At 41.5% G+C, this 72,089-nt stretch overlaps 1 protein-coding gene across 1 annotated transcript; it reads left to right on the forward strand.

Annotated features, from left to right (window-relative positions):
• The first annotated feature begins 5,682 nt into the window (after window positions 1-5,682).
• On the forward strand, window positions 5,683-37,595 carry INO80C (INO80 complex subunit C). The gene is made up of 5 exons (XM_082293161.1): window positions 5,683-6,131; window positions 26,151-26,261; window positions 29,185-29,296; window positions 30,985-31,052; window positions 35,336-37,595. The coding sequence occupies exons 1-5, from the start codon at window positions 6,000-6,002 to the stop codon at window positions 35,465-35,467; spliced, it is 555 nt and encodes a 184-aa protein (XP_082149287.1). The 5' UTR covers window positions 5,683-5,999; the 3' UTR covers window positions 35,468-37,595.
• The last annotated feature ends 34,494 nt before the right edge of the window (window positions 37,596-72,089 follow it).

The raw sequence follows: 72,089 nt of genomic DNA on the forward strand, positions 1-72,089 counted from the left end.
TTGGATTTCCCTTGCCTACACAGTATTTTGGCAAAACCTGCCAGGCACAGCATGAATAAAAATTTTGGTCAATAGTCCACACTTCAAGTAATAACACTGATAAGTGGCCAGTGTGCTACCAATATAACTTTACTTGACTTAGTAGCAAAACTTCAACTAAAGTACAACTAAACTGTAAACAGAACAGCACTTTGACTCTTATTGCTCATTTCTGATGTGTCAAATTTCTCACATTTTAAAATAAATTTTGAGAAGGAGAGGCTACTAGGAAAGTGACAAAAGGCATTTCTAAAGACCCTGCTTTTCTTTCTGTGTTACTAAGAATATAGAAATTACTTCAGGCAGATTGCATTGAATGTTAGATATTTGATGTGCACAGTAAAAAGGCCTTTAATATTACCAAAGTAGTCTCCTTAATCCACAGTTCAAATACCTATTTTAAAGGCATTTGGCATTATATTTAAACAAAGCTAGTGCAATGCCTGCAGCTGCAAATTGCAGGGAACAAATGCAAATCACAAGAGTTCACACTGCAGGCTCTGAAAAGTCATCAAAGCCTCCAAGTACTTTTAAAGAATAAGGTACAAAACACCACCAAGACCCCACAAGCTACCCTGCAGGAATCCATTGCTTTCTACCTGATACAGCACTGAATATAAGAACTTCAATCCTTCCCTTTTCCAGAGCCTCTATGAAAATTCAAATGACACCCAGTAGACATATACACAACCAAAAGGGGAAAAAACAGTTGTTTTTGTTTTTAATACAACTTGAGTCTTTTTGAAGAGTTAAAACCTTACAAATTATAGCACAAATTGCACCTGTGCAACGCTGCTAAAAACGGCTAAATTAACAGAAAACTTGTCTGAGCGTGTTGGATACTGTTGCCAGGAAATTGTAATGGTACAAATCACTATGTAACCATCACTAGGAGCTATTTCCTAACTGGCACAGCTTCCTAACTTCATTTCAACCTACTGTCCAGTAAAAGGTTATCCCCACTTTGTACATACGAAAAAACAACCAACCAACAACAACAACAAAAACAAACAAACAAACAAAAAAAAACTAGACCAGGAGGAGGTTATGTAAGAATTCTAAACCCTTCATTTCAATTCAGTGATATAGAGAGGGATTATACATATTCTCTTGCACCATTTTAGCTACCTGATAATCTTACAAACTGCAGTACAGCCAATGAGTAAAGCCATAGACAATTTCATTTTTAATCCACCTGGTTTTTTGCAGTACAGAAGTAAGAATAGTAGGAATACTGAAAGCTAAACAGCCAGGCAGGATGTAAGTTGGGTACTGAGAGAGATTTAAGTTCAAAGCTTGAAATAGAATAAATACACAGTTACAGATACTAGCCTTTTCCTTTTGATGGAGCAGAAGAATACCCATGCATTTGGACTGAAAGCATCCAACACATTTGCTCCCAGGCAACCTGAATGTGTCAGTCAGAAGGCCTCCCACCACAAGCAGCAACTCCACTGGGCCAGCTCATCGGTAGGAAGAGAGCTGGCACAGCTTTCTACTTGCTGGGGAGCTGCGCTTGGGGCTGGGGCAGGGAGCAGCTCTGACTCACACAGCTCCTGGGGACCTTGCCCTCTCCACTCTGTTTATCCTAACTCATGCTAAAGATATTTCTGCTGGCTTTCCAAACATTTTTCTTCTCCCAGCACTTTCTTCCTTCATGAAAAAGAATTAAATCTTAAGTCGTGAGGCACCCGCCACCCTTCACACATCTCAAAAAGCTTCCCTGTACTTGGGAAGCTACACTTGGTCCCCTCTGCATGATGAGAAAACTATCATGGTCAATTTTCATCCAACCAAAGGGTAAGAAAACCCAAAACCCCAAACCAACAAAAAATCCAAAACCCCACCTCGCAAACCTGGGATAGGAGCCTGAGATGTTCTTTCCTAATTCAGAAGATTCCTGCATTTTGCCCCAAATATTACTAAAAAACATACCAGGGGCCTTTCCAGCTCCCTGAGACTATTATGAACAGGCATGTTGGTGACTATTCACATCAAAGAGCATGCAGAGTTGTTGCTGAGCTGTATTTAATTTTCTAATTAGCAAGGTAGCATATAAAAATACACCGGTAAGGGAAAGGCATTCAACTCAAGTCAGGTTCAAAAGTAACAGCAGGAACAGCCTTATTGCACCAAGCCAGGTTAGCAATTGCAATTTGCACTTCTTCAAATGAGCCCTCATCTGTATCACAAAGCGACTGCTTATTTAAGTGTGTAGCAGGAACCCAGCAAGATACATATGGCACTTATTCAGCAGGAAAACACCTCTTCACTTTCAGCAGGGGTGGTTGCACACAGCCACTCAAGGAGCAAGGAGAAGGCACCATGCAACTCCACAGCCCTTCTCTCATCCCTAATTCTATTACTCATCCCCACAGGCACTGTCAGTGTTTACACTGTCATTGTCCCTATTTCTGTGTGAGTTATGGGTCTTCCAGGATTGTAAGTGAGGTGGATTGAGAACTGGCTGAACAGCAGATCCCAGAGGGTCACAAGCAGTGGCACAGGGTCCAACTGGTCATTAGTGGAGTCCCACAAGGTTCAATACTGGGCCCAACACTGTTTAATTTATTCATCAATGACTTGGATGAAGGGGCAGAGGCCTCCTCAGCAAGTTCACTGATGACAGAAAGCTGTGAGGAGTGGCCAATACCCCAGAGGGCTGTGCAGCCCTTCAGAAGGACCTCGACAGGTTGCAGAGATGGGCAGAGAAGAACCTTCTGAAATTCAACAAAAGCAACTGCAGGGTCCTGCACCCGGGGAGGAATAACCCCAGGCACCAGTACAGGCTGGGAGCTGACCTACTGGAAAACAGCTCTGTGGAGAAGGACCTGGGGGTCCTGGTGGACAAGCTGACCATGAGCAAGTTCTCCATAAGCCATGACCAAGAAGGCCAGTAAGATCCTGAGCTGCATTAGGAACGTGAGTAGGTCAAGAGAGGGAATCCTGCCCCTCTACTCAGCCCTACTGAGGCTGCATCTGAAGTGCTGTGTTCAGTTCTGGGCTCCTCAGGACAAGAGAAACCTGGAGCTTCTGGAGCAGGTCCAGGAGATGGCGACAGATTAAGGGGTTGCAACATCTCTTATGAGGAAAGGCTCAGGGAACTTGGCCTGTCCAGCCTTGAGAAGAGACAACTGAGAGGGGTCTTCATCAATGTCTGTAAGTATTTGAACAGAGGGTGCCAAGAGGGTGGATCCAGGCTCTGCTCAGTGGTGTTGAGCAATGGGACAAGAGGCAACAGGCAGAAACTGATGCACAGGAAGTTCCACCTGGATGTGAGGAAAAACTTCTTCACTGTGCAGGTGACCGAGCACTGGAACAGGTTTCCCAGAGAGGTTGTGGAGTCTCCCTCACCAGAGATACCCAAGAACTGTCTGGACACAATCCTGTGCCATGTTTCTGGGATGACCCTGCTTGAGCAGGGAGGTTGGACCAGATGACCCACTGTGGTCCCTTCAACCTGACCCATTCTGGGATTCTGTAGTGCATTTGGTACTGTGTAAAATTCCATTGTACTTAATATTGCTGCAATACACATGGGCCTTGTGATTTTTTAGTAAACCAATTGATAAAAATGGGTACAGATAAGAAAATACCTGGCTAAGCACTATTTAAAAACTTTCACTGATGCAGCATGTTAATTCTCTGCATGATTCACTTGCATTAAAGATGCTCCTCTCAGTAAAAACATCCCTGTGATAAGGTATGCTTCCTATTTAATTGGGCATGCCTGGGAGCTGAGCACGCAGCATGTGCATGGGAAAGGGATGGGACCCAGCCCTGGGAACAAGAAAAGGCTGACTAAGACAAGATCAACATTTTGAGCTCACAACAAAGCAAATCTGGCTTTATCAAGGGACACAGCTCCCCTTTGATTCCCAGTGCCCCTGCTAATTCCACTCAGGCCACCATTTTGAGCATGCAAGGGGAGGCTGTCAATTGAAGCGAGAAGAAACATGAACTGCAGAGCACACACAAGCCTGAAACACTCACTAAGGGCAAATGCAATCCAGTTTACCAGTTGGCTTTGTGGTGCTGCTGGCAGCCTGCGTGCTCAGACAGAAAGACAGCAAGTACAGTTGGGAAGGAAAATATGGGACTTGGATGTTTGTACAAGGCCCTGCTTATGCCCCTGGAAAGCAAATCTTGTCCTGCTTTTCTACTACATACACAGGTGCCTGGAACACAGCCTGGAAGTCCAGGCTTTTGTCTTCAACTCTCTTTCAGGCCACCTTCAAAGTTTTTGTTTTACACAGCACAGCCTGGCACCCCTACTGTGCCCAAGTTCAGTCCTCATTACAGCACCGTCTATAAACGTGACCTAATTTTTATGCCTGAATATCAACTTCTTGGACCTCTGCCTCTCCGCAAGGCATGTGCTGGGACAGGATCTCATGCAGCTGCAGCTGGAAACCTAGGAGACTGGCATTGCATAGAAATAGCTCAAACAAGCATGGCAGTAAGTTGCCTAGCATGTTGAATGCAGGTGAACACAAGCATAAAGCTCAGAACTTTTCTCAGTCATCGAGCAGCTTAAGAACTGTGCAACACCACATCCAGTTCTCTAGGGCATGGTGTGGAACAGCACAGACAGTAAGAGGACTGTGGAAACTCTTTAGACCACAGTCCAAATCCATCAAATCTATTCTGGTACGTTTCTTCAGTGTAAAACTGCTCCAGATTCCAAGAAGAGGAAAAATCACTAGACCAGGCCACTAGCCAGGCCAAAACATTGTGGAAGCAACCAAATCTTTAGCAGTATGAATTACCCAGACAGGCAATCAGTATCAGCTAGCTGGAGTTATAATCTGAAATTTTTAATGTTAACTGTAATAACTTGCAACTTGCATATTGAAAGATTATACAGTTAGAATCACAGGCTTGTCAAGGTTGGAAGAGATCTTTAATATCATTAAGTCCCACCATTAACCAGGCACTATTCCTGTGACCCCTAAACCACATCACCTAGCACATGATTCAAGCACCTCTTAAACACCTCCACAGATGGTGACTCCACCACCTCCCTGGGGAGCCTATTCCAATGCCTGACCATCCAAACAGCGAAATTTTTTTTTTTTCTAATATCTAATCTGAATCGCCCCTGTCTCATCTTAAGGCCACTTCCTCTGGTCCTCTCACTGCAGTCACAGTGGAAGAGATGGGCCCCATCTCACTGCAGCCTCCTTCCAGGGAGTTGCTGCAGCTCAGCATGGCCGGTCACACTGAGAGCTGGTTCGGCTTGTCAGAGCTCACCACCTGAGAGCTGAAGTGAGCAATTAAACCCCTCTGCGTATTTTATTGAGACAACTGGAAAAAAACTGACACATTTGAGACCTGCAGACCATTCTCATCGTATGAGGGCCTTTCACATAAACTTTATCACCCCTTGGGCAGGCTTAAGACAGCAACTGCCGGCAAGCACAGCGCAGTGTTTACACGGAGCACACAGCGCTCCAGGGCTAGCACCACGCACGGACAGGGCCCCATGTCCCAGACTACACCCTGTGTTGAGGTGCTCCCGCACAGCTCCTTACTGCTCACCTCCCAAACGACTGCAAAGGCCTCTGTGCTATGGCTCAGACCCAGCGCCTTTTCCAGTCCCGCTCACCCTCTACGGTGAGAAACCCCACACCTCGACACATTTTGCCACCTCCGACGCACAGCGGCTACCCGGGGCCGAGTCTGCCACCGCAGCCAGGTCTCTGAGAAGGGGCCCGCGACACCGCAGAGCAACGAGGAGGCGGCAGAGCGGCTCCCTACGAGACTCGCCGCAGACGCGGTTGCTCCGAGCTCGAAGCCTCACAAGCACCACCCAAGCCCGGCTCGCCCTCAGCGGCCCCGGCCAGGCCCGGCCGGGAGTAGCGGGGCCGCGCCGGCAGCATTGCGCATGCGCGGCCGCAGCGCCGCCACTGCGGCCGCGGAGGGGGAGCGCTGCGGGCCCGGGCGCGGAGCGGGGCGGCATGGCCAGCCTGGTCCCCGCCGCCTCCTCTCCCGCCGGCGCCGCGTCCCGCAGCAAGAAGCGCCCGGCGAGCCCGGGCACCGGCGGCGGTCCGACCAAGAAAAAGAAGGCGACGGCGCCTGGCGGTTCGCAGGTAATGGTGAGAGGGGGTCGGGCAGCCCGCATGCGCGGTAGTGACCTGCTTTTCCCCGCCCCTTCCCGCCGTGCTGGGAGCGTGTCCCGCACTCCCTCCTGCCGGGACTGTCCCGGCTCCCGGGACCCACGGGTATCCCGGGACACGCCGCTGCCGCCCCACGCCCCCCCCTTGCCTCCTTCTCTCCCGTCCTGCCCATGGCCGCGCTGGAAGCTGCCGAGCCCGCTGCGGTGTCCCTCGGGCCGGCGGGGCCCTTCAGGCCTCGGGACTGTCGGGCCTTCCTTCATCCCGCTGTAGCGTGGAGTTTGTGTCCCCTCCCCTCCATGTGCTCAGCTGGACCGGTGGTGTCGTTCTTCCCGCTTCCCCGGCCGGGTGTGCGGCCGGATGAGGCAAAGCTTAACCAGGATGCCGTGGAAGCTGCGTCTGTGACCACCGAGATACCGTGTGTGGTGACACTTCCTGACCGAGCCGCCCCACAGTTCACTGTTCCTTGCGCTCGCCTCCAGCAGCAGCTCTGTACGCGAGGTTGTGCCGCGCCTGAGCTCCGTGCGTACCCCCACAGGCACAAACCTCTGATCCTGCGTGATGCCGACTTCAGTGTGAGGCAGCTGAGCTGTCGCGGAGGAGGCGCTGATGCTGGACAGAGCACAATTCAACAGCTGCTAGATCTGCTGTGTGCAGAGCACATGGCCTTCTCTCAGCTGGACTAAGTGCATAGAAGACTTACATATGAAATGAAGATGTAGCCTCAGAGCCTGAGTTTTGGGGAACAGGGTCAATCAGGGAGACAGAAGGGCTATGAATGCGAGTTAGTCCTAAACTCCAACCCTCAATCCCAGCAGGTTGTGCAGCCTCAATTTCTGCATTGTGTGGCACCAGCACCCATCCTCAGTTGATGTCATCTGCCTCCTGATGATGATGTGTACATCACACCACTGTGCAAATAAACAATCACTCAAAGCATTCTGTTTCTCATCAGCCTCTTGAGGATGAGGTAGCATCTCATGCTCCAAAATTAAGTCCTGGAAGATGTTCAGAGTCAGCGTGTACCTGAGATCTGTATAGACTTTAGATGCTGTTATGTCGTAGATTACTTCTTATAGGAAGATTTTGGTAGCTACAGTGGTGAAAAGAGGGTTGGAAAAAATGGCTGTCTTTGCCCTCTAAAAATGATTCTTCTGAGTAATACTTCATGAACTATAACAGTAGCATAGCTACAAATGCCCTACTGCCGGTAAGGTTGCTTATTTTCACATGAGCTATCAGATCAGGGGATTATTTATGCATTTTTCAGCAGATCTTCTCTCCAGGCAAATAAAAGCCACTGTGCACACACGAGAGCACAGACACAAACTCTTCCTCATTTGAATGATGCTCTTGACACAAACTCTTCCTCATTTGAATGATGCTCTTGTTTTCACCCCATGGTGGTTACATGGTTTCTTTCCTGGTGGGCTTATCCCTAGGACAGGGAGTACACAGCTTAGTGCCCAATGTTGCTAACAAACTGCACCGCAACTGTGAAAAATTACTGCCTGACATGATCATGTTTGACAGCTTTCTCAAGGTGTGATAATGATCTGGATTTTCCAGCGTGGAGCAGTCTGCTCTGTGCATGTGCGTGTGTGTGTGTGTGTATGCAGATATAAAGCATTATATATTGATATATAACTTAAATGTGTATAAAATAATTTATATTTTAAAAACTTCCCCACACCCTTCAGCCTCTAAAACTGTTTTCCGAAGTTCACACCAAACTTAAGCTTGTGGGCAGCTTCCAGTGTTATGAGGCAATCCATGATTTCTTACTCAAACTGTGTTTCAATAGTGTGTGATAAACAGTTTTTGTAATTCTTCTCACAAGTGATTTCAGTGGAGAAAGAAGTAATTTCTCAACACTACGTCCAAGTCATTGTGCACATTCATTGACTTCAGCAGTGCAGATCAATCCCACAAGGGAAAGAAAAAAATGAGTCTCAGAAAATGTGTAATCTCAGGAATGGGTCAAGAAACAGCTCATTCTAGCTATCTCATTCAATGTTGCTGAGCAGCTCTGGAGCAAGGCAGTTCAAACAAATGAAATGAAGGCTTTGCATGTTTTGAGTTAAAAATGTTGATCATGCCATAGCTCAGCAAAATATATCGTGCCATAGCTCAGCATTAAATGGTTTCTAAACTGACGCTATTTCTTTGGTTAAGTAGCAAACTGCAGGTAAGAAAATCCCTACTGGGAGGTTTAAAACTACCTGCAGGAGTCAGCTTGGGATCTGGGGACCCTGCCTGTTGTATTAACTAGTAACTTCTGCTGAGAACCTTGTGCTAGCCTACATGAAAATACACTTCACATTGTGCCAACTGTGAACATCTCCACATCTCTGATTCCATCTTTGTGAAATTAAACAAAAAGGGATTTTTGTTAGTTCTGCAAAGTGTATACTTAGTTTTTCTCTCATATGCTCTATGTCAGAAGCAGCTGTCACAATGCTCACCCTGAAAGACATGCTGGTCTGGTAAAACTGTAAATTTCAAAAATGGGTTCATTTTTTATATAACAAATTTGGTTAAGCGTAGCAAGGTAATCAACTAGTTTGAGTAACTGTGTATATCCTACAGGAAGGCAGAATTATCACAGAGCATACAGATTTTTATAAACCCCGTTTTGATTTTGTTTCTCCAATATGTGAATTGCCACTTTCTCTAAAATACACCTTAGGAACATTACCAAAAAACATTCTTCATTTTTTTTTAGAGCATGGTGCTAATAACACCAAGGTCACAGGTTCAATCTCCATGTGGGCCATTCACTTGAGATCTGGAATTGATGATCCTTGTCTGTCCCTTCCAACCCAGAACATTCTGTGTGATTTGTGTGAGCTACCAACCCAAAGGTATTGAGTCATGTTTGTTTTGGAAGCACATTGCTCATAGGGCTTGTCAGCCATGTCTATAGAAGGAGACACATGCTTTTTGGACATAATGCCTGTATTTACCAAATGTAGTATTAAAAGTGACTTTACAGGAAAGCGTGATTGCAGATTGATTACTTCACTTCCACTAACATTACACAATTATTCCTCCCATGCTGTTGTGCCATTGAAAAATGCCTCAGCCTTTGTGGCAGCCATGTTGAGGATTATTATGTATATTAAATGGTAACATTACTGTGTCAAAACCAATGCTGTGTAGTGATTTACACAGCACCGTTCCCTCAGATGTCCCTGCCCAGTGGTTCCCAGGAGCTGCTGTGCTGATTCAGCTCCATCGCTGGCTGTTGTTCAGACTTGTTTCCAGGTCTCATGTCTCATTAATTACTATCACTTAACCTGGGATAGAATCTTTGATACTGATCTTAAAATGCCACCAGTTGCTCTACCTAAATGTTCACACCATTATTTTTATAAATTATACCTCAACGGGAAGCTTTCAAAAGAGTATATTTTAGATCAGGGTGTAAGTAATGAAGTAAAACGCTTTTCCATGGCAGCTAACAAGCTTTAAAGATAAAATTTGCAGTAAGATAGGAGAATGTTTTGGGGAAAAAAGTCTCTGATTTTGTCGTAGGACAGTTAAAGAGAGAAAATATGCTAAATATTATGGTAAATCTAAATTTGCTTGCATTGTTTGTGAAATAATTTCAGACTTAACCTGGTGAAGTATTTATATTGATTTTATCTATAATTATTATTATTGCAGCAGTACTACTGGTATGTCGACTTAATGCTTTCTGTATTTCTCATTCTATGCTTAAAAGCAAAAACTATACAACATTAAAAAATAGAATGGTTTAAAGTTACCATTGCCTTAAACTCCTCTAATGCACAACATGAAAATAAATGGAATGACTCTGATACAGTTAGAGCTCCATTTTTATTTTAGATGTATCTATATTATGATGTTTTTATATCATAAACTGAAGATCATCAGATTTCACAGTTCTGATAGGCAGCTGTAAGTTCAACAGGTGGACCTAAATATATACATATTAACATGGTTACTGTTATGTACTCAAAAGCTGGCCACTAAAGGCAGGAAGCTTATACTAGTACATAAACAGCACAGAATCTGACCCTAAACATCGGTAAATGTAATCAATTCTTTTTTTACGCTATTTTACCAAGCCTAGCACTCATAGTAGGAAACCATCAAATCAATTTAAAAATAACTTTGTTTTAAAGAGCCCATTTGATCTGCCTGTAATTTCTTGAAAATCAAGGTTAGGGTGGCTGAGTTTAACTACAGAATCAGCAAGCCCCACTACAGCTGCTGAGCTGAGCTGCTGCTGTCATCATGTTCTGGGTCAACATCTTAGAGGACCTCCTCCAGCGTGGCGCAGTGTAACAACTTTCTGAGCTGAATTAAAAATTACCTACTTACCACTTCAGACCATGTTTACTCCAATCAGTATAAAACCAAACTTATTCTAATTATTTTAATACTATTCTGTATTAGACTTTCTGCTACAGAAAGGCATGATTCTCCTTTGTAGTTAGAAATTTAAAAAACAAGTAGCATTTCTCACCAATCCACCTGCCCTGCAAGACAGAAGGAACCTGACACACCAGGATAGGAAGGCGATATAAGTACATATCTGTTTGCCAGATTATTAAAAAGCTATCATGTCATTATGCTCTAGACTACACTTTTTGTCTTAAAACTTCTCTCATCCTGTAAGATTATGACAGTAACTGAGAACATATGAATTTAACCAGTGAAGCAGTTCCAGTCTGAAACTACTGCTTGCCTGGAACGGTATCTTTAAAAGATACAGTGTGTTCCCACAGGATGTTAATTCAAACCTAATTAACTTGATTTAAATGACACTTCATTGGATAAAATATAGATACCATGATACATTGCAGGTGATTGCTGGTTACTGATAAAAACTGCTAAGGTGAGCTCTTTGAGTTCAGCCACTTGCACAATTATACCAAACCCTACCCAAGAGTTTTGGCTCTTACAAAACCAGCAGCCAGTTCAAAACAGATTGTCATGTCTTAACAAGAGTTTTAGCAGGTAGCATTTCAATTGGCAGCACTGTGCCACACATATTCACATACTCTGGCATCACAGTGCATGTCACCAGACCACAGAGCACTGAAAATCCTCCAGACCTGCAGTTCTCTGAATTAAGCTCTCAGAGGGTCACTGCTTACGTCTCCTAATCCTTTCAGACTCTGCACCACAAAGATACTTTCTGCAACAAAGCTGATAGTGAATAGCTGGAATACACTTCCCAAAATACATCTTGTTTTCAGGCAGTCATCTAAGGAGAATTGGGATTATCCTGAAGCACCAGTTTTTGTCACTTGCACATTTGAAGTTAAATCTGTTAAAGAACCAGAATCCCTCCAGTCCCTGATGGGGAAAAATGGTAATTAAAAGACAATAAGCAGATTTTCTACAGAAATATGGCAAAATTTATGTGTGTTTTAAGCTTAGCTTTATTTTAAAAAGGGAATTGCTTTTATAAAGCAATCTAGGTTAAAATGGAAACTGTCAAAACAGAGCTAAGAATTAACTTTCCTTGACATTTATCACATTTTGAAGGCTTCAGATGATCTGTAATCGTAAAAGTATGTGAATTTCTAAAGCAGACTATGCCAATCTTAGAGAATTACCTACCTCCCCCAACCAAATGGGAATAGATTTTAGATTTATAGTAAACACAGATGTGTTATGTTGAAGAAAGGCAAAAGCATATGTCTGTTGGCTTTTACTATGGGCATTAGTATGCTGGTGTCATGGGGGTTTTACCCTTCTCCACTTATGCTAGCAGACAATTTTAATCTTTCCTTTAGCTAACAGAAAATGGAGTCTTACTGTGATCACACCTAATTTCAGGATTCATAATAAATATGCAGGAAATTTAGGAGATTTAATAAAGGTGGTTTGCCACTTCTATCATAAGGAGATAAAATAGGAAGGGTTATTTTTTTGAAAGAGAAAGAGCAATCTAAAACACCTCATACATGTACTTTAGCATGACATTTTTTCTGAGAGGTAGTACTCCTAAAAGGTGATCTCAGAATCCAGTTAGTGCTGTAAAAGATTCAAAAGAAAATTTCCAATAACTTGACTGTCTAGATATTGCAGATTTGAAGAGTTGTCAGACTGTTTTTCACATTTTTCTAAAGTGCAATAATTGTATTTGGTAGAAAGTTCAATTCTTGCTGTAGCAAGGCATTGATAGTTATATCAATTATATATTATATCCATTTATAGCACTGTGTTCATTTTGGATTAGAAAGGCTAATAGAAATATTAATTTTTTAGCCAGGAAGGGTTGTGAACATATTTTTCAAACATTCCAAGAAAACAGAATGGAGAGATTGGCTGTTTATTTAAGCCTGCAGAAAGCCGTAAAAGCTGTGACGCTCCGTGTTACAAAGTATGCCAGGACCTGACACAAGAATCCGTGAGCAGCGTGTCTTGCCTCATTGCAAAGCACACCTGCAACTTTAAGAGGCTCAATTAGGCAAATGTATTAGTTTCTCATTATCAGAGTCTCAGTCTCCTCCTACCTTCTTCTCTCTTATCTGCCTCCACAAGTCTCAGCTGCATGCTCCTGCTGCCTGCATCATGCCAGCTTTGGCTCTCCCGAGACCTGTTCCCACTGATAGATGTCAGCAGTCAGGACTTGCCAAACTTCCCTCTCCTGGAAGCTGCATTGACTCCTGCTGCTCTGGTGAGCTGGACTGATTCACAGCAAAGTCTAACAGCTGTGGGGTGTAGCACAAGGAAGAGGCACTATCATGTGGCAAGAAAAACCACTTTTCCACTACAAGCAACCTATTTCATGAGCTTACATACACTTAATTCCAGATTTCATTAGTTGACTGTAACAGAATAAATGAAGTGCTCGATCCAGTGTTCCTGCCTGCAGGAAGGCCTGGAAAGTAACAGCTTCTGCCATCATATTGCTTTTCTGTCAATGTCTAAGTCCCTTAGCTGATTCTACTAACTCTGAGATGCCACCAAAATAAGCTATCAAGAAATATGGACTAGTCCTAAATATACTTCTCCCTGAAGATTTAGGCATCTCCTACTTGGGATTCAGAACCATGAACATCTGCCTTTTTGAAAACAGATATTAAATCCTTTTATTCAGAAGTAGAAGCACACTTACACACTTATGCACTTGCTTTTTTATATCATCTGTCCTTAAAATTGCTTAATCTGTCCTGCACTTGTAGTCACCTGTTCCTGCCACTGTCTGAGGGGATTCAAACCCTCTTTTTCTCAAGCACACCCTAACCACTGGGCTAAAAGCAAGTCTGGTATGGTATAGGGAGTGTGGAAAGGTGTTCTCCTCTACAGCCAAGGATGGAGGTTTTCTCTCTGTTCCAAAGAGAAGAAATCCATAGTTTGGTAATGAACATGGTTATCAGAATGGTCTGCTTATGTATTTTGGGTATTTATTTCTGTTACATGTTTTGTCTTATGATAATTTTAATACACAGTTGTGCAAACAGGGATCAGAAATAATTTCCTTTCTAAACTCTAGACAAAAAGTGAAATAGTCATGCCACTTAATAACGTGTTTATGTTATAGTAAAAATGCAATACTGTTAATTCAAGAAACAAATTTGAAATGGATAGAAGGAAACTCTTTTGTGAGTAGTACATACTTATACTGTAGCAGAGCCCATCGTTTTGGGAGGGGTGAATATCTGTGGCTACATGTCTTGTAATTGTCCTGCCCAAGGATGTAACTACTGACTGACTCAGGAAGAAAAACTGTCCTTGCTGATTAAAAGACCCTGCTGTGGATAAGGAGTGTTTTTGAGAATTAAAAGAGAAAAATCCTTCTATAAAGCATTGCAGACTATTGCTGGGATTTACCACATGAAAAGAGACTTTTAGTACTATATCTGCCTTTTTTCATTTATTAAACAGAGAAATATGATTTGATCATATGTCCTTAATTTTCAGTAAACACAAAATTCCATGTTTCTGTGTACAACCTACCTAATATGTGTACTACATAAAATCTGATGTAATTAAAAAAGATAGCTCATTTTGCAAACATCCACAGGCCTAGAGGTGAAACCTTCTACAAAGTGTTAACCAACTTAAATGTTTGACTTTTCTGCCCTCGGAGTGTTGACATGCATGTAGCTTTACTTACCCTGGTGTTCATAAGGATGCAGTGTGCTTATCATGACAGCCTTATTTATTGCTTCCTCAGATTTATGCCTTTCTGAGGTAATGAAAGAACAAGAAGAAGGGCAGGAAAGGCTGAGACACCTATGATAGTTTCTGCATAAATTAGACAAGGTTGACAGGTATGGCTAGTGTCACTTAAGTGGTACAGCTGGAAAACTCAAATCAAATGTCAGGTATTTAAGTCTTTTTCCATATTTGAAAGTGAAACAGCAACTTCTCAAGCTAAATATAGAAGTACTGCTTAGAGTTTGGGTAGATATGTATCAAGTAGATCATATCTGAAGAAAAGGTTATTGGCATCTCAGGCGTATAGGGGATGTTCATCAAGCAAAGGAGAATGCGTTGTGAAAACACTCATCATTTAGGATAAAGGAGGAGGGAGTTAAAACCCTCTAGGAAACTGTTTGAAAGTTATGTGCCATAAAAAGTCTTTCTGTTGAGTCTGTGGTGTATTGGCATGCAGTCCATCCAGAAGCTTGTCTTAATTTTCCAGATAAACAGGTACATTTAATAAAAGATGACTCCTCTGTCTAAAAACTTTGTTACATTTATGCCCTGAAACCATCAGGACTACAGCAAAATACTGCTGAATTGGAACATGCAGAAATTAGGGCAGTAATTAATGTGAGTTATATGACTGCTTATGACCAAAAGAGCTTTTTGTTAATAAAACCAGTATTTTCTATTTTGTAAGATACTGATTTCTAGCCAGGGAGACAAAGAGCTGCGCAGAGAGCTGTGCAATCTCTGCCCTTGGAAGTGTTTGGGGCCTGCAGGGGCAAAGCCCCAAGAATCTAGTCCAAGGTCAGTTTTGACCCTGCTTTGAGCAGGAGGTGAGCTGGTGGCCTCCTGAGACCCCTTCCAGCCTCAGTGATTGTGTTACTGTGTCAACTTTCAGATGTCTGAATTGTGTGACTAAGATGGGTGTGTCCCTTGAACAAACAGTCCTACACTAATGTTATGGGCAGGTTCAAATATGAAAATTACCATGAAAATCAATGACTACATTTAGACAGTCTTAGTTCTCCTTACACTGTAACAATGCTTATGTTTTAGTAGAACTGCTCTTCCCTTGAAAGGACAGGACAATGTTCTGAGCAAAATAAACTGTTGAAGTCAACAAACTGGAATAGCAGGCCATTTTTCCTTGATGCATGCACAGTGTGTTCAGGCTCCTGAAACCAAAGCAGTAATCTGGAAAGGCCTTTTTCTTTAAGTTGATTATCTTTATTTACGTAGTCTAGAACTAGAAGTGCTAGTTTGAGTCTCACATTAATGACCTTGAACTTTCTCAAGTCAGAAATTCCATTTTCACCTGAATTTTTGTTAAACCTATTTGTTGCAGCCAGATTTACCTTTTTTTTTTACAGCTATAGAATTGTCCTTTTTATCCTTGTCCTTTTTTATCTGTCCAAAAGGTATTTTTTTATTTGCTGAATAATTCATTGTGGGAACTGTCTTAAAATAGGATCCTGTTAAACCCACCACAAAGTATTAAAATACTATGTTTCTCTCTCACCTACAGTTGTGGATGTGATACCAAAACATCACTAATTCTAATGTAGTGGAAAAGTCAAGTCTTTTAATAGTTCTGTTCTATTTAGAATAAAAAAGGCAGTCGGGATAGAAGCATATTTGAACATGCTGAACTGTCTGGCGCTTTTCAGATCTTCTGCAGTTCCTCAACTTCAATATGTGGTATCAGGGTGAAGTGCCACAGAACTTGCATAGCTGAGTAAACAACCACCTACTTGTACAAATGTTTCTGCAGAAATATTTCAGAAATTTGCCTTGAAATTAGCTCTGCCATACAACTCTCTCTTCCCTTTTCCTCCTGAGCTGCCTCAAAATAGCCTACAAGAGATACTTGTATTACCTTATTTTCATCTAAATTAGAATCTGCCATATGTTTATTTTGGTTCAGTTGTCAGGCGTTTTGGTTCATTATCCAGTTAAATGTAGGTATCCATAGAATAATGCACCTACAATTTTGCTGAGTACGGGAGATTGGTGTGCTATTCAAAGCTGGAATGGTTGGTATTGAGTTTATTAGATAAAGGAAAGTGAATGCAGTATTCAGGGCATGTGCAACCAGATTTTTTTGGTCCCATAATATGAGACAAACAATAAAAATGACAGATTTAGTTTGAAGAATTTTAAAATCTAAGGTATAGTTTCTTCTCTTGTCTTCTTTAAAAGACCTTTGGAGCATCTGATAAAATTACTCCTCTCTGATACATTATGCCTTTGGTAACTTTTTGAAGGCTTGTAGAAAGACTGTTTTTATTCTCAGTTCCTGTAGAAGTGCAATGTTTCATAGATCAGTGTACCTAACCTTTGTCTTTCTGACCTGGTGTTTCAGTATGGCAGTCTTAAGTATCTGTACACAAATGGAAAAACTTTCTTCTAAGTAACTTTAGACTGCAATGCACCATGGCAAAAGTAGTGTGGTTAGCAGAAATGAAATAAAACTAGAATTTTTATCTACTTAAAGTGACAAGAAAAACAGAAGCAAGTGCTAAAAGTAAAGTTTCTTTTTCTGTATTGGTTTACCAGGTAGTCCATAACATTTTGACGGTACAATTTAGCTATTCTAATTCAAGTGTGTTTTTTCCTCAGCAAAATAGATAGGAGATCTGAAAGAAAGATACACCCTGTTTTCAGTTGAAACTAATTAATTGCCTTTCCTTGAAGAAATGTTGTTCTGTTTTTCTTTGTTACTCAAGTGTTATTTCCCATCAGAATGGATAATGTTTGACAGAATAAACTACAATCAGGAAACAGAGGATATTTTTTTTGGTTTTTTTAAAATTAAATTGCTCTCCCATCAGTCATAGGAGCCGATAACTTTTTACTTCCCTTATCCTTGATTCAGTCACGTGTAGATGAATGGACTTGGATCCTTCTCCTACCTTGGCTGAAGGCTCTTACTAGGCACAGGGATTCTGGTATGCTCCCTGAGTAGCATTACACAATGTTAACGGCACATGAGCATATTGTAATGCTCCACTCTTTTCTCCAGAAGTACTTTGACCTTAACTGTTCTGTATCAAATGATGTATTTTAAACTTTTAAGATGCAGTTTAGCCAAAGTCCTTGACTGAACTGAATTTTTCTGATAGAGGAAGGAACACACTGGCAGTTTTTTTATAAAAATTCAATTGTGATTTACTGTAGTCTTTTTTGCTAGTATGCTTCCATCCATTTTCAGTCTTAAAGCCCATCAATTTAGGAGACTTTTTTTTCCTCTAGAGGGATCAAAATATTCTGTTAGCTGAGCTCACTTTTACTCTTGATGAAAGTATGACCCAACACATGCTTTTGGGTTCTATCTATACTGAAAGTTTTAGGTCTAGGGCCACTTCAGCAATGCCATTCAGCTTATGCTTATGAATTTGTCCAAGTTACAATTTTCTTAATAAAGAAAACTGTCAAACTTTATAAACAAGGAGTAGTCCCAATCCACCAAATGAAATCTAAAAGTGAGAGCTCCCTTGCAATTATTTAAGCCAAAGGGAGCTTTGTGGCAAATGCAAATTAAACCAAGCTTTTCTGGGACAGTGTGAAGCTATTCACAGTTGCGTCCCAATTACATTTTATTTGAGGCTTTTCCCCACAGGAAATAGTAATTTTTTTTCCCTTTAAATATCTGTAAGTTATAAAACTTTGCCTATCACAGTACTTGAAAGTTCTTAAATGGGAAAACATGTTTGGCATCTGAAATCCCTTGAGAATAAATCCAAGCTTTTTACTGAGGCTTGTTCATGTTTTTCTGTGTTTTGACTGTTTAATAATTTTGAAGAGAAGAAAGTAAACTTGAGGTTTTTTTGTTTTGTTTTGTTTTGTTTTTGAAGTGAGCAGTACCATTATGAAAGGAGATCTTGTGTCACGAATTTGCTATGTCTTTTTCCCCTAGGTTTTTAGTGCTTGAGAGGTGGGGAAAGTAATTAAAATCTTATTCTCCCTTTGGTTGCATTTTTAATTTTGAATTCTAACCCACACACATCATAATAGAGCTTTGCATTAGGGTGTTTTATACCTCTATCAAAGTGACTAAAGTAATTAATATTTTATGCATTTTGGTAAGTATTTTGTCACTGGAACCACCAGTGCAGGTGAATGATAATGGTTTGAAGCTCAGGCACTGACAGGACCCTAAATGAGAATGTCGCCTTTTAATCAAGAGCACTTGGAGTCTATGGTATTGAAATGCCCTACAGAGAGCATAGGAAAGCCATCCATCACTTTGTGACAGTTCAATCTTTTAGTGCATGAGTAAAATTTTATTTAGCCTTTCTGAGGCAGTTGGAATGTGAGATGTTTAACTTGCCTCAGAACAGCAGAAGTTCGAAAGCATAATGTCCAGATTGCTATCAGGGCAGCTTGTGTGTCTTTGTGCATTACCTTTACTTATTTAAATTGCAATTGAACCGTTTTCCATGTCTTGCTTCAAACACCTTTCCCCATACTCTTATATAATCAACAGCAGAGATTATATCTAAGTTTTAGTCATATGTTTGGAGTTCATTTGCACAGTTGATTAACTCTTGATGCTCAGTGGAAATAACTAGCAAGTCAGAGGGAAAGAACCACTGCTTTAGGAAAGGCAGATTTTGTAAGTCTTGCACAGGTAAGCAGTCTGATACATGACTCAGAAATCCTCTGGGAAATGGTTAGAAGAAGTGCATTTAGTGATACATGTACTTGGAATTAGAAACTATTATTATAATAGTCCAACAATCTAATTTCAAGCTTTGTGTTGTTACGTTTGTTTTTAACAACCCTCTTTCAGCTTTCTTTATAAGTGAAAACAGCACTAGCATCTGAGGACAGTGTGATAATTTAAGCAAAAATATTTTTGTTGTCAGGCCTTTGGGATATTTACTTTTGATGTCAGTGGAAGCAGAAACCTATACCAGGACTCTTGTCTTTTAAGATGAGTTGACAATGATGAAACCCCCTGACTTAGATGGATTTACTCCCAATTTACACTGTATACATGAATGACTTGCCAACCCTAGTAGCTGTTTGAAATCAAGGGAAATTATCTGCACTATACTTAATAGCTAGTTTCAGCTGAATACTACTTGGGGTTTGGGGTTTTTTTTAAGTAAATTCAGTTTTTCAGTGCCCTGTGGAACAAAATTTGCTGTGAATATGCAAGATTAGGGTATGTTTTTTTTTTTTTCCCCTTCCTGGCATTTGAACATTTTCAAGCTGAACTATTTTTTGTCCTATGCCAAAATAAGGTAGGACCTTCTGTGAAGGGAGAATGTTATTAAAATACTAGCATTTACCAGAATGCTGAAAGAGAAAAGGCTGGGGAAATTGTACTGGGCTTCATTTTAGTAAGTGGAAAGGAAGAGGGGAAAAAGCTTTTCCTGCTGAATCCAAGAACTAGTAAAATGCAACCAGATGAGGAAGACATGTTTATACATCTTACTGAATAAGTCTTTCCAGCAAACCCTTCTGTCACAGACACGGATAGAGTTAATCTTGTTCCAGAGAGTGCTATTTCCTTCAGTCCTGCATTGTTACTGAGTCTTCAGTGAGTTTGCTTTCAGAAATATACTATGGTAATAATGTTGGCAATGAGAAATTTTTTAGCCATCATTTTTAACTTGAGCTTAAGCATGTCTAATTCTGACACCTTTCTCAGTGAATTATTCCCAGCAATGTAAAGAGCTGCATTTTTGTCTGCCACAGGGTACGTGTCCAAGTTTTAATGGCCCCTGTCATGTCATCATGCAAAGTTAAATGATTTAAATATTCAGAATGTGCAAGGGCCCAGGCCAGCCTTGTTATAGTGAGAGCTAATATATTAATCAAACAGCTTAATATATGTTCCAGTATGAGCAGTATTAGCTGGCACTGTGTTAAATAGCTGACATTCAGGATCTACTCCCAATTTTAAAAAGTCTGCTCATATCATCGCTGCTGTCAGCTAGAAACATTCGTGCTCTGTTTCCACATGGCATTCTCACTCACTGTAATTGTCTGCTAGTGAAAATACAGGTATTATCCATCGATTTTATAAATTACCATTTTCTTCCCTGGATGCATGCCACAGCTCTGTCAGGATATCACAGAATTTACACACAACTAAAAGCCAAGTAGGTTGCTACAAGTTGGATATTGCTGCTTTAGAAGTAACCGACTACAGGAATAATTGGACACGTGCCATTATTGAAGCTGATTTAAAGCAACATTGTAGTAGTATAGTGATTATGAAAATCAGCTACCAAAAGAAAGGAAAAGTAATTTAAACTATTTATTGAATTTCACATAGAGAGTTTGAAGACAAGTGGGTTCCTCGGTAAAGTGGGTGCTTGGGGCCAGACCCCTCTTATTACTTCTTCAATAGTGACATACAACACCCTCATCATTGCTGTTAGATAAAGCCAGCATTTCAGAAATACTGAATGCAGAAACCAAACCAAACCAAACCCCAACATGTGTAATCACCTTCATCTACAATTCCTGTACTCAATATATTGTTAAAACGAACAAATTAATGATTTGCGGAATCAATGTTTTCAGTACTGGTTTTGCATTCTTAAACTAGAAACTCCCTTTCCAGTTCTCATAGAATTTATTTACACATTTAAGTTTTGATTTACCAACATGCTATTCAGTTACCTTCTAGCTTTAAATTTTGTTTTTAGCACGTAAAACTGTAACACTTAGTGAAACTGGCTACTGATGGTTGTAAAATACCTTCAGTGATGTGCAAATCCATTTTTTTTCCTAAGCCATGACATGCATGGTATGTGGTGACAGGATGCCAGAAATGCACGTATTTACGTCTTTTACTTTATGTTTCATGTTTTCATGGGTTTTTTTAATACATTGTAAAATCCCATTAGTCTAAAATAATAATAAAAAAGTTATATAATATAACCTGAAAGTAAATAGAGAAGAAATTTTACTTCAGTATATATCAGTTATTCTGATATATACAGATGTTGAGCAGTTTTAATCCTTGCTGGGCGAAGAAAAAAAAAGGAAACTATGAGTGAAACAAGCACTTTCATAATAAGCTAATTTCACCTGGTATTTAGTGCCATCACAGACACCCATCCCAAACCCCACAATGCTGATTCCACCTAGAAATAGCCAAAACAAAGAAATCAGCTTCCATGGTCTACGAGTTTTGCTTGTCCTCTCTAAATAGAACCAGACAGATGGCGCAGTCTTTGGAAATCATGTGCAAACATCTGTGGTAGGGAATTTGGAACAAAATATATACAAAAAATTAATAGATGTACCAAAACCTAATATTGAAAGTAGTATGTGAATAGGCAGCCTCCCAGTCTGTTTTCTCCCAGTACAGACAGCATATACAGCAGGGTCCAAACTAGGCTCATTCCTGGGGTTTGGCTTTACTCTAAAGAAACCAGTGTTAAGGTAGCAAAGCTTAGCTCAGGTCTCTTCCTCAGACTTGGCTTCTCCTAAAACAAACTCCCAAGTGTTTGCTGCAGGTTTTCAGTCTCTCTCAAATTATTGCTGTCTACCAAGTCCTCTGCCATCTTCCTTCCTTGGGCGACTATCACCCAGTCCTAGGACATAACAGGGAGGGCAGAGTCCCACCCAGCAGGCATGCTCTGAATACTCGATAGATGGTTGTGTGAAAAGAAACGCAAAATAAGTTTATCCCTTCACTATTTCTCTTGTCTTTCCTAGGAGGGATAGAGGTTGCCAACCTGCCATACTGTGGTTGTAGTTAAAATTCAGCTAAAGCACATAAACACAACTTTACAGAGGGAAAAACATTGCACAAGTGCTCCTGTAGGAAGTATTTGACCTGCTGCCTATGACTTTTAATACGTGCCATTCCAGTCAAGGTTGCTCAGTGCCTGGGGGATACTGGGAGGAGGAGGAGAAGAACAGAGAGGGGTAAGATGAGAAGAAGTGGCAACATGGACTTCAGTGGAGATTAACAGGCACAGAAAGAGGTACTGGGAGAGGATGAACATAGTTACTGATGACTTAGCTGCAATCCTTACTGCAGTGATTTTACCCTTATTTGAGGTAAAACTAGCATAAGCATGTTCGGCTGTGCTGAAATCATACCTTCGTTTTCCCATCCAGGTGTACCCTGTAAATGTAAAGCCACTCCACAGTCTTTGTTTGCTCTAATCTTCCACAGACTATGGAGAAAAACATACTGCTTAGTGACTAATGTAGCACAAATTCCCTGTAGCCCTAGTTACATAAACCACCATTTAAAAGACACAATTTAGTTACAAAGTGCACGTTAAAAGCTGCTCTCTCCTTGAAGTGTATATTGAATTCCCCATAAAGATTGTTTACAAGATCAGTTAAAAGGAAGCTTTAAAGAAGCTTTTGAGCATTTCAGCCCATGGTTGCACCTTCTTTTTAGCCCCACAGCAAAGCATTTGGGATTATCCCAGGAATCTGAGGGTGAGGGAGTTAGCTAAGAGAGCAGCTTGGTAGGGAAAATGTGCTGGGGACGGGCTGTGGATTGGGCAGGAAGGGGAAGTTGCCCCACACGTGACTGTGGGTTACAGCACACATTGAGCAGAGCATGTTCCCTGGTGACAGACACTTCCTCACTGTGCTCACAACACCACCATCACTTCACAGGACTACAAAGGGTATTTGAATTCTTCCTGTTTGTTTGTCCCAACACATGACAGTGAAGAATGAACTGTCTTCCAATCTAAACGACCAAGAAAACAAGCACATTTGGGAGAGATTTGTTCAACTGATGTTAAAAGTTAAAGATTACCTTTACTGTGCAGTAATTGTTCACTGAGGAATCTCTTTTCAGGCTGTGAATAATGGTTTGTACTATCACTGTATTATTCACTTTCAGGAAACATGTGTTTTGCAGAACGAAGGTAGATCCATATCCCCTGCCTTTAAAAAACTTTCAGAAAACAAACCTGAAAAATTACATGATGTTTCCTATGCTTTAAATCCTTATGTTCAAAACACAGGCCAAAGAGATTTGTAGATTCTGGAGGCACTTGCAGTTTGTGGCTATAAAGCTGCAGAGGATATCAGCTGAGACTTCTGCAGGCTGCACAGGAAGAGCTTTTCAAAGCTCTGTACTGCCAGAGCTCATGCTTCTGTGCAATAGCACATTATTCTGGAAGCAGTGCTTCTGCTCAACTCTTTAATGTTTTTCCAGAAAGAAAGCCACATTAGCTGAGTGTCTCTCTGCCACGGTCCCACTGCTAAAAATCAGAGTTTTCATACAAGCAGTGCTGAGTGAGGGAACTGGCATGCCTCTAGAAAAAAATGTACGTCTTTATCTCAGTTGCCATCATTTAACTGGAATCACTCAGTCTTATTTGCTTCCCAGTCTGTCACAGGGCTCTGACGACATGGTATCAGCTGCATACCCCACTGGTATGAAAGCTGCTTTACAGCCCTGCACACCAGCCTGCACCCTTTGCCTTGGAGAGGAAGCCACTGCTCTCAAATTGTCCATGATAGATCCGGAGGCTACTGCTGGAATTATGTCTCACTGGTACTGGAGAATGACTTGGGCAATCCCATGAACCCAAACAGCAGCAGTTGCTGCTCCAGATCCTGCTTCCTCTGCCACCATGCAAGGGATACTGGCACCAACAAAATCAACATCTGTCCTGTAATGAGAACTAGCCCAACTCCTAGCAGCTCAAGTACCTGAAATCCCTTAGGGGCTGGTATGGAAAAGAAATGACATGTAGTATTTACATTCAGGAATCGTCCTGCCAGGAACAATTCCTTACTTTCCTTCCCACTGCACCAGCAAGATTAGCACTGAATCCACAAAGAAAAAAAAGCCACTGAAGACAGTGACTATAATATATAAGTATATCCAGCTGCAGAAATAACAGACTGTATGTATAAGGAAGTCTCTTCCCCTTTACTATTTAACTATTTTTATTTGCTGAGTGTCAAAGTTATGGTTTTGAGATATTGTTGAAATGCTACTCAGAGCCTGTTTCACAGAAACCAGAATACTTAGGAGAAGATCACTGAAGGGGCAAAAGTGATAAAGTAATTATCTGTAGAACTGAATTTAAAACCAACCAGATGGTACCAAAGAAAAGGCAAGAATGCTTTGAAGAATAAATCTGAGTGCTGATTCTTCCACTTAAGAGAATTTACACTGATAATGAGCAGTATTAGAGATAATGAATTCATGAAAAATAATCTTGTATCTCAAGCCTTGTCTTTCTCAAGACTGACTAATGTTTGCTGCAGAAATCTGAAATGATGGCAGCGTGCATGTGCAAGAATATACTTTGAAACCTAGGACCTCTGTATTAAGCCACTTTACTCAGGATGGATGAAGATATTTTCTCTGCTCACTGCCACATAATGTACATGTTTCTAAACATCTATCTGCATTTCTTCTGTTTCTCTGACAGTCACTGCCTTTTAATGTCTGTCCTCAATGGAAGAATCAAGTTTAAGCTACAAGCTTCAGTGTTGCCTCTTCTGATGTTATTATGCCTTACCCCTGTAATATGAATTTACAGAGGACTGAGTGTTGTTTTGAAAATAGATTATTTCTATTAGTAGATTTGATTTTAGTAAGGCACTAGAAACACTGCTTTTTTACTTTATACTTCCAATATTTAAGACCTCGCTTTGCTATGTTGAAAACAGGCACCGTAGAATGACGGAAGTATTTCCCCTAAGAAGAGTTCAGCTCTCCCAGTCCCTAATCCTGTAATTACTTTTGCATGTATTAAGAGTAAAAACACTTCCCTTGTAGTCACATGGAGAAGGATATGCTGAATCATGGCCTTTGCTATATAGTCTCAGTTCGTAGAGGTCCTCCCATAAGCCACAAATAATAACAAATTTCTCCTACTTGAATATGTATTGTATCAACACAAAAGTTTTTTACAGGAAAACGTTTTTTTTCCCCCTACATATTATCTCTCTGAAGGTAACATAAAAGAACACTTTAACCATCCGCTCAGTAAATATTGATTTAGCTTTTAGCCAAGCTTTTAGTTCTCCAAGTAAAAAAAAAATCAAGGTGTGAATTCTTATTGACTAAACTGCCATACTCAGTGGCAAAATTTGCACTGGCTTTGGGGTAGATGACGATTTCAAAGAAACATTTATATATGTAGCATGGGCTAGTTCTGGTAACGCAGAGATTTATGGGCCACTAACAAATTTGAAAAAAACCCCATAAACTCAGCCATGTAGAATTATCAGAAATTGCTTAGACTGCCACACAACTTTTTTAGCTTTCCAGTCACACACATCTTCCCCAACTGCTCTTCCTGCTAAATAAATAAACAAACCATAAAGAAAACCTAGAAAACACCAACTAGCATCCATGAAGATTTTGTGAAGCTTGTGTATAAAAATAATATATAATTAAATACTTTTTCTCTCAGTCCTCACTCAAGCACAGCTGGCACCAAGGATGAAAAATAAAATGATTAATCAGTTTTTCCTTAGAAAGTTGATGAAAAACTTTCTTAAAAATTTGATATATTCCTGTTAATACTTTATACAGAACATTCTAAATCAGATCCAGTATACATTTTTTCTGTTTTGGGTTGCCCATGCTGTCTTGCACTTTATAAAGTGAGATGAGATGGCTTTCATTTAGACTGCAATAAACCCTATGTGGCTTTTACTCAGTGGGCTTTGGCCACTCTATTCCCCTCCTCCCTTTTGTGTGTGAGTTGTAAATTGATTGAGAAATACTCTGTTTCATGCTTCCCCATTCTCGGCATGCAACATCTTTAAAGATTCAAAAGAGATAGGAGAGCAAAAAAGGCAACAGGTAGGTAATACAGCAGATGGCTCTGTCTCCAGTTAAACTTGCTCAGAGTAACAAGCAGTAAGACTGTATTTTTTCTGCAGGGTGCAGGTGGAGAGGCTGTGAATGAAAATAAATTTCTGAACACAGACTCCAGCACAGGATCAGTGGAAACTACTGCCAAGCCGTTACCATTTAAAGATCCAAACTTCATCGTAAGTGTATTATTTTAACAATTTGAAATTCCATACTTTTCCCATAAAATGCTTACTAGGATTCTATTTAACCATGTTCCTAGTGTAAATATTAAGAAAATCAACTTAACAGCCAGATAAAAGGTTGACAATTTTTAAGAAATTCACCTCAATCCCTATAACATCATGGTCCAAAGTGCAGACTGTATTATAGCATGAAAATGACACTAGTCCAGAGGCAGAACTGTTATATTAAATTCTGGAACAGAGTGAGAAAACCTGTTAGGTGCAGGTAAGTGTGGAGGTTTTATGATATGGTATCTCACAAACTACCACAGCTAGAGAGGAGCAATTAATACTATGAATGTAGGAATCCCGTGTTTCACTTCCTAGTCAAGGCAGGCTGCAAAGCAATTGAGCTAGAAATTAGCCAGAGAGTCATTAGCAAATGGCATTTTGCACCTCTTCTGGTCCCTGAAACTCTTAACAGATTTGTGGTGTCTTCTTCCAATCATTGCTAGATTTAGAAGCAAAATGGTCTATGCTCCTGAGAAGTCTGGCCTGCCAGCATTCAGAGTCATGTAAACACTGACAGCTGATAAAATGCAGGCTCCTAAACACTCTGAGGGTTAGACTGGGAAAGAAGGTGAAGAAGATTAAGTTAGTAATGCTGGGTTTGTTTTTGATATCTTTTTATCTTGCTGTGCCAAGGCCAACTCATTGGCACACTTTACAAACGCTTTCTAGACAAGCAAACTTCTCAGACTGCTGGTCCTAAGCCAGTACTTAGAAAGAAGGATTTTATCCCAGATTTCTTTCTGTATGAACAAGATACAATATCCCACAGCACATAACGAGTAATTGGGCAATGCACAGCTCACTAAGCACAGGTTTGGCAGAGGGTATGAAATTAATCTCTAACATGTGAGTTGCTCTACATCTGCTTTGCAGACAACTTCAGCCATGAGAGGGGCATTCAAACAACCATATACTTTGCTCACTAATCCTCCAGCAAGCACCAGTGTCTTTGAGAAATGGAGCTTATTGCAAAAGCTCCTTTTGTGCCCAGAGGCATCCCATGTAGCTTCCACATAGGATATCCATGAGGCCCTGAGATGATTGTTCAGTTCTTAGAGGGATGTTGCCATTTCCAAAGAGGCAATACTAATGTCTGCATGCTTGAAATAATAATGAATGTACAGGGTCTTTGCCAACTGCTGCAGAAATAATAGGCATTTGTAATAAAAACCATGAAATTGTCCCCTCCAATACAGTAACTAATTTGAGAAGAAATGCATTGAGTGTTAATCAACATTTCATTGGTATGACCTGGTAGTAACAATTTGGATGGATTTTTGCATCTTTTCAGCCTAATTTGCCTTAAAAGGAAGAAAATAAATCAAATAATGTTTATCTCTGATATGTATGCCCAAGTTTGAACCATTAGCTCACTGCAGAGGATAGACTTAAGAGCAGAGAAGGAGGAAGAACTGACCTCTTCCTAAACTTTCTGATTGGAATTTACATCCCTTAGCAGTGGGGAAGGGGAAAAAGACTTTCTGACAGCTGTGTAGAGCAATAGCTGCTGTAGAGCAGTAGCTCCACCTGTCCTAGCTGTAGCTTTCTCTGAATTTTGCTTGGTTCATTTGTGCTTGGCAGTCATTGCCTTTTTATTGTAGGTGTGTGAGGTGATGCTCAGCCCCATTCCTAGGAGGCATAAGTTCATATAAAAACAGAGGTTGCTTTTGAGATTACTGAACAAAAAATCATTATGCAGTGATTTGGGGGAAAATTCATGCAATGAATTTGAATTAGTAGTGTGGTAGTACATGTAGTTTCATCTTGTGCTGTAGCAGTCACTATTATACAATGTTCTTTAGATGACTAAGGTGTTACCCCAAGAGCAGATATTTGCTTCTACATTTTAAATCAGATATCCATCACTAAAACCCAGTATATCATCAGCTCATGAGCAACTTTTCTGAACATATGTCTACTAAAAAAAAGCTTTCTCATTGAATCCTTCCTCCTATCATCCTCATCAATTTAACAGCTTAATTTATAAACATTTAAAGCAGAAGTGTGTTTACAGAACTTTGCCGAGTTTCAATGAGACTCATGGGGCAAATAATAATGAACAGAAATAACAACTCCTCAATTGTAAGAACATTTTCTTTTTCTGAAGTTAAGTTGTAAATCTGTGTCCTTTGATCATTTAGAAGCAGTACAGTGCGTTGTGCAGCTTCTGTCTCTGGAGGGACATAAATAAATTACTCTGTAGCAATCACATTTGATAACTGAGACTGCCATTATAGTACCTGTGGCAAGCCTTCCATTAGTGTACCTTTCAAAATGCAAAATTGTCTTGGCAGCCAACATTCTATTTATTATTCTTTTCTATTATTCTGTCTCCTAGCCTTTGAAAGAAAAATAAAATTTCCAGAAAATTTCTCATAGTGTTCATTACATTTTCCAAGATCAGTTGTGTTTTCTACAGTCATGGACAATTTGTAAAAGAGCTAGAGCTGCACCTGTAATGTGCCATAAAAAGGAGAGAGAAAATTTAGCTGTATAATCACAATTTTAGGAACAACTTCATAGTAATAGTAATAAGTTCTAATATGATAGGAAGTACATACAGAATCCTGTAATCTCAAGCTAAGCCTAACCACACTGATTTTCTATTTCCATGTAAAAAGCAGATTTTAATTTCCTTCAGTTAATCAGAAATGTAGAAGCTTTGACACAGTCCAAAAAGCTTTGTTTTTGCTTGCAGCCAAGATTAAAGTGTACAGTATAGTAGCCTGCTGATGAAATAAGTGAGAATAACAAATGGTTCATGACAAGATGAGACATATCAGAAAGATGATGAAATAGAAGTGTCATGCTCTGAAATAGTGTTCTTCATTTATTTTTTCTCTAAACACCATATTTTTAATTCTAGCACTCCGGCATTGGTGGAGCAGCAGCTGGCAAGAAGAACAGAACTTGGAAGAACCTTAAACAAATTCTTGCTTCTGAAAGGGCATTGCCATGGCAACTAAATGATCCTAGCTGTAAGCTGCTTAGACGCTTTGCGTGCATTTATAAATAATAGAATGCGCACAAATAACTTTCTTTAAAACTAACCTAAATTATTTCATCAGTGCATGCAGTATCCTGCTTGAACAGGGTCCAGTAGTACATTTAAGATTACTCCAGTCACACTCATTAGCCCTAAGTGGAAAATAGGGGGAGATAAATAATTTGGAGTATTGTGGCAAAGTTCAAATACATTTGGGGAGAGAGTTTAATAAGGAGAAAGTATTTTTCCAAACCAGGTCAGAAGCCCTTATTCCCATGAGGTTTTTGTCACCCTTTCACTGGTTAGGAGCTGCCTCCTCCTCTGTGTACAGTTCAGAGGTCTTTTGGTGGGTGGCTGCTGCCTGATTAGCTATATTTAAGTAATTTTCAAATAGTTTCTGCTAAGCCACATACCTGCAGTGGCTTAGACCCCAGCTCAAGCTTCCTATCCAGCTCCTTATCCTAGATTCTTGGGAGATTTAAATCCTACATCCTCTCTTTAGTGCAGCACAGCTGAAACTACACTATTAGCAGTGCTGATTAGCAGTCCTAGCTGGTTACATCTACAGGAGCAGAGTTATAGCAGTGGTCTTAATCTAGATATTCTTCAAGTCTACTTGTAAAGCAGGATACTATTGAATGTAGCTGCCAGCAGAATGCAATCCCCAGATTTTATTTAAGCAAATGGAGGCATTTCAAAACTGAGCATATGCATATACTTTTTGTCAGACTTGGTGCTTTATCCAAAAATAGCTTGCCATTTTTTGAAGTGTTTTAGATGCAACTGTTACAGAAAAATGCAGACTACTGTGTGTTCCTGGCTATTGTAACTGACAGTCTGCTGATTTTGCTATTTCTACTATGCTTTGTTTGCAACCAGAAATTTACAGGATTTTTTATGAGAAGGAGGGAAAAGAAATTCAGTTTTGTATTTAAAACCAGCTATCTGTGGCATTAGGATCTTTTGAATTATGAGATGATGAGTTAGAAATTTGATATGGATGGAGTGTTTGAACTGAACATATAATCTGAATGAGTTGCAAGGGAGATCAGGAAAGAGGAAAGAAATTAGTTAGGTACAAGATATTTTTATAAACATCCAAAATTGAGGATTTAACTACTTAAGCATACCAACTGTATCTTAAAAAATGTTTATGAATGATAATTGCTATTTAAAGGGTACCAAAGAACAGCAACTTCCAACCCTCAGTTTAAACATTCAGACCATTTTTTAGGTCATTGACTGGGCTTAAAGTGGTACATGCTTAAAGATTTAACTGATTTAAAAGATTACTTTGCTTTTCTGGATTATAGCATTTCAGAGCTGCAATCTTGAGCAATGTTTCATGGTCTGAACATACAACATGCATATGATAATGGCTATTCTTTGCGCGTGACTGACTGCAAGGAAATTCATTAAGACTTGGGAAGAAATGGACACATTTCAAATGGCTCTCGCATTTTCCTTTTGGGAAGGGCAGTTCTGCTTGCTGAACTCTGTTAATAGGTGAGCAGGATCAGGCTGTGATTTACAGTGCTAGCAGGCTAAATGTTTTCAGAGGTAATTCTGCTTCGTATTTCTTTGCCTTAGTGTTGCTAGCTAATAGAGACCTCAGAGAGTAGGTTTGTGTTGTAGAATATATATATAAGACACTGAGTTTATGCCTTTGTTTCTCTTTAGATTTTAATATTGATGCTCCTCCTTCCTTTAAGCCTGCTAAGAAATATTCAGACATTTCAGGACTTCCAGTAAGTATTTTTTTTTTTCCCTTCAAAATTGGCATCTCACCTTTCACAGTGAAGTAGTGCTGGTGCCTTGTTTTGTAAAAGATGTATATGCTGAGGTTCCTATTCAGACTTGGGCTTAATAATTATCTAGTGATTTAGGACCAAACCCCAAATACTGTCACTGCATCACAAAATCCTTAGGTTGCTAATAGATGCTGGGACAGACTAAATACCTTGTCCTGCCAAGCAGCTCCTATGACACAACTTTGTCACCTGTAGAATCTACATTGGTGCCCGTAATTTCTAATTCTTAAGATAGGGGCAGGAAAAGCTGGTAGTCCACAGTGTCCATGACTGTTAACTTTGCAATGTATACCCACAATGACTGAAACTTTCCATGCTGTTTGCCTGAGGCTGATTTATGTCATTGTATCTTATAAAAGAAGTTTTAAAAAGATGGCTCAGCAATTTTCAATAATGAGATTAGGCAAAATTTTATTGTTTGGCCCAGGTTAAAAAAAAAACCAACCTTGTTATCATTGCTCTCAAACTTTGCCTCAAACAAATCAGCCTGAAACAGACACTTGGCATAGACTGTTGAGAATTTCAAATACCCCTATGCTTCAGAGCTGGAAGTTGGAGTTTGGCAGATGTATAGCCTGTGTGTCACAGATGGGCTCTTTTACGTGTTTTTGTTAAAGAAAAAGGAGAAAGGAAAAAAAAAATCCCAAACCACATTTGACTTAGATACGGTTTGCACATCCTCCAGAAGGTCTTGGTAGTTACAGTTTGGTGCCTGAATTCCCCAAGGATTCTGTTGGCACAAACCAGGAGTAAAGTACTTGAATTCTGCCCAACAAACATTTTGTATCTGCTGCTGAAAGTGCTCCTATGTTACATGAATAATTTTACTTAAAACAGGTGTTAGTAACAGCATATCTTTTCACTTTTCACCTTCAATCGCCAGTGATTTATTTTTCAGAAGCCTGTGCATTTATTACAGTTGAAATCAATGGGAATGTTGTGTTTTGGAGTAAAAAAACGCTTAAGTAATGGTTACACTAAGTAGCTACAATAATGAAAACTTTGTGATGTCAAAGAGCCTTGCACAGAATTTCTGTGTCACTTCCCCCAGTTTAATCTGTTTCTCACGCATAGGGCACTAGCCCACCTTCACAGGCTTGATATCACCTCCTGGTACATATTTATTATGCTGATGCAGGTTAGCATACCACCTTGCATTCTGTACACTGAATTAGGCAAAAAGTCCTCATTAGGACACAAAATGGGTGAGCACTTAACCAAGGGCTGCCTTATAGTGGATATTTAGTGTAAGGCATCAAAGAATAGCTATAGCACCAGCTGTGTTCCTGCACATCCTACATTTGATCTTGATGTGGTAGCATGTTTTCTTAGACTTTATTTTTTAAGTAACACATTTAAATAAGGCACCTCGGGGGTGACATGTGTCCAGCCTGTGCCTGTGAATGTGGTTTGGAAAGGCAGTGAGTTGCTCAGATAAAGGCTGGTAACTCTTGGTGTTCAAGAGGGAGTGGGAAAGCAACATGTTCCTCACAGATGAACTGGCAGACAGCAAATGGAAGAGACTGCTTGCAAACCCAGGGAAGATAATTCCCTCCAGCCAGGCAGACCCTGCCCCATCTCCAAGGAACCAAATAATGCTTTCCAGCACTAACCTTTGATGTATTTCAAAACTAATCAGTCGTTGCACCTCTAGTGAGCTGATGATGCAGGGTATAGATGTGAGTGGAGGCCACATCCCTACCATTTCCATCAGTGATTTATGTACTATAACTGGTTTAGCTCAGTATAGATACTCTCTATACAAATCCATGTACAAATTCAGTACTGCTTTTGTTTTCTTTTCTTCTCTTTCCACTTTTTTTTTTTTGTTAATTTTGCATCCTCTAATTGCATTGTGAGTCATTTAGTATTTTACCTGGCCTGCAAGGTTTCTCCAGACTATGAAAAAATAACCATGTTTAAAAAAACCCCTTTTTTATTAAAATAGCTGAGACAGTGTGTCCTTTAAATTGCTAGGCTAGAAATGTTTCATAAGAAGCACTAAATATGCTTTCAAGATCTTTTCCTAGTAGGAGGATATGTGGGACAATAGAATATTGTAGAAATGTAGTATTAGAAAAATGTCCCTGTATTTTCTTTGTAAAATATAAAAGCATATGTGTAAGAATGTATTTTCTGTAGGAAAAGCTGGACTCCCCACGAGGGAAAAAAAAAATTCCTTAGCATTACCCATTTAGGGAAGAATTAAATTGTCTAGTAGGTACAAAAAGAGAAGTGTGTTAAAACATTCTCAATCAGCATACTTGCTCTTATATTAGATGCCACAATTAAATTCTACTGATCCCCTTCTCTTTCTGTGTGTAACACAAATGGAATTAAATTTACCAATGGTCTCAGCAGAGCAGCCAATTTATATTTGTAAGGCAGCCTAGAATTCTAAAGCTATTATCTACTGTATTGACACTGCAAAATAAACCTATTATTTCCAAACTTGCAAGATGAATATTTAGATATTTTAATGTGCAAAACAGAGTAATTTACCATAAAGCAGATTTAAAAAAAAACAAACCCAAACCTTCAAATGTTTATATTTCTCTTCCTTTTCTGAAAATGGATCAGCCCTGTTACTATAGAAACAGATTGAGATAGCTAGTTTATTGTATTTTAAGAGCATGTGTCTATGGTCTTTGATTTAGTTTTTAAACACAACAGAGTTTTTTCCTCGCAAAGTCATCTAATTCAATATTCTAATCTCTTTAATTGTTTCTGAAGTACTGGTAAAGTTTGTTTTCAGGCTGAAGCCATGGCATGAATGGCAGGTTACCATATATTAGTGTCTGCAAAGAGTACAGCCCAGTACATAGCACCTGAATGGTGAAGAGCAGCCATAATATTTTAAACCTAGATCAGTGCACAATACAAATTGCAGATACTGCTTGGTTACTTTATTACAGAATCATGCACGTTTGAAAAGCAGTCTAATTGCTTAGCTTTTTCTTACATGAGGCCAGATGTAAAGAGTGAAATGAAAGTAAATTTATACCTGCTGTAACCATGAAGTTACCACCAGGGATAAATTTACTCCTAATGTTCTAACTTTGCCATTTGTTTGGAACTTAATTGATGGCTTGAACTGTTAGCTGACTACATTTAATTAACCTAGCGGTGTTTCTTTGTAAAGAAAACTGAGCTACAAATAACACTAAATTTTCTAAGCCATATCAGACCAAATGATTAGCTGGATTGTTACCATGGTTGAGAGGTGCTTTCCAACATAAAAATGTAGAGAGTTCTGCACTACAGCTGTGTGGTGTGGGGGAATACTCCATCTCTTCCTGGCCTTTTCTACTTTTAGTAGCAATGTCTTGAGGGATTTCAACTGCCTGTGTCTTGCAGCCTGCCACCATCTTGTGCTAAAGAAAGGCACAGAAGACACTTTTGGAGCCTTGGCAGGCACTTGGTAATCCAGTGCTGAACAGGCAGGGATTGCCCTGGAGGCTGAAGGTGGAGGGGCAATGCCCTGATGCCTGCCTGCTCCCAGTGCAGCCTCCTGGCCTACCCCTGAGCTCAGCTGAGCTCCAGGTTTCTGCAGCAACAAGGGGAGAGGATAGAAGGAAACTGGCACTGCTCCCAGGCACCCAGGGTCCAAATATAGCAGGGGATGCAAGTGTAGCCCAGGGTGAGCTGGCCAGGCTGCCATCCTGAAAGCTGGCAGCTGGAGCAAACCACAACACTGGGTTCAAATCTCTTACCAGTTCAGTCACAGAATCATAAGCTGAGACTCCCTAGCTTTAAAAACCACTTTAAAGTAAATTAAAAGCTAAGTTCTATGCAGCAAGAGAAAGGCAGTCCAAAGCTATCAGAGCACCCATAATTCAGCCTCTTTGTGGGTAATTTATTGGCAGCAGCCTGACTCTTTGGAGAGCTGCCTTGAGAGAGACTGCACAAGGCACAGAGTTTCTAGGGTGAGTTTAGAGAGCTGAGGAATTTATTTTGCTCTGTGTCTTATAGGAAACTTCTCTCAGCCCTCTGTTATGTTTAATGCATTTCTAATGTGATTTTATAGGGGTCTGTTAACTTCTCATAAGTTCTGACATGAGGAGAAAGAAAAAAAGACTTGTGGCCACATGGTAGAACAGCAGTGCTGTTACTAGGAAGAGAAACTCACTGGTTTTTGGTCTTGTAATTGAGATACTTCTTTTACTGTTATGGTTAGAAATTTTATTTGAATAGTATCTCTAACATTGTTTCTTTTTCAGGCAAATTACACAGATCCACAGAGCAAGCTAAGGTTTAGTACTATTGAAGAATTTGCCTATATTCGGATGCTCCCTTCAGATGTGGTTACAGGATACCTGGCTCTAAGGAAAGCAACAAGTATTGTTTCCTGAGCAGACTAAATATTGTTGTATATTGCTTGTGAACAGTGCTCATTTGGAGTGTCATGATGGAAACTGACTGTGGGACTGAGGTTCTTTAAAACTATCCATGGATTTTTACATCTGGAAGTAGTTGATGATACATGCATTTGAAGAACATATGGATTTAATTTTCATAAATGCTGATATTTGTTAGTTTGCCAGTTTGTTAGCAATTTGGTTTGGTGAACAGAATAACTTAGACCTTAAGGATGTGTATCTGGACCATAATGTCTCATTTGTATTAATTTCTGTAAAGACAGGATTTCATCTCCACCCTGTATATTTTATGTACTACCCTGGCTCAGCAGAAACTGTCCTTTCAGTTAAGGAAAAGGTAACAAGATATCCAAATATCTAAACCTGCCTTACCAGATGTGCTTGCCACTTGGCTGTGAAGTTTGTCCCATCTGTAAAATGAGGCTAAAATACCCAGCAAGTGCTGCTGTTGTGATGACTTTTTAGGGTACCGTGGCACTGTGGAAATGAAGACCTTCACACAAATGTTTGTATTGAATTAACTGCCAACATAAATAAAGTTGGACTCAAACTTGCTTGTAAAATACCCTGATGAACACGTGTAACAGGATCTAATCAAATCATCTTGATCATTACACTTCTCAGTGTTTGAGTGCTTCATTTCACAACCTGACTATTCTTCTACCTTTCCTAGTTATTACAATATTAGTGCTAATTAGTATGAAAAAGTACCAATTTCCCAGACTTTAAAAAAAAAAGATGCTAAAAAGTAGGAGTTCCACTGTCCATTGGCATTCTGACACCCCGATGGCCTTCAGCAAGGCAAGACCTTCTGCATTAGAACACTGAACTTGGCACCATGAGACACCAAAAGAATAATTGAGAGCAACTGAACATTGTCACACTTTAGAAGAAGGAGACTGAAAGAGAGTTTGGACTCTTGCTGGGGGATGGCTGACAGCTACATGCCAATGTGCCAATGTAACAATGACCCTGAAACTAAGTCTAGGGGCAATGGGGCAGAGAGTTTTCTGCCCATTCTTTCTTTCTCTCCTCTTTCTTATGACAAGCTGCTGGTTTGAGGTCTTCCCACTTCTGAGTCTTTGTCCCTTAAACTCTTGCTAGGTTGTAATCTGGATTCCAAGTTCAGGCTCAACTGTTTCTAGCTCCCAGTCACACAGCCTTCACTCCCACACTCCATCAGCTGTCCTGCAGTGGTGGCACTAGAATTGGCTGCTACACAAGTTAACACTTGCTGTGGGGATGCTCTTTTCCCATGTGCAAAACTACCAAGTGGAAGACTTGTGCCATAGTGTGTTAGTCCTGGGGAGGTGAGGTGCTGATTAGGAGACAGCACTACTGACTCAGGAAGCTCCACCATGGACATCAGGATCTTGTGCAAGGCACACTCTTCTCTTTCCCAGCACAGGCAGCACACAGTAAGGACTAGTTAGTGTCTAAGTCGTGCTTTGAATGCACATTTCTATAGACATGATAATAATTAAGATAATTTTTTTCTGATTGAAAGAATAAATATGCAGAGTGTTATTAATGCTAGTTTAATTTCATCTCCAAAGCAGGAAAAACAATAATGGGATACTTTGTTTAATGAAAGTCGGTGGGACTCATTCCTCACTTTTTGTGATCTAATATTGCCAAAAACAAATTCTAAAAGTCTTTGACATGCTTACAATAGATCCTTCAAAGCTCTAGATATCTGATAATGCTACAACTGTATCACAGTACAAAAAAGAATAAGACAGGATATTTCTCTGCGTGCCAGCAAGCATCCAAGCCACATTCTCTTTGCACTGAGTTTTATAATGGATATTTTTAACTTACATTACATACTGAACACGTGTTTATAAGATAAGCTTAACGCTGATATGAAAAGGAAACACATAGAACTGCTGTAAGATCATTTTTGTTTTAAATAAGCAGACAGCAGCTCAGAAAATCGATTTCACAAGCTTGTTCTCTCCCACAAATATTTTTAACATTCTTTGGGAATGACTGTGTAGGAGCCCAGGCTCCTCCACTGCCAGAAGTGTTCCATGCACTCCTGCACTCTATATTAAGATGTTGCTTCTCAACTAATTTCTCCCATGAAGTGTTTATGCATTTCGTTTTCAAAATCTAAGAGTCTTTCTGAATAAATCTGCATCAGAAAAGCAAATATATCTTAAACTTGGCTAAAACATTAGTGACTCCTCTCAATGCTCTGTACCTGTATGATGGCTACTAGATTCCCTTTTCTTTTCCTTGTTTATTCCTTTGTTGGCTTTTTTTTCCTAGTCAGTAGTACCTCCCTTTTACTCATTAGGTTGTGCAGTGGTCAAGCCAAGAGTGATGAATCAGCCACCAGCACCATTCAGCATTACATCAATCAACAAGTTTACTGTGTGAAACAAACCAGATTTGTTTTAGCAGGAAGCTGAGGACAGAACAGATCTAGTGGCCAACATGTGCTGTGGTGTCCAGTCCTGATGCACTCCTTCTGAAAGCAGCACATGAACCTGCTGCTCTCATCAGTGCCTTCTATGAGAGAACTGAGCAGTACCTCCCTTGCTGTATATAAGAGAAAATATGGATGAGTGATAAGCTTATCTGTGCCATAGAGCAGTTTTAAAAAGTTTTATTGGTAGCTTTAGAAGAAGTGAAAATTGAGTAGTACATTTATATGTAAAAGTACTTACAGGATATTATCTAGATAAACATACATAAGTTGAATTTAAATTGAAAAGAGGACAAAAGAAAAGCATTTGAAAAGAGAAGTGGCAATGAATGCCATTTCAGACTTGGGGAGAATGTGTTTTGGCTAATAGCACTGCCATATCTCTAAAGCAGAAAGTCAGCAGTCTGTTAGAGTACAACCATTACAGGGAAGTATCACCTGAGTGCAGTACTTCACACAGACCATGGATGGCTTCAGCCTCACACACATTTGCACTGTGTTGTTCCCCTGTCATCCCCCTCTGAGGGCTTACAGCACACCAGTTGCTGAGCACCCACAGAAATCCCACTGACATTAATGAGAAGTGAGCTTGTCCAGCAACTCTCAAGGTGTGATCCAACTGGCAAAGCTTTAGCCTTCGTCTTTTTGGCAGGTGGGAATCACGTTTTCCCATGCCTCATTTGCCCTATTGCAGAGGCCAAGCTCCTGTTTTCCTGTGCAGCTACCTGCCCAACACACACCACTGGTCCAGCAGACACTGGAGATGGGGGGTTGTCTCCAGCCTACTATGGGGTTTTCTGTTTTTATTTAAGACTGCAGTGGCTTGTATTTACTCTATACTTTGGGTGGATCTTCTTGCTCCCAAAGGCCAGGACAAAGCAGGCAGCCATTGCCACAGGGCAGCAGAACCAGTGCAGCTGCACTGCTTGGTGTGCCCTAAACCCTGGTGCTGTGAGGACACTGTGCTGAGCTGGGGCAGGGGCTGGGCCATGTGGGGCCACCTGGGGTCACGGACTGTAGAGGCAGCTGCTCCCAAGGGAAGTGGTCTGCTGGGAACCATGAGAGGAATGAAGCAACCAACAGCCACAGCTGCTGCCACGCTCTTTAGGGGATGGAAAAGCAGGGCGCTGGGGTTCCAGGGTTCTTCCCGTGATTATTCACTGCTGTTTCAAACAGCAGGTGTGTGCCCATGGAAACTTCCTGCCCCAGCCCTTCCCTCTGCTCCCTCTGAAGTAGGAATGACCTTGGCCCCACATCCTGGAAAGCTGCAAAATTCAATTGACAGAGGCCTTGGGCCAGCTCATTTTGGAGCCTCTCCATTTCACTGTCCTGTATTTCCTGGCTTGCTCCCATCACAGTGTTCTAGATCCCTATGGAATTGCTATGTATGGGCTTCTGTAGAGGACAGGAGTAGCAGTCATACTCAAGGAGATGTGCCTTAATCTCCTTTGACAGAGGAAAATGAAGGTAAGCAAAGGGGAGGGCTTTTTACTGGTGAAAAATATCAAACTAAAAATTAACTAGTATAAGCTTAGAAAGGTTTTTCCAAGTCCACCCTGTTAAGAAAAAAAGCTTGAAAAGCATGATTACAATAATTTTCCCGAAGGGCTAAGTAATCTTTAATAAATTCATACAACAATAATTTCTTACTAGAAAACTTACCAATGGATTTTAAGGTCTCTTACAATCTCTAACAATGTGGCTTACATTCTCAAATGGCACATAGCTTTTCTTTCTGAATCACTTCAAGGAAGAAGACTTTCATAGACTTGGTGTCAGGTTCTAGGAGGAAAACCCTGACTTAGTGCTCTTTTAAACAAGAGTCAAGTGGTACCTGTATTGTTACTGAACATTCAGTCACACTATGATGGTCATACCACTATTACAAGTCACAGAAATTCCATCATAATTCTCTTTTTTTAGTAAGTGTCCCCCAATGAAAGACCACTTTGTTGGCAAGTGGATGGGTGGAACATAATTAATACATCTTCAGGCAAGAAAAACATTTTGTTTAAGTCCATTTGGTATCTGTAAGTATTGCTTGACTCGTTTTTGTATGACCTGAGAAGCTTAACAAACCCAGTATTTTCAGGTGATTACACTACTGTAAATCACAGTGTACAGACAGCAATAGCACTAAGCTCTTGGGAGAGGTAAAAACAACAACTAACAAACACTGTTTAAAGTACTATGGCAATTTAGTACTGCCTGTGTAATTGCACATGGTTTATGACTTACGAGGTCATGTGTACAGACCATTACTGTCTCTTGACACTGTAGCCTAAAATCAGTAATCTCTACACAAAACCCATCGTACTAGTGAACTAGACAGTGAGCTGGGGCTGGCTATGGTTTCTGTTTACCAGCACGTTCTCCTCTGGGCAAGGGCTCCCCTCAGTTATTGCATGCTGACTGCTGTGGCTGTGCCACTTACCTCCAGTGTGCGCAGCACCGCACCCCAGAAAACTGCATCTGGCTGGTGTACTACCTGAAGCCTTCTCCAACATCCCCAGTCTGGGATGGAAAAACTACTCTTCCCTCAAGTGAAGAAATTGTCTACAAGTCAGAGCCCATGTAAATAGTGTCCCTTTGCTCTGCAAGTCTTGAATCCACAGCACAGTTTATGGTAAAGGAGAAAAGGTGCCCCTCGCGTGGGTTCTTCTGTTTCAGCACAGATCACACACAAGCAAGTTCTCAGCATCAGGTTTTGGAATTTCTGAAGACAGCTGCCTACCCGTGCATGGGAAGAAAGTGTTTCCTGCCTCATTGAAATAATGGCATATGTGTGCATTCAGTGCCACTGTATAGATCTGATAAATGTACAGCAACAAACCCTTGTGAGCAGAGAGGCAGGCCTGGTCTGCTTGGCTGGTACCTGGGCGTGAGTTGGGCACTGAGCAAGGAAGGGTAATGGGAGTTTTTGAATTTTTGCTGTGATCCCGCTTATATCCTGGGGGACAGCAGCTTCTCTTGATTCTCTTCTCCCAGGAGGAAGAGATGCTTCTAAAATGGCACCATGATAAACATACACACATTGCCTACATACTGTGTGTCTATTCATTAGTTCCATGACTAATGGATGAAGATGATGCAGAGGGGACAGAATTAAGGATCTTTTAATAAATTGTCTGTGGGCCCAAAACTTGTTCTTGCAACAGAGGCAGTGTGGGATCTGATAATAACCTTAATAAAGAAGAATCTCAAGAATTTCTGCAAGAGCTGGACTTAGACTAAGGTGGAAGGACAGGAAGTGGGACTGTAGATGCAATTGACCTGACAATATAAGGCTATGTTGAAGAGAAATAGTTTATAAAACACTCTGTGGTGTGATCCACAATCCTCTGAAGTAATACATGTGGCATTATGGTGGCCTTATATTTGAAATAAAGAATATAAATAGAGCTTAAATGACTACTTCAAACTGTGCCTTTCAAGAAGGTGTATATATGTCATAGCTGGTGATGGGGAGTCAATGGCTGCCATCAGTCTCATGTACACAAGTGACAGCAGCTAATAGGCTCAAGCCTTGTTCTCCTCCAAATAAAGAAGCCTATGTTACTGAAACTGGTGGTGAAGCACATTCAACCAAACATTTCTGGCCTCTAACAACAAAACAAAAAGAATTTGTTTGTTATGCTTCCTCTCTTCTACCAGGCTGTACAAAATCAGAGAGCTAAGAAATAAGTGCCAGCAACTCCTTTCCAGTGTTACGTGAGCCCTTCCCATGAGCTTTGTAAACTGAGGACTATTACCACCATTTCAGTGAGGTACAAGTTGTTCCGTGTCCACGGGTTTGGCCCATGCTTTCTGAACCCTTGGGAAACAGCACATCGATCCCCACTGTGAACACAGCCCTGCAACAGTTTATTTCAGTAGCTTTCTCCACATGGATATAATTTACCTAATAATGAATTGGAAGCCAAATTCTCTATGGACCTTGAAATGTCCTTCTGAAGCATCACACTGGGACAGAGAGTGCAAATGCCATTCTTGCTGTACATTTTCTGTATACAATGCCACTGGGACACACAGACCTCTCCAGAGCCTTTAGGCAGTGACTGTTATCCCAAGGTCTGTTTATATCTTTCATAAAGAGTAGGCATAAGCCACAGGGATGATTTCTGGCAGAAGCAGTGGAATCCTGCTCTTCCACCTTTCACACACATACCTTGCTTACTGCACTTAATAGATTCTTGATTAATCCCTCCAACTCTATGAATCAGGATTGCACCCACTGCAAAACAGTTACACACAACCCTGGAAGTTCAGACATTTGCCAGAGATTGGGAGAGCTTCTTTGAATCTGTTAGCTGAAAGAAGAGACTGAGCCCATATGAGAGGACCAGGCTGGGTGAACTGGAACTGCAGCAGCTGCAGCAGCGTCCCTGCTGTACTTCAAACAAAGACAATAGCCTACAACAGCCTTTTGCAGATGCAATCTGGAAGAGCTGCATCTGCTGCTGGGGGACAGACCTGGCACTGAGCTGCTCAGTTCTGCTGAGGCTGACAGGGCTCTGGGCACACTCAAAGGCATAGCTTCAGATGTCTTGGTAACCACGCAGGATCCAGTCAGCAGCTGTGTGAGCACAGAGGAATAGAGATTTGGGCACAGACTGTCTAACCTCAGCCCAGATCCCTATTGGGGATCTGCAGCTCTCTGAAGACTCAGGAATGAATCTTACGAATTTGGTGGATTTTGACTCAACACCTTTATCACCTGACCAGCTCACACAACACACACTTCTTGTCACCAGGAGGCACCTGGTATTGCTCCCAGCACCAGATCTGAAGGGGTGAAAACATGAGCTTTAGGGGACTAAAGAAAATAATCAAGGTCAGACAGAGCATTCATTCTCCCAGAACGTCTCTGCATTTGAGGCCTTGTCCCCATTACCTTCATGATCTGGGCTGCACTACCCTCTACCTCCAGCTTTTGCCAACTTGAATGAGACGTGGACAAGGTTAAAAATCCTGTCCTACGACGTACATTTCTAAGGAGTTCTCAAAAGACAACCAGAATCCAGGAGTAAGTGGTGTCCTAAAAGTACTCCTTTGCATTTCTGTATTGCTGTAGGTGGCAAAGTTTTGGTAAGAGGGGGGCTGCAGGTGTGGCAGCTGTGGGAAGGGGTTCAGGGGCTGTTAGGACACGTAAGAATTACAGATGCAGTTTCCTGAACCCCTACTAATGAATATTTGAAGTAACAGCTGGCTTTTTGGGTCATACAGAAAGAGAGGCTTTCTTTTGTCCTAAATAGCACATATGAGTTTGATCAAGTACTAATTAATTAGCCATGAACTAATAATCTCCAAGGCATAATTAGTAACAGCACCTTCACTGGGAGATGTGGTTCCCTCCACCTCTCAATTCTCCTCCCTCCTCCAAAAAACCCAACAAGCAAGCAATCAAAACCCTTCACAAACCTCCACAACTCTGTGATGTTCATCTTAAGAATGAGGACTGAAAAATACATGACCAATTTAATAAAAGGAAGGTGTTTATAGAGAATGAGTAGAATTCACCTGCAGATCTGCAGAAACTGCTTGCTGAAAAAAGAACCATTAGAAGAAGAGCACTCCCAGGTGGAAAGCAAGAAGAAAAGCTGAAACCACAAGAGGAAAGTTAATGGCCCATGTTGCCAAAAAAGATGGACTTCTACAGAGGATAAACAAAATGCCAGGGTGGGCCAAAGCCAGAAGTTTCACCTGAAAATAAAAAAATGGCTTGCCATGGGGCCAGCCCGCTGTCCTAATATAGGGCAAGCATACTTCAGCAAGTGTACTTCTGCTGCCCAAGGCTTGCAGTTACCACTTGAGAAACTTAAACCAACTTAAATAAATAAAAAGAAGGACACACGCACACACTGAAACCCTCCAGACTTCACTTAAGAAGGCACATGAGCGCTTACTCTGTTCTTTTACTGTCTCTTTCCTGCCAACTTGTCTAGGTAGGGATATTTGTCACACCATAACTGTATCTACAAACCCCAAGTGTAAATGTATGTACAAATCCTGAGTGTAAATATATGCATTGTAAAGATTTTGCCAGGAACTTAGTAGTGCATGAGCACTTCAGGCTTATCTCTAGGTAAGGACTTTCATTGGATTCTGCTAAAACTAATTCTCATCTGGTCCAGCCCACACCCAGAGCTGTGCAGCCAGCAGATACCAACCTCCAGCCTTGCCAGCTGGGGAAGGCACGGTGATCACAGTTACAAGAGTGCCAGGGTTTACTGGGAGATTTCTTTTTTTTGGCTCCAACTTTATGCACATCTCCATACAGAACCCCTCCCCACACGATATTTTTAATGGTTCCTGTTATATAAACAACATGACTGGAAAAAGCATCTGCATGACATAGGGTTGCACCTTATAAATAATTTATTGTAGTTAAGCAAAAAGCTAGGGGATAAACTTTTATTTTATTTGCTAAAACATAATACATGAAGTTACTAATAAGCCACTAAGAACTATTCAAGAGACTGTCTGTTACAAGAAATCTTGCCAGGAGCAGGACACTCAAGCAGTTTATGGCCATCTCGATTATCTGGGGAAAGGTGAAATGGGTCTAATGTTTTTGAAGTTTTGTGGGGTTTGGAGAAATCCACACATGTATTTTAGTATTTGGAAAATCCTGAGATCAGCAAGACTATTGTCTGCAGGATTTAACCACAACTTGGACCTACCTCTTAGCAAGTCTAAAAGTCTTAATATTGCTGTAAAAAAACCTGACAAAAAAATCCCCCCACCAAATAACCCCAACCAAGCAAACTAAAAAACCCAAAACAAAACACAATCTTTCTCTTTAATATGAACACATAATGATGGGGTCTGTGCTGTAAAACATTTATCTTTAAATGACAGAGTAGAACATAATTCATGCCCTTTTCATAAGCAAGCTAACTGGATGTGTCTCAGTGACTGATTTAAGTAACTTGCAGCTTTTGGCCCACTTGTCTACAATGTGTGAGAGAGGTGAGAGTACCTCAAAAGCTTTGCAAGACTCACAGGCTCCAAAAGTTCCCCTCCTGCCTTCTGGATGGTCCTGTCACCCAGCTACCATCACATCTACCTCTCATGGTGATAGTTTAAACATGAGTTACACAGTTTAACGAAGAGTGCACCAGTGCTTTTAGCTGACAGGCAGTTTTCAGAACTTAGCATTTCCTCTCTTGCTACTTGTCCTTCCATATTTGAAATTCAGGAAAGATGGGAATGCAGGCCCAACTCTTCACAACATTTGAGATTTTTAATTGAGTGGGACATTGAAGCAGCTCCAACACTGTCAGCCAGGACTTCCAACTAAAAACATAGTAACACAATGACTTCCCTTTCTATGTAAGAATCAATCATGTCAAGCACTCAGATTTACACATCCCTTTCTTACATACTAATCTACATGGCCATAACTGCTTTACACATTTCTAGTATTTACTTTGGCTTCCTACATCCTCTGTTAACCAAGTCTTATTTTTCCATGACACAGGCAGCTGTCTGAACTTTTCCAGAAGCTGATATGACACACTCTCCTTTGGAAACTACAATAAAGCATAGATGCACAGCTAATGCAATAGCTACAGTAGAGTCACTGGTCATTAAAAAGTGTAAATAGGTGGATTGTGCTGTGTGGTGCAGCAGTGCTGTGGCAGCAATACAGCACTGCTCCATAAATGACAGAAAAACCTGAAAATGTTAAAGCCATTTATGGCACTTATCTCCAGCAAAGATAACTAATTTCAGGTATTTGGAACAAAGAACACAGTGTACTTTACTCTTTTTTCTGCTTCTAGACTAGGCAAATTAACATTGTTTTCTTACCACAAACCTCTGGAGTCATCATGGTTTAAGAATGTTTTTCTGAACTCTCACGCTAAAAAGCAATCAAGCAGCTACCTAGCTTTGCAAGAAGGGGGTGGCATCTCTGTTCATAAATCCACCTTAAAACAAGTTATCCTGCAGGGAGCCAGGCTGGGTTAACTGAGGCTAGGCAGAAGCACTGCAAAATCCTTTCCCTTCCATGCAGAGCCAGCGTAGCTCACTAAAGCCATTATTTCACACACACCGTACTGATGAGCTTGGATTAAAAGGCACACACATTTTTACAATGTGCCTTATCATTATCTAAATCAGCAGCTATATGCTGACGAGAAAAATAGAGAGGCGTGTTGTCCCTCTCCCCTCCCTCTCCGTACAGGGGGAATGCTTTATCCCAGAAAGCTGGCCTGCTGTCCTAGCCCAGCCCCAGCACAGCACCGTGTGATGGAGGTTGCCTAAAACTGCAGTGATGGGAACCTTACCACAGAAGAAATGTATATGCAAGGCTAACAGGGAGAAAAACAGAAAAAGGAAAGGAACACGACTGTCATCCAATCTGCAACCTATTTCTCTAGCGAAAAGCCATTTGTTACATTAACCATTGTATTTTACGTATTCTTCTTCTTTTTTTTTTTTCCCCAAGGTCGCCAAATTTTAGTGGAGCAAAGCTTCAGGTAGTTTCTGAGAAACGAACCAGAGGTTTGCTGCCTTGGCAGGGGGTGTGGAAGGGGGAAGAACTGAGAAAATACCCTTTTAACTTTTCCAGTAGGCTCACGCAGGACTATCCGCCAAAGCCACCCCAAGCCAAGCAGCTGCGGAGCGCAGGGGCTGATTCAGCGCTGTAGCACGTCTATCTGAACCTCCCAGAACACATGGATGCTGGGCTCGCTATCTGGCAGACAGAGAAGGTTGCGGGGAAGAGCCGTCCCTTGCCCCGCTCCGCCGGGCCCGGAGCGCCGCAGCCGCGCCTCCCGCTCCCGCCGGGGACTCCAGGAAGCCAGCTGTTTGGCTTGGACACGGGCACAGTGACACACGCACAGGTGGCTCCATCGCTTGCGACGCAGGGGCAGACTTGCCGCAAAGGCTGCTACTGTCCCCAGTTGTTTCTCTAGGGATCAGGAGACAGGGTGAAAAGCAGACCCCTTGCTGGAATTAAATTCTAGTGAAGTTCACTCTGTAAGCACCCGTGCAGCTCCCTGGCATTTCTTGATAAATCAGCCCAGGCTCCCAACAACATGTTTTTGTAGCAAAATCTCATTTCTGCACTACATTTGGGGAAAATTACAACCCAGACTTGGAAGCCACTTTGTGGCTGACATGTATTTCCACTGCAGGCTTGGCCAAAATCCCACTCCCTGCTGACTCCTGTTGCAGGACATTCGGGTCTGTCATGGAGCAGGACAGGTATCTGTGCCCTGAAGCAGGAACTCCCTGACTGAAAGATATACTTGCTAAGATATGGGGCACCTCTGTATGTGTGCAGTTTTGATTTTGAACTCTTCTTTCTCAGCTGTTTTTCACCTTTTCTTGATTTTTGGTGTAACACCAATTTCAATGTGTTTGCTGCCATCTTTTACCTGGTGACATTTTCCCTTGGTGGGAGAAAGTGTCAATGTTTTAAATGTATTTGAGGGAAAAACAGAAACTGAGAGTTAAGCTCCCAGTCAGCAACAGGGGCTCTTTCCTTTTCTGGATGGTCCACACATGCTTCATTGCTGTAATTTTATTCTGAATAAAATTAAACGGAGACCCCTATCTGCCAGGCCTGAGGCAAGCAATTCACGGCTTGAACTGGGCAGCACGTCAGACATCACTCATAATACTGATTCTGCTTTGCCAGCACCATTTGCTTAGGATGCAGGAGGGAGATGCTCCAATTAATGATGGCAAATGCTGTATGAGAAGGCATATTTCAGAAAGGGAAACAAAGCACAGTTCTTCCAAGTGGGGACCAGGGAAAGTAAGGCTGCAGAGCTCAGCCTCAGTGGTCGCTTCCCTCCTATTTCTGTCTGCAGACTCTTTGGCCAACACGAGAGGTGATTCACGACCTGGAACTTGTGTCCCCCTCACCCTCTGTCTCTTTTTCATAACTGGTCTGGCAGAGGAAAGGCTTCCCACATGATCCTTGAGCCAAATCCTGCTAGAACTGCAGTTGTCTCATGGTGGTTTCATCCCAAATAGCTTAGCTGCTATGCTGGCTTCTGTAGTTAGGAACTGCTCAAATTTTCTGTTTTCTTAATAGAATGTAGTTCTTGGTAGGCACAGTGAATCTGGGACTGGGAGCAGGACTATGGCATGAGGAACAAAAAGTCCAGTATTGCACAACTGGTTCAAATCTCTTCTAAAGATTTCATTTGTAATGCTCTCCTGGAGTTAAAGCAAATTCACTGCCAAGTACAGTAACTGAAGTATTCAGTACGTGTAATTTGTTGTACTTGATACTTCTGACCACAAATGGATAATGTTTTTTACAGTCTTTTCTTATAAACATGTGGTGAAGAGATTCAATAAAAGCATTTTTTGCCTATGGGTTACTGAATGGTACCAATATCTCCAAGCATTTTTGTTCAGGATTCAAATATGCTGTGTGACTGGTCACCTGTGTTAAACAGTATGGTTTCTATTCCCTACCCAAATTATTACAGAGGCCAGGACTATCTGGAAAATTTAAAAAGGCATTGAAAGGAGATATAGGGAGAGAGGCGATTTTAGAAAATTCAGCAGTCTTCCCTCCCCTTGCAAAAGAAAGATCCTCATATAACACTGAACATGTGCAGTTCAGACTTGAAAATACCCACGTTCTTTCTGTGCTTGCAGATATACCTGCTGAGATGATGCTTTACTCAAGACATCTACTCCAAGTCCTGCCTTGTACATGTATACCTCAAGTTTTTTATTGCAAAAGGTACAAACATGTGAATTTACTGTTTTGAAATATAAATGCCAACTTGAAAGTTCACAGAGATGCTTACTTTCATATGGCACATACTTCATACTACTTTACTTATTTACTGGTTCTGTGAGTGGGGTTGTCTGCTTTGTATCATGGTGTGGCTGGCTAAGTACAGCACTTTGGGTGTGTAAGGGGCATAAGAGGGTCCAGGAGCCCAAGGGCCTTCTCAGTTCCTGGGAACTTCTGGCCTCACCTAGCTCAAAGTTCTCTCATTCACTTTTTTTCCACCTCAAAGACCCATGATGAGATGGAAGCAATTGAGGGCCTTTGATGTCGTGCCCAGAGAGAAATCTCCAAATTGGTGAGGAAGTCAAAAAGGGGCAGACTGTTGTCTCCTGAGAGGTCTGTCTTCTGTGTTTTGCTACTAAAGAATGTGTATTTAATGCTTGAAGGAGAGGAGATGTACCACGTGCTTTTAGGCAGAGGACCTCTCTTTCTCTTCTACCGCCCATCCTTTTACCCTGCTTTTGTACACCCTGGTATTCAGGCTAACAAGTTTTAAAACACATCCTAAGATGTATCCATTAGATAACAAGATTAATGCCCAAAGTCGAGCAAGAGCAAAGTCAATGAACTGAACTGTCAGCCTGTCCCAAAAACCTTATCAAAACAAACTGTTTTCTGTCTGTGGTTTCAGGCAACTTTGTATTTCATTTTGTAATGCAAGTTCTGTGACTTCTCCTGCTAGAGACTGCCTAGGATAGTAAAACTCACAGCTTCCATTAGTGTGTTATTTCTAAATCTACCAGTCAATTGAACAAAAACAAAACAAAAAACCAAACTCAAAACCAATCAAAAAGACACATATCTTTTGATTGTTAAGTCCTGTAGTCTGCATTTATGACTGATGAACTTGTTGTTTGTTAACCTTGAAGCAGTAACTACTTTGCTTTCAAGCAATTTCATAGAATCATTATTGTTGGAAAAGATCTCCAGGATCATCAAGTCCAACCTTCGACTGAATGCCACCATGCCCATTAAGCTATATCTCAAAGTGCCACATCTACTTGTTTTTTGAATACCTCCAGGGACTCTACCATTTCCCTGGGGAGCCTGTTCCAATACTTAACTGCTCTTTCAGTGAGGAAATTTTTTCCAGCTGGAACGTTGCCTGGTATAAAAAGATTTGAACATTTCTGCAGTGTACACAAGCAGCCAGCACTATTGTATAGGATAGTTTTCTGTAACTTCACAGAACACATAAGGAGCAGTTCCTTTTGATAAAACCACTAGAAACACAGTATTTTGTTATTGGTCTTTAAATGGCAGCTGGCTCTGAGTGCTGACTATCTAGAGCAACACTGCATCAAGCTCTGTGAATATGGATAAAGTTTAGAAATCCATGTTTCATTTTTTTAAACTTGCATAAGCATACTTCACATATAAGCCACTCTTCACTTTGTATTTTTTATTGTGAAAACATATTTTTGCTTCAAAGAAATATCTTCCTCAAACTGTACAGGCTGCTGCAGAACTTCAGCTGCAAGGATGATACATACAAACCCTCAAAAAGTGAGGCAAATAACAAATGGGAAATATGCAGTGCCGAGAGTCAAGTACTGAAAAATATAACCCCGATAAACCTTACTTTACATAACCAGCTGTTGGAAAAGCATTTAATATGTTGAAAAGAGATTGAATAACAAAAGCTGAATCCTGTCTGTCTTTGCTACTTATACAGGTAATCTTCTGGGGGCTCAGACAACTTAAATACTGTGTTATATAAATGAAAGTGGAGGCTTAAACACCCTACATGGGTTTCACAACCTCTGCAGTGTTCTAAATGCTCTCTCAGATAAATCATTTGGTCAACCTAGAATATTATATAATCAAAAATTACATATTTTAAATGAGGATTTGGTTAAAAACCCAAACAAAATCTCCTCTGAATATCAGGTAATAATACATAAATTAAACTCTCTGAAAATTGTGAAAGAAGGAGAAACTAGTAAGCATGCATATTACCTGTGCCATAAATTCAATGACAATACAAAGTGTGGTATGAATGGAATCTATTATCAAAATGCATTTACTGGGCACCAAAGCAGAAAATATGTTATCATTTGCTGGAAGCAGCCTAAATAAGTATCTGCCAAATATTTAAATTATCTACAAGGGGACCTTCCTGTGTCTAATGGGACTATGTGTTTAACAATTTTTCTTTCTTCATATTGTTACTTGAACTGGGTCACATACATTCCTCTTAAGGTGACAGTTTAGAACCTATTTATAGACACTCATCCTGTCTACCACATCTTGTTTCAATTAAAATTTGATCTTGAAACAGGCAGAAGGATGGAAGTGGGGGAACACTGTTGTACCATCTACTCACGATCTATTAAAAGTTTATTCTGCCCTTTGAATGGAAGGGAATGCTTACAGGAAAACACCAGCACGAAAACACTGCAAAGCCTCCCTCTGTGGCAGGAGAAGGACAGTCCCAGACACCTCCTCCCCTTCCACTGGCAACACATGCTACCCTGAGCCTTTTTTGAAGTCAGTCTTTGCTCTGCAGGCCCTGCAGCTCACATGCCTTTTGCCTTTTTCTGCAGTGCTTTTTGCCCCACTTCTCTGGGTTTTTTGGTGTGAGACTACTGTCTCGTTTAGAACAAGCTTTTGCATTTCAGGCTTTTATTTACCAAAGGTTTTTGTGGTCTTTCTGTTTCAAATGTACTTCTGGGACACAGGTAGGCTCTTCAGAGTGTCACTGATCTCAGGAATCCTAACTAGTTTGCGATATTTAATCAACTTCTGCATCCCTCCTTTCTACCCCAGCAACTCCAGTTCATCTCTCCCACTCACAGTGAACTCAACTTCCCAGTATTTACTGCCACTTGTCCTTTCCACGGTTCTCCTCCCTGATGTGTTACCTCTGGCTGACTCCCAAGTCCCCTGAGTCCCCTTTGAGGAGGACTGAGATCTCCACATTTCTGTCTGTCTGAGACTGACACATGGGGACATGGGCAGGGGCAGGGATGAGGTAACACAGGAGGAGAAAAAATTGATAGAAACATCAAAAGGCCTAAAAAGATAATCTGTACGTTTATAGCTGTGGCACCCCCTTTCCAAGAGAAAGCACCTTACTTCAGGCTGCATATGGTGCTGTTCACCCTTCAAAATAGTTGTGCTCTTTTGAAAAAGGCAGAGGGATCTGCCTTGGGACATCTGGAAACTCCCTCTGATCGAACTCCATTTCCACACAAGCAGACAGTACCTTAATACCTAGTGACCCTCTGCCCTCCCAAGTGAGGCTGAAATCAGCCAGCTGGTTCAAAACCCACTGGAGAAATGGTGGAGAAAACTTGCACAGCACAAATGTAAAATAAAACCCTCAATGCTGCAGCTCCAGTGCCTTCAGCAAACATTGTCAGTGGGAAGCAAGAGGATTTGGGAGCACTGCCTTGAGCTGCCGAGCACAAGCCTGGTTTCAAAAGCACAGCTGCACCTCATGACAACAGGCACTCAGAGCTGCCAAAACACATAACATACATTTCATACCTGGCCTGAAGAATGGAGAAACACTTGGGCACCTCCACCCTCACTCCTGGGACTCCTGCTGCCCCAGGCCTCACATGTCTCCTTGCTTCGTGCTTCCCTCCAAGGTCACAGCAGGCCCCAGCTGACCTCCCAGCTGCTGCATCCCACAGGTGTGGGGTCTCACCATCCTGCCCCTCCTTGGCAATTGCGCCCATCCCATGCTGACCCAAGTGCTCTTGTCTCCTTCTCCTGCCTCTTACATTACCTCAGACTGCGGTACTCCCTCCTCCATGCACACACACACACTCTCTCACATTTCCTTCCTCCATTCTTCTGTCTCTGAAGTTAGACAATTTTAATGTTTTTATGCTAATTGCTTTTGAATAACAGCCTTTCTGGAAAACAAAAGGTTTCCCAGAGTACTGGTTTCTTTGGAAACGTTCCCGTGGCCAACTACAAGCTGAAATAATAACAGTAATAGGAAAATTTCCACATAAATATATAAGACTTTTTTTCAACAACTGGTGAAAAAAATTGTGGCGTTCTTTTTGGTTGTTTGGGGTTTGGGATTGGTTTGTTTTTTGACATTTTCAAGCAAGTTTTCCCCTCTAGCCTCCCAATCTCCCACTTCTGCCAGGAGAAGTGCACAAAGCAGAGTCTTGTTGCAGTTTGCTTCAAGACAGGGAGAGGCAGTGACCTTGTTTACTGAGAGCAACCTCAGTGTGTATGGGCAAGGAGCTGTGTGGAAAGGCTGCCTGCCTTGGCTGGCATTCCTCTGTTGTTAAAGAGCACAGGAAATGATGGACATTTCTAAACCGGAAAAATTTGCAAGCAAGCTTGGGCTAACCACAAGAAAATAAAGCACAAGGCTCATGGCAGAAGAGGAAAAGCTGACAACTTTTGATTCATGTGCTGTTAAAGGTTATGATGCTGCCATCTAACATTATGGAAATGAAGCCACTGTTTTGAATACTAAGCAGGTAGCTGCTTCAGCAAAAACATGCAAAGTTTGCTCTTTTTCATGTATTTGTATGTGAGTTGGTGGTGAAGTTGGGCTGGTCTCAGACACAGTGACACAGGGGTGGAGAAGGCCAACTCGTATGCAGAGTGCTACAAGCCCTTTCTTGCTCGCCTGGAGCCAAACCATTTGGAGAACAAGCCTGCTGACGTCTGCCTTAGTCTGGCTTCCATCTCTGTGAACTTCTGGAGCTGTTCAATGTCCCCTTCCACCTTTAGAAAGTGAGGGTCCAATAGGCAGGAGCACAGAGCCAGCAGTCCCATTACAGTCAATGTGAGTGGGTGAAAGTTGAACAACCACATGGATGCAATCCTACCTTTTTGCCTTTTGCTCTGATAGCCACACACTGGAAGATTTTCCTTTCAGTTGGTTCTTCTCAGCTTGTCCTGTCTTCCTCTGTTATGCTCCAGTTCCACAGACTTCTTAAAAAAAAAAAAACGAAAAATCATTTAAAAGGTTTTGTAAAGGAAGGCATACATTACGCACCAACTCATTTCAAGCACACACATAATGCTTGTTAACTACTAAAATATCACAAAGAGTACCACCATCTCATATGCTGTGTTGGCAGAAAGAGAGGAGAAGCATTTCAAATCTTAGCTTCCACCAGTGACTGGCACACTTTGGGGCTTGGCAAGGAAAGGCACTACTGAACGACCTTCTCCCAGTGCAGGGATTTCCCCTGAGCTGGCACTGGCATGGCTGTGCTGGGGGTTGTGTGCACATGGGGCTGCCAGCAAAGAGGGGAGAAATCACAGAATCACAGGAGGAAAGGACCCTTAAGATTATCTCGTTCCATCCCCCTGCCATGGGCAGAGGCAGCTTCCACTAGACCAGGTCGCTCAGAGGGAAGAAGGTTTTGCTCGTGGGCCCACCTTTGTACCAATGACCCCATGGCATGCACAGGATGGAGGAAGATAAGGGAGAGAAGCACAGTGGTACTTGGTGCTTTACAAATCTTTACCATCTGACAGGGCTGAAGATCTTCACGAAGGTTTCCCAGCGCACTGGCACATATGGGTGCTGGAAAGAGAGGTTCTGGGTCCTCCACCAAACTTTTCCCATGACCAATTCTCTTAAACCACAGGGGGCATGAAAACGAAAGAAGAAAGGAGCCCAAAGGGGAAAAAAAGGAAAGAAATACTTGCAAGATGAGAGAGAGAGCACACTGGCAAGCAGCAGGTGTTACCAAATCAGCCCAAAAGCCTGCAGTTGCTTGTTTTTCTCTAGGTTTAGAGCAACAGCTTGCAGGAAGGCTGCTGGAGCTTTGCAGGGGGCCAAAGAGCCAGGCAGGGACCGTCAGCTATTTTCAGTGTAGAATATCAGCACAAGCACAAAAAACAGAAGATATCATATGATTTGGGTTGGAAAAGACCTTAAAGATATCTAGTTCCTACTCCCTAGCCATGGGCATAAACACCTTTCACTAGATCAGGTTGCTCAGGGCTTCATCAACATGGCCTTGAACACTTCCAGAGATGGGGCATCTACAGCTTTTCAGGGCAGCCTGTTCCAGTGCCTCGCTTCACAGTGTTTTTACTCCTTTCCGAAAGTATTTTCTGGGTTCAGTGACAGCCTTGGTCTGCCTGCTAAGTAAAACATTCATGAGGTTTGTGAAGCTGCCTATCTTGATTCACTCTACAGTGAAAATGCAGACTTCCCTATGAGCCAGGTGAAAATATGGTTTCTACAATGGGGATCCATACAAACAGTATTTTGAGACAGCTGTTAGAAAGGAGTTTCCATTTCCTTAGGCATCCAATGTTTGCCTCCATGTTAAAAAGGAGACAAACAGGTTGAGGTTGTCATGAGGCCACAATGCTTGTTTGACACCCACTGCCTATGTGTGCATCCAGATTTGAGTGCTGACAGAATGGTAAGGCACAGGAGGATCCCCTGTGTCTTACCAGCACCTGCTGCTGGGAATTGTGTTAGAACAGCATCCAAAAAGCCCTCAGTAAAAAATTCCTTTCCCATAACTACTGACCTATGTAGTGTCCGCTTATTCCGGTACAAACTGGGCATGGATAGACAGAGAGAGATGCCACAGACTCTGGTACTTTTTTTACAGCAGGCTATTTACACAGACATCAGGGTCTATATTCCCAAAGGTACTCAGGCATCTTGTACACACTGCAGTCACAAGGGTCAGCTTCCCATCTGCTGCAGGTCCCTATTCCCACAGTTGTTTTCTCCTTTCAGATCCCAAAAAACAGGGAGCTGATATCAATGCATATCTTACATTTTATGCCTCTGAGTATCATTTACAATAAAGGTAGATCCTCAAGATATGAAACAGGTAGGTGAAAGTTGGAGGGAAGAGTCAACTGAAATGACAAATATTTGTGAGCCTGAGGTTATGAGCATAGAGCTGCTGAGGAAAAAAGCTTTATTCATTCAGAGGTGGAAAAAATAAACAGAAAAATCAATACACTGTCCCTCTATGCTGCACATACCCAGATTAAAATAATTAAAATGCATCTCTCTGCCTCCTGTGCAAATTTAACAAAGCGTAAATGGTCTGTGCTCTTCTGCTACTCTGGAGGCATGGAGGAGGGATGAATTAGTGTCAGACACCGAAATGGGTGAAGTAGCCACTTCAGCTTTGCAAGCGAGCAGGAAGCAGTGTGAGACAACCACCAGCCATGTGTGGGCACCACTGCAGAGCACAGGCTACCCCCTGGCTGAGTCATGCTCCAGCATGCAGAGAGCACAGAGGGACAGGCTGCTGCTGCTGCTGCTGCAGATGGATCTGCACAACAGAGATGCACACTCACTGCAAGGCAGGGAAGTGCTGGTCGTGCCTGGAGATGTGGAGGGATCGAGAGCGGAGAGGGACTTCAGTGTAACAATCTTCACCACTGTGGGATTTTGCCCTTAGTCTCTCCCACTTGCCAAGAGAAGCTACAGCCAACTCAAGTTATTTCAGTTGGGGCTTTCTACGTGCTGTCAGCAAACTGTTAGAAGTTCTTGCAATTGAAGGATAGGCAGCTTTTATGCAGAAAAACCTGGCACTCCAAAATTTTAAAAATTCAGACATCACACAAGGAAGTCTTTAAAAGCTGCCACTGATAGAGATTTTGTGTAAAGAACAGCTGCTTTTCCCTCAAACAGCAGGGAGGTTAAGAAATGGCACTCTCCCCTCCTAGTGTGCTGAAAGCAGCTATGGGTTAAACCTGTCAATTTAAAACAGAAACCGAATGTAAATGCAAAAATCCAAAAATGTGTTTGGTGGCATACATATAAAAAAAAAAGGTTGTCAATAATTTCTACTAATTACTATTGTATATGGCAAGTAATGAATGAATGCTTAGCCCTCTGAGACTGAGTTACTGAATTGTCTCAGCTTTGGACATCCACAGAAGAGTGTGTTATTAACTAATGGTTACAAGCAGATTGAAGAGTCCCGCAGGACAGATAACCCTGACCAGCTCTCCTGCATGCTCTCAAACACATTAGAAGTAAGCAGTGTCTGCTGTCTGCCTTTACCTTACTAGAAATCAGTCCTTTATTAGTCTGGGGAAAGCCCAAACCTTTTCAAGGACACACACGAATCATGTTCCACCTGTGTGCTATATATCTATTCTGCTGTTCAATTTACTGCACTTTCACTTAATATCAATCGTATTCACATATTGCAAACAGGAAAACTGAGTCAGGAAGTTTGGGAAGTTCTTTTATGTCACGAATTAAAAAAAGAATACTTAAACCAGCACATCAGTTACTGTATTGAACAATAGACTAATAAATTCTAGTATTGCATATGCTATATAGTAAAATTTAACAATCCCTTATTCTTTAGATTAAGTATCTCCTCACACAAAGCACACCCTGAAGCGCTCAGCAACAATATTTTTATCATCTATCCAGGTACTTATATGGCTCCCATCACTGCAGCACCTGCTTTTATGGTAGCTGTGAAATACAGAGCAGGAGAATCTAATATGGAATCAGAACCAGGAAACATTGTTTGTCCAACTACTATATAAGCCAACAAAGGAAACTAAACTAGAATTCCAATGAACTTGAGCTCTTTTTATGATGCTGGATCAGTTGACTTTTACTTAATTGATCACAAATTGCTATTGTTAAGATTAAGTATGAAAATCATCTGGAAGAAAATTACCATTTCTTGAGAGACTGTGATGTGATCTGCAGAGGAGGGAAGAGTGTGATTCCCATTCCTTCTCCTACAAAACCCTCAAAACAGAGAATATTTGTCTTGCTGTCAACCATCAATTGGTATGAGTCACTCCTAACTTTGCTTCTGCAAAAAAACAGGAAAGGAGAAATGAGAAGCGCACACAAGAAAGTAAGTGCACGTACATCCCATCTGTTATGACCTGCCTCTCAGAATAAAATAGTATTATCTCCTCAGGGAAGGACCAATTCATTTTGCTCCCACGGTCATTAACATCTTCACAAAGTAAATACAAGAGACAGCATTGGGCATTGTTTTGTGCTCTGCAGGGATATGATTGATGGTACAAGACTGTGGAAGAATCAAGACTGTGAGAACATAAAGCTTTCATATGCCCCTTTCTCTTGTGAATGTGGTGCACTTTTAGTAATGAACATGCTCAGGTATTCTGATCTCAGACAGAAACAGGAGTTCTACTTCTGAGGAATCATTCATGTGAACAGGATTAAGCAGCCAATGTGTGGGGCTGAGACAGTGACCTCTGCCTGCAGCTGCAGCACAGCAGACAGGGACCCGCTTCTGAGCATGGAGGTGCACAGGGATCGTGTGGAAAGTACTCTCAGAGCTGAGAACAAAGTGAGGGGGGTGGTGGTGTCCCTTTGGCAATAGGGAGGTGTAGGAAGCAGTATGCGCAAGAGGGGAGGGACGCTGGGAGTAAAATAGACATGATATAATATCAGCTTGGGAACACTGATTGCCTAGAGAAGAACAGCTGCTATGCATATGGAGATGCATTAAGACTTCCCCTAGGAAATGTTCCCCAGGAATCTCTACAGCAGATAGGCTGCAGCAGTCAACCATCTGACCAGCAGGTCAATGGAGACACAGAAACTTCCCCTCCTAGATTCACCTCACTCAGCCATGGACAGTTCCCGCAAGCAACATTACTTTGTCAAGGATCTGTCTCGGCTTTCACGAGTGTCTCAGACAAACTCTTAGTCTGAAGTCTAGACAGCAAGACAGAGAAAGAGCCACCCAGCAGAGCAAACGTGAGGTCTGGGCAGAGAGGTGTTTATCAGGCAACATTATGACAGGTCAGAAAACAAACAGAAGCAAACTTGGGGCTTGAGACAGAAACAGTGTTTGTGCAGCAAGTGCTGGATTTAGGTCTCTGTTTCAGACAAGACATCTCTCATGTGCTGTACTGAGCTCTAGGGCAACCAGCCTGTACATGAAATCTGTATTACTTGAATAAAATAGAGGCCAGAATCTTCTTAGTTCATCCACTGAAATGTCAAGGAGCAAGTGGAAAAAGAGGTGTTCCTTCACAGGAAAGATATATCTCTAACAGTGTCACTTCACAAAGATGTCAAAATGAGACAGGGAAAACACCTGCAGTGGTGTCTGTTCTCTCTTTCTGAGTGAGGGGAGAGAGGAAGAGAAAGGGCTGACAGATGCCATTTTGAAAGCAGCTTTTCTGTGTCTGAGTTACTAGGCCACCCGTGGATTTAGGTGATGACCATGCTGACAGACATTGGTTCTGCAGCACTCAGGATCACCCAAAATCAAGAGGGTGGGAGAGCATGACAGAAGTCCAGACCCACTGTGACTGTCAGACTTTCCTTGTCTAGGGAATTAGGTATTTAATATTTAAGTATTCTTAAAACCCACCTCTGCTCCAGGGCTACGGAGGGTTACACTTAGAAACAACCCTGCACAGGCAAGGGGCCAATCCACACAGTTTACATAGGCCCAAAATTTAACACTTTCTGCTCCTTAGCTTGCTTTTGAGGCTTTATTGAGGCACCCTAAGGCTTCCTCTAAGACCCTGGTGCTCACCCTGTTTACCCCCAGTTCTGATGCGGCACCTTTTGGTTGGGTGCTTTGGGGTGGGAGAAGCTGGGGAATCACATCTCCACTGCAAGGTGACTGCCTGGAGAGGAAGAAAGGCATGGGAGTGAGGGTCATGGGACATCAGGGACTCTGATACTTGTATGATTTGGGTCACTGCTCCTAGACAAGAGCCTAGAAGCAGTTTCAGAAGCAGTGACATGACCTCTCTCCTGCCCTTCACTGGGTCTGGTCACTGTCTCAGCCACACCAACTGGAAACAGTCTTTTTCTGACCTCAGGTCTCAGCCTAAGTGGAGGACATCAAGTGATAGAAGTTCCTATTTCTTCCGAAGCTCTGCTCAAAAGGAAAAAAACAAAATTAGAATCCTTAGGTGTCTCTCCTATCCTCTGATGCTGGCACCTCTCCTCCCTGGAGAATTCAGGGAGGAAAAAAGAAGATCAAAACAGTCTGGCCAAGCCTGTGTGTCTTTCTACCGCAAACACCTTCTGTTCTGGCCTATGCAGTTGCTTTCACAGCTGGAAAGGGAATATTTTTCTACCTTAAATAAAGAGAAAAAAATGGCTGGACTGTTTTCAGTGTGCTCTAGGGAACTTCAGGAAGCCACATGAAACCAAAATGCTCTCCATCACACCTCTGGCACCTCTCTACAGCTCCCTGGGTGTCACTGTGAATTAAGTTATGTTGGCTACACTTACAATTTTTTGCAGGACATAATTCATCAAAGGTAAACACATGGAAAACCTCTGGCTTTGGTAGTAATTAACGGAGACATCTTGATGGCAAAACCACATGTTCCCTCAGGCCTGGCCCAAGGCATTCTGCCCTAGTGTGCCTGAATCATGCTCCAAAATTTGAGGTGACCCTCAAAAGACACTTTTTACTTCCTACCTCAAAGGCTGGACGAGCAGGTCTAAGCGGAAGCTGAAATCTGTTACAGCAGAGGTTCTGCTTTCAGCGCAGGGGATGTCAGGTTCAGAGCCTTACATGGACACAGGCAGGAGGGAACAGAAAGCGTGTGCCCACTCTCTATAAACCACTCCTCAGCTATCAAGCATCTCTTGTGATGTTCTCCCACCAGAACAGCCAATCTCTCCAGTAAGCTGGGTGACCAGTGTGGTCCTTCCAGCCAGCATCTCCTCACTGGCTCTTCCCATGCAGAGCCTAGCTCCTCAGTCTGCCTTCCTTCAGAGGCACCCTGCAGTGTCCAGAGAAGATTCTTTGGGTTTTGTTTCCTTTCCTTGCTGGCCTCCCTGCATGGAAGTGGCTTGGGCTGTAAGCCATCCCAGCCCCAGGAGCAGCCTGCATGGGAGCACAGACAAGACTCTTGCAAGGACTACTGCAACCAAGGGCTCTGAAGAATTTATGTGGCTTGTTCCTGAGGAAAGGTGAGGTGGGGAGAGATGTGGCCATGGCTGCTCTCTTTCTGTGTAGGTATTCAAAGAGAAAGTTTCCTTCCCCATGCAGATGTGTGGACAGGGGTGGTTAATATGGCTTTCATTAAGACAGGGCTGGGTGACTGAGCACTTTACATTTCCTCCCTCTACAAATTACATGATTTTTAAGAGACAGTGTTTAACACACTGGGACTGACCCTGACCTTATACCAGTACAACTTGGACTTCGCTGATGTGTACTTCTATTTATACTGGAAGAAGAAAAAACAGAATCACTTTCTACTCGTAGCAGCACTACAAAGATGAGAAGAAAAGGATTGTGAGTGCTCTAAGTTGTCATAGCAGCATAATTACATTTGAGTCTACTTTGTACAAAAGCAGACTGCCAGAGCCTTATTTTGGAGGGAGAATTGCTGTCAGGAGAAAAACGGAGGACTGTGCTGCTCTGACTAAATTGTGTTAGACAGCAAACAGCAAACTGGATCTGCATCTCCCTACAAATGAACCTCCTTGTATGAAACCTAGCAGGCCATTTTCATCTGTTGTGAATTTAGAAAGAGATCACATGAAACACTTCTTCATGGAGTTTGAGGGAAGTATATCAAATTTTAAACTACAGAGCGTAACAATCTATTAATTATAGATGCAAGCAGTGTTTTCCAGAGGTTACATTGTCACTGAATTAAAATTTAAACAATGATGAATTGGTGAGATAAGTAACTGTTGAATAAGTAATTTCAGTAATCATGCAAATTATGACTTCCCTGACCATCAGCATACAATCCCTTTTTTAGATGCTATGATTGTGTAAAAAAACCCCAAACAGAATATCCAGAAAAAGATAAATCAAAACAAATTGTACCCTAATTGCTTATTCTCTGGTGTGCATATAGGCTGGCTGCTCAGTTCAGGTTTTCATGGCATACCTCAAAGTAAGATTTCTCATGGATGCCAGCTCTGGAAATTTTGTACACCTCTTTGCATCTTGGCAAAGTCTCCTAAGGAGAGACATTTTCCCACTATTAACATGGCCATATTCACACCACATGTGCAGTGTTTCTTGGAGGTTAGGAGACTAACTTTGCTCCACACACCTAAAACGATCATCTCAAAACCCTCTGGCAGTGGCTGCTGGGGTGGAGGTGGCAGTCCCCTTTTCTTCTAAGTGCCTCACACCCTCCTGCACTCGTAACCCTGAGTCAGCAGAGCAGGACAATGGATAGTGCTGTCAGGGCAATTTCTTCCAGCAACTTTAAGATCATAGAATCACAGAATGAGAATCATAGAATTGTTTGGGTAGGAAGGTGCCTTAAAGATCAACTAGTTCCAACCCCATGGCAGTGGGTAGGGATGCCACCCACTAGACCAGGTTGCTCAAAATCCCATCCAACTTGGCCTTGAACACTTTCAGGAATGGTGCATTGACAGCTTCTCTAGGAAACCTGTTCCAGTGTCTAGCCATGCTCACAGTAAAGAATTTCTTCCCAATATCCAATCTAAACCAACTCTCCTTCAGTTTGAAGCCATTCCCCCTTGTCCTAGCACTGCATGACCATGCTAAAAATTCCTCTCCATCTCTCTTTATACCCCCCTTTAGGTGCTGGAAGATGCTATAGGGTCTCAACAGAACCTTCTTTTCTCCAGACAGAACAACCCCAACTCTCCTGGTGTGTCTGCATAGGAGAGGTGCTCCTGCCCTATGAGCATCATCTTGGCCCTCCTCTGGACTCGCTCAGAGTTTATGTTTTGTATGACTAACTTGTGAATTGTCTTTTTTTATAAGGAAACAGAGAAGAGACATAAAACAAAAACCAAAACATGCTCCAGATGGCACAGGATTACTAACCAGAAATAAGCAGACACACAATTTCTACAATAACGTGGAGCAGAAGAAAGAAAAACTATACAGACAAAGTCTGAAGTTGAAGGTTAGAGAAGTAAAATAGGAGAGGCAGTGTCAGCAGTAAAGCAGAAAGAATATATTTGCTAGCAGAGAAATTATTATAGCTAACCAAAACTTTCATCCAGAGTAAAACAAAACTCCTCAGTAAACTTTTTTCTTTCATTTGACACCATTATTTCTTTTTCAGAGCATTAAGACTTTTTTTGGTTGATGGTTAGTGTAACCTTTATGCTTTGCTTGTGAGGAAAATCTTTATCGTGAAAAAAGGTGTAATTGATGTGGTGTCTGAAAACAGCACCTATCATATGCTGAAATAATATTTCTGAATCATAAGCAGCTTCATTCATCTCCAGAAGACAGTTGTGCTGAAGCTTCACTGTGACCATCTGAATGTCAACATCACTAAAAATTTTGCAGCCACTCACAGCTCACTTTCAAGAATGGAGAAGTGTCTTACCAATCTTTCTTCTTATATTGATGGCTGCATCTGTATTTCTGAACAGTCAGTATTGTCTGTGCTATATTTTATTTCTTTGGTAAGCAATAGATAAAAGGAAAATGCTATTAGTTTTGTCTTGAATTTTGCCAGTCTGGGAAAATACCCTGACTTACTTTCCAGATAAACATTCACATTAAAATGCATCTTATGGGCTCCTACACTGTTACTCTTGTCATTTTACAGTTGTTAACATTAACTACCTCTGAGTTAACCTTCTTTTTTCTTAGGAGTGACATTCAAAAAAAGCTTTAAAAATTTTGTTTGGTTGATTGGTTTGGTTGGTGGGTTGGTTGGTTTTTTACAAAACATGAAGCTAGAGCTTCCTGATTGTTAGGTTGGATGTTGTGCTGGAGTGGAATGGGCTGATATTAAGAGGACAACACCAGCACCCAGTACAGCTATCAAAAGAAGGCTAATTTTCAGCCATTAGGTCCCTTTTTCAAAAATGCTGCAAGCCCAAGTTCCTTGCTGATGGAAACCTTGGGATGCCCTTGGAGAACCAAGACTGTGAGGAGACCCACACCTGCTGCCCAGTGCTGCCCCACAGAGCCGTGGGGGCAGAGGCCAGGTGGTGGAACCATATCAGACCTTGATGCCAGACATAAACTCCTCTCTCAGTCAAAGCATTTGCTCCCATCTGTAGCAAAGATTGTTCCTATACCTTCCTTATGTTTTCTAAACCTTCATCTGATCATGTTCCCTCTCCTTCTCTCCCATCTGTTTTGCAGCATAAGAAAACACACTGAAACCAACAGCTGTGTGCCAAGCAAGGAACAGCACCTCCCCATCACATCCTGGGGACAGCAAAAAAGCCACTGTCTGAACACAGCTGGGAGCCACAGGATGCATCCCCCCCTTGCAGGAGTTACATCCAGTTCCCCAATCCCACAGCTGCAATTCTCAGGCCATGACAGGGAGACAAGATGTTATTTAGAGCTCTTAATTGCCATCACCACCTCCCTGTTTGTGTCCAGAGTTGTTCTGAAGACCTGGTGTCCGAGCATGTAGGTATTTATTACTGGGTCTCTCAAAGAGATCTGTGTCTGCTTACAGAGCTGCTGCAGGAGAGTCCCCTCTCATCCCGGGATGAGCCAGAGCTGTCACAATGCCCTACTTTCCCTTCTGCCTAGATCTGCCTGCAGCTCCAAGGACACAGCTCAACCCACATGTCTTCAGGATCACTTTGTCCTTTTCTCTAATGATCTCATTCTTGCCCCTGTCCTGTGTTCTGCCTCTAGCTGTACTTTCTCAGCAGGTCAGCACATCAGATTAGGAAACTCTTTCAGCTGGGAGGAAAAAGCGCTATGTTTCCCTGTTTATTCTTCAGCTGGATCAGTTTCCCAGCATGGTCCACTGGATGGACACAGAAATACCTCTGCTAGCATGAGCATGGGGCTACTCTGGGGTCAGGAACAAGCAGCTGGGGGCCAGGGATATGTTTTGAGACAGATCAGCTCCTTGAACCAGATTTCAAGATGCGTCAGTGCCTACCCAGTGGAAGAAGCAGGAATAAGGGGCAGGGAAAGAGGGGTCTGGCCAAGCACCTTGGGCTTAATTAAACCAATTTCAATTACTAACGGAAAATTAAAAAAAGAGACTTACCAGTTGCTTACATTTATTCTATTTTCCAGGAAAATCACTTAAAAAGATTGTGTAGTTGGATACCCTCCAATGATCATGACCTTGTAAATCTTTGGGGGTTTTTTTACTGCTGCTTTGGCAGACTTGATAAACATCCCAAGGCTTATCTATCCTTCCCATTTATATCACCAGATGTAACAGAAGAGGCTACACCTTTAAGCAAGGGTGGTCTCTGTGTTAGTGTTCACACTGATGAAGAACACAGTGAGCCCAGTTGTTCCTGTGGGCAGAGGAGCAGCTCCTGGCTTAAGGAATTAGGACCTAAATAGACTGTGAGGGAAGAGGTCAGGAAAATTATTTGGATATCAAATTCCAGAGAACAGCCATAGCAATTGAAGTCATAGCTCAAAAATGGCCAGAGTCCCATCCAAAGGCGTAACTGCTCGTATTTTGACCAAATTAATGACAGGGGTTTGACAGACCAATCACTGTGTCAGGGCTACCTGAGGTGTGCTACTGCTGCAGTGACCCTTGGAGCTTGGCACTGGCAGAGAGCAAGCACCCTAACCCTAATCCTAACCCAAACAAAGCAGCCTCCCAAACATTGCTCTTTAGTGGATTTTAAACAGGGAGAAATGAATGGAGCAATGGCCAGAGCTTTCTTACAGACTGAGAGAAAACTGATCCTTGTTTGTTGCAATCTTGAATTGGATCTTGAAGCGATTAAAATCCACACAGTTTACCAAATGACCTCAATTAGTGTAGCTATTCTGAGCCTCATGGGCTTTTCCAAGTCAAGCACACTCCAACATCTGCTTGCAATAAAATCAAATGACAGTGGTTCTACACGTACAGCGGAAGCTGCCTCCCCCTTAAAATAAGAGCCCCCCCATCCATTAAATAGAATGTAACTTTTGATTTGCTTCCTCCAGACATCAGTGGATGTAACTTAGCGGTTTTGAGATCTGAAACAAAGGAGGCTAAAGATGATCTTTTAATATCCCATTCTATTATAAGCGGGGATCTTGGCTACAATGTCTGAGTACTCAGGCGGGTAAAACATGGGTAAAAGTGCATGGAAAAACGTGCCCTGCTCCGCAGCAGACAAACCCACCCACACAGCAGTGAGGAAGGGTTTGCCATGAGTGGAGCATGGTTATTACCAGCCAGCTTGAGCCTGCCTGATGCTGAGTTAACATGCCATTTTCCCTGGGCTGTCAAAGCCTTTGTCACAGTAATAGCCTGTTTCCTCTTTTTGTTAATATCTCTGTCAAGAGAATGAAGCAGCAGAATTGAAAGTGCCATGGTGTGTGATAGCACCGTTCTGCTCAGGCTGCGCTGGCAGCCTGCTGTGTTTTGATTAACTGGATGTTCCTCTAAAATTTGTATGAAATTATTTTTCCATGGAAGTGCAGGGTGATGAAAGGAAGAAGTGGAGGGAGGTGGAGGCTGGTTGTCTGGTCCCTCAGGAGCAGGCAGGGCTGATCAGGCTGCGCCTGCCTTCATCTGCTCCTGTGCCTCGCGCGTGACCTGGGGTCTGGTGAGGAGAAACTACTCTTGTCCTCATAAGTCACTTCCAGTTTCTACTCAGCTCTCCCAAGAAGAGTCTGTCAATAAATGCAAATTGTGACCTGAGATACATGGAAGGTAATTTGGAATGAAACCCTTGAAGCCTTGAAGTACAAAATCTTTAGATATCTGGCAAGCAAAGTCAGTATATCAGCCTGTATGTACAGACACTGTCGTCCCCACCACACATAAACACCACAGTACAGGGGGGAGGATGTGCTGACTTTCAGATCGGCAAATTTCTCAGTGACCCCAGATCTTGCTGAGGCCCCACAGCACAATGCTGCTGGCATGGCATGCCTCTCCTCTGCCCCTCCAGCCAGTAAAACCAGCAAGGATTTTGCTACCGCGGGGCTTAGATTTTCTTGCGTGTCTGGTTGGGCTTTGTGGCACACAGCAAAAGAAACCCACTTCACTTTGCCTTCTCTTGGCCCCTGTAACTGAATGGGACAAAAATGATGAACGGGGAGTTCCAATTTTATTTCCTAGGGCACCTCACCACTCTGGAAACAGAGATCCAGAATCTGGGATCCCATTTCTAAGATTAAGCACAATTCACAGGCAAGGTACAATGAATCTGAAATTCTGGTGTAGGAACTGCTGGTGTATAACACAATGTGTTACTTGCTGAAGCTCTGAGAAATGGACAGAATAATCCAAACTGACAAATTTTCATTCTGATTTAGCACCAGTGCAAATGACACAGGATGTAAGATAGCCAGGACTCAAACATTCCTTTTGTTGATCTCTGGTTTTACTGCCTAACTGAAGTTGTGGAGGGCTTTTGTGTTACAGTCTGATTACTTTTCTGCTCAGAATTCATGACTAAAACAGTTCTGACCTGTGCAACGCCCATATAATTTTTTTTGACTTGCATCTACAGACTTTGTAACACCATTGCTCTGCAATCAATTGAAAATTGGTATGAAATTAACTTTCCCACCACTTACAAATTCCATCTCATGTTTCACAAAATATTTCAGATTTTCTAATACATTGGTTTGACTTTTCAATCTGCACACTTATTATTAATTTATCAGAATATTTTATGTGTTTTATGTATTAATAAAAATATTATTCCAAATAAAAATTGGGAATGTATTTGTGATTATGCCTCTCTCACTCTTCTTCCCCCTCTCCCCTTACTTAGTACACATGCTTGATATACTCTCTCTAATCCTGCAGCTTTGCAACACATAAGAAGTTTGAGACGTGGGTTTTGTTTTGGTAACTTAAAGAACTATATAAAAAAAAGTTAAAATTGAGAGGATTGGGAAACACCAGTGAAACCTGATGTCTGATTACCTCAAGAAAGTGTGCCACTCTGCACACGCAACTTCCAGCTCTCTTGTCTATGGCCAGTCCTCCCACACCCCTCCCCATGCAGAGGACTGAACATGGCTTAGACCTCTGCAACTCACCATAATAGGACAAATTATTTTAGCCAATAATTCCCATTCCATCGCCTAACTCAATTCAAAGGAGAGCACACCTGGAAAAAACTTCATATCCTACCTATAACAGACATTGCAAACTGTTGCTTTGTATGAGGTTTGACTACTGCTAACTTGCAACAAGCTCACTGAAAGCTGGTTTTGATTTTCTTTGGGGTTTTTTTTTGTGTTGTTATTTTGGTTTTTCTATTTTTTTTATAATGGACAACAAATATTGGCATGGGATGGAAAAGCAGGATGCCATTTATATGACACATCGTACTATAAAGACTTTTACCAGAATATTGAGACATAAGCCTGATGAAAGAACATGCCTGGAAATCCAACCATTTCAAAGTCAGATAATACTGTGCATTTAAGCTGAGTTGTTACTGTAATGCTTGCAAACCACTGTCTCTTACTAAAGAAGTGGGCAAAGATAGAAATGAAAAAGGTATAGAACAAGATATTAGCACAAATAGCTCATGGCTCTGCAAGACACATGAACTAGAGGTGTGTCAGAAATTAAGTATGACAAATAAAATGTAGGAAAAGAGGACTTACAAATATCAAATCCAACAGAGGTGCACCAGAAGAGAAAAAAAAGAAATGTTTACAAGTAATGGGCTGGTTTTGCATTTCAAAACACCGGATAATTGTGCTGGATAAGAGGAAACCAAAAAAAAAGTATGGGAAAGATGTGGGAAAATGACAAAGGAAGTTTTGCAAGAGGAAACTGCCTTGGCAGGGAATGTGGATGGGATAATGTGCGTCTGTGGAATATAATAGTTAACTGCCATAAAGCATTGACCGCTCGTAGCCAAAAGCAGCAAACCTGCATGGCTGGGCTAGAGCACGAGGAGGTATTTTGAATCACAGCAGGAAACACCACACACTGTATTTTGTTAGGCTGCTGCAGTGTTTTGCAAACACGGAGAGGAGGGGGGATTGTAGATATGAAAAGGCAAGGCAGGTTGTTTCATTTGTTTATATTAAAAATAAACAGCTTTTGAAAATATGACCGAGTCAGTGAAGAGTATGAAACACAATCCTCTATTTGTTATGATTTAGCAAGGAGGAAGCAGAGAGAGGTAAAATCCATGCAACAAATGCACACAATAGCTTTCAAAATTCCCCTCCGTCCACAGAAATTCTTTCAAGAGATCACGCCAGTATTGTTCTAAGACCAGCTTGCTTCAAAGTCCAGCAAAAATAGGCAGGTTTTTATAAAAGAAACAAAATCTCCTGCCCAAGACCAGACACAGCACACACCCCAGGAAGAAACACTGCATAGCATGATGCCAAAGGAGTTCACTGGTAGAAAGCCTCTGGCAGTGCATCGTGACACTAAATGAAACCAGAGCACCCTGAGGGACTACAAAGCCCTGTCAACCACCCACTCCCTGGCCTTAAGCTTTGTGTTGGTTTAAGAACGTAATTTTCAGGTTATTTCCTCTGATATCACTGTAGCTTTGCCTAATCTCAGAAAGTTACTCTGTCTGACCTCCAAGTGGCAGAGCTGTGATAATCTCAGGATATAAGTGAGGTAAAACTCATAGAGATAATATCTTCTACTAGTCTAACTGGCTGAAGAAACCTGCCAAGTGTGGACAGAGCCTACATTCATTAGAAGCAGATACAGTGCTTTCCAGCTTTGTGTGCTGCAGGAATGCTGAGACTGCAGTTTATATGGGTCACAGGCAAGCAGGCCAGTTCAAGCATCACACCCAACCTCGCTAATTCCTTGCGGAGCCTCTGCAGCCAAAGTTTGAATGGCGAGATCGCTGCAGATCCTAGGCTGGGTGGGTTAAGCCTAAGCTGTGTGCTCTGCAGACTGTGCATGGATACTTGGGTGCTTTTGTCACAGAAGAGCAGCAACAGCCTTATGCAGTGATGGGGTCCAGCCTGGCCCAGCCTCCCCCGGCACCTGACCCACCTCGAGACTGGGGCAAGGGTTCATTTTAGCAGGGCTGTTTCTCTAAACTCATTCAGCTGCTTCATTTATTTCTTTATTTCATTTGCACACCCTTCAAAAGCACTGTAAATGTACTTGTCTCATTTCACAACACCCAGCATTTGGGAACACAATGAGTCTGGAAGCTCAGGTTGCAGTGATCTCTTTTCCCGGAGGATGAGCATGGTGGAGGCTCTCTAACAGTTACCTCTTAAGATAAAACGATGAAGAAATTAGAACTTACTAGATGAATAAAAAGCTACAACTGCTTTTTATTAATAGAAGAAGACTTTGAAAAACTCCAGAGCTAGGTTTTGAGTCAAGACTAAGAGAAATTAGCTTCTTTTAGATATTGTTGACTTTGAGGGGATTATAAAATGACTGCTGGGTGATATGTTCTCTTTATAGTTTCATTATCTGAAGTCCATAGACTTTCATCCTTTCCAACATCTTTGTTGCAAATATATGTGTACAAACTTACACATTTATACATATAAAGTAAAACATATTTCAAGAATAAACACATGATATCACACAAAGGGATGAGACCTGAGAGACTTTTAACACTAAAGGTTTCACCCTGTCCTTTGAAGTACCAGCTTTAAGGCACGAATTGCCATCAACTGCCTTCTTTCTTTATCTTTAAATTAGAAAGTGCAGGTAGGCTTTAAGGTATGGCTGCCTAGAACTGCCTCTGGTACTCCTAGGAAAATGATTTCCTGCAGGAACACAAATTACATAGCTGAAATCACATCTCTCACATATTAACTTGATGATAGGCCAGGATCTTTGTACTACCATCACATAAAAATGGATGAAGAATTTCCCACAAAAAAAGTGCTTGAGCAGTAATCATATATTTGAAGGCAGAAAATGAAAGTGCTCAGTGTTACCAAGCTTCAGGAAAAGCCTGAATCCTCTGTTTGAGATCCATTACACCAGTAAATGATTAAATTTTCCTCAGACTATGGGAAGCATGGTAGCTGCAGCTTACAGTATGTAAATCTCACCCACATAATTGCAGTGGAGTAGGAGCAAAAGAGGGGCACACTACACTCAGAACAATGTGATCACTTTAATTTTCCTTTATAAAAACTTAGTTTTAAAGAGGTCAGCCTAAGGAGAAGATGTGTTGGGTATGACTCTCATTCTGAATATGAAACTGAGAGCACCCTCCAGATGGTGAGAGCATTAAAGACTGGGTTTGACACTGCAGGGCCTTCTCCCAGCTCATTTTTGCATAGCAGGTACATGAACCTTGCAGGTATCTGGCTATTGATTACTTTTGTTCCTCATTGCAGGCAAGGTCAGCTGCAGTCACTCAGAAACTTGTAGCTTTAACTTTTTGGAAATCCTGGCCTTGAGAGATATCAGAATGAGCATATTTTTAAGTTGAAAATAGAATTAAGGTCAACCCACTGCAAACATACATACATACACACACACAAATCTGGCGTGACTTTTTTTAATTTGCTTGCCTATTTTATTGTTACTAACACTGTAACTCTACCTGTATTACTTTAATTAAAGCTAACATTGAAATAAAAACAATTATCGGCCTCCCTCCTCCTTTTTAATATTCTTGTTTTAATACCTGAGGTTTAGAATAAAAAATGAAAACTGTTTATTGGAAGATGGCCATACATTATAAATTGCAGGCCATGCTTAGTTTTAAGACCAAAGAACTATGGAAAGTAAAATGTATAATTTTAGATTCACATAACAATGAGTTCCTTTTTCAAACATTAGAATGTTAACTCCCTCACCAGTCCACAAACCAGTGATGCAGGTAGGTGCTTCTATCAACAGCTCATAATTCAGGGAGCAACACATCACCATTTGTGTTATTTTGTAAAAAAAGTACCCAACAATTTTGTCTCTTACAACAACCCTGTGATTATCATTGAGGGTCACAGAGTTCACAAATGAGGTCAATTCTTTCCTTAAAGACTTATTCAGAACAACACACTGAATAGTTTGCAATCCAAGAGCTAACCAAAACAACTGTGGACCTGCTTTTTCCTGTCTTATCATCATTCTTCTTCCTTTCTTGAAGTTTTAATAAACTATCAGATGTTCCCTGATTCCCAGCCTGTAGGCTTAGTGGCAGCATTCAGAAGCACCTCGTGTGTAGTTTTAAAAGCATGCTTATTTTATTAATTTAAACAAGTTTCGTTACTTGATCATTTGAATGAATTCCAGTGTCCTTACAACAGATTTGGTGCCATACCTACCAGAAGAGAAAGTGACCTGTAGTCAGGACGAGGTTGTTCACAATATACTCCAGTCCCTATCATGCTATTGGATTTAACTATTGATCAGATTCAGCTGAGAAATGGCTTATCTACTTTCCAGGTACAAGCATGTACACACATGCTTCTTCTATCCACTATGTTTCTCAGCCTAAAATACGCTAAAAAGTCAATTCCATTGCGTTCTCCTCCTCAGTTACATAGGCACAGGAACAACATGTTGAAATAAAAAACCCCTTAAATCAAGTCTTGTAAAACAGCTGTTAACTGATAATGCCTGGGTTTGAATTAAGTAAAAAAATCCAAACCAGCAAACCCTTA

Source organism: Coloeus monedula (genome assembly GCF_965178545.1).
Source record: "Coloeus monedula genome assembly, chromosome: 1".
NCBI classification, from domain to species: Eukaryota; Metazoa; Chordata; class Aves; order Passeriformes; family Corvidae; genus Coloeus; species Coloeus monedula.

Excerpts from the sequence above, each read along its gene's own strand:
- INO80C (XM_082293161.1), top strand. The coding sequence starts at position 6,000 with ATGGCCAGCCTGGTCCCCGCCGCCTCCTCTCCCGCCGGCGCCGCGTCC. Across the intron at positions 26,262-29,184 it reads TTAAAGATCCAAACTTCATC|CACTCCGGCATTGGTGGAGC; the intron begins GTAAGTGTATTA and ends TTTTAATTCTAG. Across the intron at positions 31,053-35,335 it reads CAGACATTTCAGGACTTCCA|GCAAATTACACAGATCCACA; the intron begins GTAAGTATTTTT and ends TTTCTTTTTCAG.